This window comes from Salvia hispanica, chromosome 1 (genome assembly GCF_029641045.1).
Source record: "Salvia hispanica isolate PSC_SH4W2 chromosome 1, Shi_PSC_v1, whole genome shotgun sequence".
NCBI classification, from domain to species: domain Eukaryota; kingdom Viridiplantae; phylum Streptophyta; class Magnoliopsida; order Lamiales; family Lamiaceae; genus Salvia; species Salvia hispanica.
In genome coordinates this window covers 58,552,942-58,625,030 of record NC_142692.1, presented here as the reverse complement: position 1 = coordinate 58,625,030, position 72,089 = coordinate 58,552,942, and the positions used below count along the sequence as shown (strand labels likewise).

General features: G+C 37.2%; 3 protein-coding genes and 2 long non-coding RNA genes across 8 annotated transcripts; 2 read left to right on the top strand and 3 right to left on the bottom strand.

Annotated features, from left to right (window-relative positions):
- The first annotated feature begins 23,688 nt into the window (after positions 1–23,688).
- On the top strand, positions 23,689–27,377 carry LOC125219141 (homeobox protein HD1-like). 2 transcript variants are annotated; one of them, XM_048121024.2, is made up of 5 exons: positions 23,689–23,998; positions 24,150–24,270; positions 26,602–26,792; positions 26,863–26,994; positions 27,043–27,377. In XM_048121024.2, exons 1-5 carry the CDS (start codon positions 23,756–23,758, stop codon positions 27,079–27,081), a joined length of 726 nt encoding a protein of 241 aa, XP_047976981.1. In that variant the 5' UTR covers positions 23,689–23,755; the 3' UTR covers positions 27,082–27,377. The 2 variants fall into 2 exon arrangements, with proteins under 2 accessions (XP_047976981.1, XP_047976980.1); XM_048121023.2 differs by having other exon boundaries at positions 23,706–23,998; positions 27,060–27,377.
- A 17,142-nt stretch (positions 27,378–44,519) lies between these two features.
- LOC125218598 (uncharacterized) lies at positions 44,520–44,753 on the bottom strand. Its single transcript, XM_048120295.2, has one exon. It carries the CDS (start codon positions 44,751–44,753, stop codon positions 44,520–44,522), a length of 234 nt encoding a protein of 77 aa, XP_047976252.1.
- Positions 44,754–50,542: 5,789 nt separating this feature from the next.
- On the bottom strand, positions 50,543–52,943 carry LOC125223514 ((+)-borneol dehydrogenase 2-like). The gene is made up of 3 exons (XM_048126691.2): positions 52,825–52,943; positions 52,353–52,412; positions 50,543–51,478 (listed from the first exon to the last, which is right to left on the bottom strand). The coding sequence occupies exons 2-3, from the start codon at positions 52,400–52,402 to the stop codon at positions 50,680–50,682; spliced, it is 849 nt and encodes a 282-aa protein (XP_047982648.1). The 5' UTR covers positions 52,403–52,412; positions 52,825–52,943; the 3' UTR covers positions 50,543–50,679.
- Positions 52,944–58,076: 5,133 nt separating this feature from the next.
- LOC125219868 (uncharacterized) lies at positions 58,077–60,019 on the bottom strand. 3 transcript variants are annotated; one of them, XR_016130309.1, is made up of 4 exons: positions 59,535–60,019; positions 58,728–58,999; positions 58,550–58,654; positions 58,077–58,479 (listed from the first exon to the last, which is right to left on the bottom strand). It is a non-coding gene; the product is annotated as an uncharacterized LOC125219868 (long non-coding RNA). The 3 variants fall into 3 exon arrangements; XR_007176220.2 differs by having other exon boundaries at positions 58,728–58,772; positions 58,914–60,015; XR_016130308.1 differs by having other exon boundaries at positions 58,728–60,011.
- Positions 60,020–60,457: 438 nt separating this feature from the next.
- Positions 60,458–61,548, top strand: LOC148934212 (uncharacterized). Its single transcript, XR_016134846.1, has 2 exons — positions 60,458–60,637; positions 61,315–61,548. It is a non-coding gene; the product is annotated as an uncharacterized LOC148934212 (long non-coding RNA).
- The last annotated feature ends 10,541 nt before the right edge of the window (positions 61,549–72,089 follow it).

Sequence of the window (72,089 nt, the reverse complement as noted above, 5' to 3'; positions counted from 1 at the left end):
TTGCCAAGTGTTTAAATGACACTTAGACAACCGGGTTTGCCAAGTAAACACTTTAAATGACACGTAGGATTAAATTTGACACGTAGACAACCAGGTTTGGCCATTGTCCCGCCGGGGGAAATATCAACCGAAATGAAAGTTTGTGGTTTTAAAAACAAATCTCAAAGTTCATGGGAAAAACCGGAATTCGGGGAAAGTTTTTGGTTTTAAAAGTAAAAAACCCAAATATCTATCCCTTAGACAGTATATTTGCATTATGCAATTGTAACAATCTATTATACCCCTTAGAATTAAGCTACTATACATGAAGAAATATAAATAACTATTTGGGTGTATGAGTGTATCTGGTTAGTGTAGTTGCATAAAACTTCTGCCAGAATCTTCGACATTATCTTTTTTCCCTATGATTGGTCCTCAGTTAACATAATTGTCGGGTTAATTATGTTTAGTTTCATGTTTGTGTTTGTTATAGCATGTGTGCTTAGGTAACACTATTAAATGGAAGCTTTTTTTCGCCTATATCAGATATATTGAAAAACATAACAGTTATGGACTTAGGAATGTGATCAAATGAAAACTCTAAATACTGTATAACTCAAAACTATGATCTGGACCATTGAAAAATGTCAACAGATCACAAAAAAGCACCAATAGGAAAATGTTAACACAATTTCAACAGTAGTCAATGATTGATGCTATGTTGATATTGTATTGATACTGTGTTGACATTAAAATCTTGAAATTTTACACTGTGTTGATATTGTATTGAAACTGTGTTGAAGCTGTGTTGACGAGTTTTGAGTTTGTACAATAGATAAGTTTGCATTTTATCACTACCCTATGGACTTATGTGAGGTTCTTTGAAGAAGATGTACCTCTGGGCAATATGTTTGGTACATAATGTCAAATTTGCTAGTTTTTTTTACTGTTATTGAATTTGCTCCAGCATGCACGGATTTTCTCACATTCATAAAACTTCCTTGAGCTGTTGTTTTTGGTATCAAATGGACTAGTTTGATAATTTTGAAACCATTTACAAATATCTCATGTCATAAAACTGTTCTTTTTTCTTGCATTACTATTCTTTCACCTTGAACTTAGTCGATCCTGCTTTTCTTTAAACCATTAGTGACACTTTTTAGTCGATGGCTCCGTGCTTCTTTATCTGAGGAATGTTTACCCCTTCTTTGTCAACAATTTGAAAGAGCAAATATGTAAATTCAAGATTAGTAATAGAAACCGTTACAGATGTGTTTGGTACATAGAATTCGAGGTATGATGTTGGAATTGGTGCTTTTGATTCCAAATATGCTACTCCTTTCGAATATAAAATATATGACGTAGATTTGAATGCGTAATTGGTATTTGGACGGGTGGAGTATTTGGTACCACAAAAATATTTGGATTTAAAATTAGTTTTCAAATCAATTCCAATTTCAATTTCACATTCTCATAATTATATAATTTAAAATTTTATAGGCAAGGTAAGTCTTTTCAATTAATTATAAAATTAAACAGCTCTCAATCACATTGCAAACACACCATCCATCCACAAATACTGAACGTAACACCCATGTTATGCACAAAACATTCATTGCACACACACCAAGTATTGCATACGAATACAACACATACATTGCACACACATTGCATACAATACATGTTATTTTAAAACCTCTATTTTCCACAAATGGGGACTATTTTTGGTGGACGGATAGAGTAATTGTTGACTTATCGAACAAAAAATTTGTATATATCATACGATATAATTAAAGCTTTTTGGTTGGAAAAATCATGAAACTTTGCCGAAATTTGGTATTTTTGACAACATTTAAAGTTGGTTGGATAAATCACGGAATTTAACAGTTGTGCGAATTTCACACGGTGATTATTTTTAACCATGGCTAAAACTGAAGTGAGTTTTCTAATATCATGTGGTGGCATATGTGTCATTTATGAAATAGATGTGTGTTAATAAATCATATGGATGGGCTTATTCATTTCCAAGTAACAATCATATTATTTGGCTTCTAATTTCTAAGTAATGATGGTCATGATAAATTCGAACAATTGTTAAAGTTCGTGATTTATTTGACCAACTTTGAAGGTTGTGGAGAATACTGAATTTCGGCATTAGTTTAAAGTTTAACCAACCAATTATCCTATAATTAGTACTTAATCTACCAAACAAATTCTTTTGAATTAATTTAAAATGCTATAATTTCAAATTTAATCCAATATATTTTTACCCATTGTACCAACTACCAAACACATCCTAAAAGTTTTTATTTTCGAATGAACTATGACTGAATTTGCATTCTAACTTTTGATCTTAGAATTATTATTTAAAACAATCAACATCAAACTACGAATTATGTGGTACTAAAATTTACTATGTTGAATGCAAATCGCCATGCAACAGGACAAAGCAAAGATTTCCGGTTAGAGCGGTTGGGATCTATCAATTTAACAGCTGGAAGAGAAGAGAAGTAGAATCAAGCAAAAGAGAAGGGCTGCATTGTTATTCTTGACAATTGTTTGAGCAAAGAGTCCAGTGATTCTTTGCGGTACCTTTCTTAATACTTAGCTTCTTGTATAGTCCCAATCAAGAAATCAACCTATTTTCTCGCTCTATCTTTTGAGTTACATCACCATGGTTAATTTACATTCATTCTATTTTTTATTTTTTGAGTTGAGATTCGAAATAATTAAAGTTGAGCTAAAGATCTCTCTGTTATAGATACAAAAAAGACAAGAAGATGACATGGTACTACAATGAAGCAAAAAATGAAGGGTCATATATGTTAGTAGGTGAAGATACAACAAATATATATGTAGTAGTATTTGTGAGTTAGTGAGTGAGTGAGAGACACCTTGTTCCTAAGATAGCTGATCAATGATTCAGCTAAAAATACATGTAACGTACTATATGAGACAGTATTTGTATGATCTACTTGTCGACTACTACTTTCTCTTGGACTTGAGAGACTGCGAATTGTTGTGCCAGTTTCGCTTCCTTTGGGATAAGGCCACTTCGAGTGAGAGACACCTTGTTCCTAAGAGAGCTGATCAATTGTTTATCTGCTTCAGCTGCAAACCCGTCTTCTCCACTAGCTTCGCCTTGTCCTCCTCCTGAATACCAAACCCCACTCATTCATTACATAATTTTGACCACAAATTAGATTTAAGAGACTTACAGTGGAATAAGGCCATTTCGAGTGTTGCTGCCAACAATTCTTTAGCACCCCCGTTGTGTCACCCGGCAGCTTCCCTGCCCTTCTCTTCCTTAGTATTTCCTCTCTCACGTCTTTGATTCTTGATTTGAATCCCTGCAAAATAAGTAGTTTCTTTAGATCATCATATGCTCTCACACCTATATATTGTTTAACAATGTTTCACCTGTTTTAGTTCTATTTTGAGTTCTTGCCTCACTCGCTCCATTAAACTTATCTCCGACTCTGTGGGTAGCAATGGTCCGAATCCTATCGGGTCATGCCCGTCGCCTACTGATTAATCCAAAGAAAAATCCATTTGCAGCTCATCCTCATCACCTGACATTGTTGCACCACTTCTTTCCCCAAGTGCTGCCCCTGTTCACATTCAAACATACTAATTAATCATCTCTATAGACACAAAATGGTTCCTCATTTATCAATGGTGACTCGAACCCTTGACCTATTGGATACAAAAGCAATGTCTTCATTGTGAATAAAGACTTTTATCTTATCCTAACATTAATATGCATACGCTCCTTTAATATTTGAAGACTACATAAATAGTCGCGACAAGTCTTCCGTGGGCTCCCTCCCGGTCACGAGGGATGTTGCGGCGATTTGATTCGTTGGTCGAGGAGGAGGGGCAGGGGCAGCAGCGACATAGGCGGCACAATATTGTTGATAGTATTCTTGTTCTTATCCGCTTCCGCAATGATCTCGTTCGGATCCATTTTTGAATTTGAGAGTGTTTGAGTGAGAGAGGAAGATGTAGGTTAGAGCAACTCAAAAATATGAGAGAAGTATGAGTGAGAGATTACTTGATGTAAAAATGGATGATGAATGTGTGTATGTATATATGATTTTGGGATTAAAAAAAATTAAAAATTTGAAAAAAAGGGTAATAAAATGACTATATTTTTGGGAATCCAATTTATTTTTTTAATTTCTGGAATTATTTTCGATTTAAAAAAATAGAAATTCCAATTGAATTTCCGTTGGCCAATGGGGATGTGCCACGCCAGTGTGCTCTTCGGCACGACGGTGCTCTTGCCAACGAGCACATCCGTGCCGTCGGCAAGAGCACAACGGCGAGCACAGTACTCTCCGCGCCGGCGGCACGACAGATGCTCTTGTATAAGAGCACCGCTATGGATGTTCTTAGTGGACTATGGTGTCCACTTTTTATTATATTGATTTTAAATTACATTGTTAGTGAAGTGAGTTAGTGAAATGTGGGACATATTTACCATCTTTGGTAAAAGTGAAATGTGACTCTTATTGTGGGACAGACCGAAATGATAAAATGTGACTCTTATTGTGGGACAAAGAGTAGTATTTTGAAGTGAGGTTTTTCAATGCATGCTCTTTAGTTCTACTCCCTCTTTAAGTTTCTGGATCCACCACGCTTTTAAGAGCATCCACATCCGTACTCTTTGGCAAAACCACGGACGTGGGCCCAGACCCACTTTTACTCCCTACTCTTAGGCAAGAGTACAACACCCACATTCATGCTCTTCCGCAAGGACAAGCTCAAGGGTCTGACCATTCTATTATTCAATTTAAATACTTCAATTACTAAAAACATTTCTACAATATAAAAATACATTCAAATATAAAAGTTACATAATTAAAATCCTAAAAAATAAAAATACATAATTAAAATCCTAGAATATAAAAAAATATATAATTAAAATCCTAGAAAATAAAATAAATACATAATTAAAATCCTACAAATTAAAAATTACACAATTAAACACTAAAAATACCCTCGTGGAAGACTAGTCTTCTATCCCCAATGTTCTTCAGAGACCCCGTATCATTGCCACATGTGTTGCAAGTTAGACCTATCGGTCGCATTAAGTTGACCCCAAAGGATCTACAACGAGTTGGTCGGGGGTTGAGGTGGCACAAAGGGAGCGGGAGCAGGAGCGGGATCGGGGGCGGATGGCTTCTTCCTTCCTTCCGGCCGGCGGGAACTGCTCGGGCCAGACTCGGGGCTAGCCAAGTTAGTTCCGGCAAGCTGGGTAGCCACCTTATCGGAGGCGCCGTCGGAGGCTACCGACCTCGACTGTTTGCTGGAGGAGGATACTACGCCTCCCTTATACTCCCTCCACCCCGGCTAAGATGACACATTCCTTGGCCGGCATAAGATTTTAGGAGTTATAGGTTAATATGTTTAACTGGAGAGAGAAAAGGTGGGTGTAGGTATTAAAATAGAGAGAGAAAGAAAGATGAATATTTTAATAGTAGTGGGGAAAAGTGGTTGGGTATATTAATTGGAGAGAGAAAGTTTTCAAAAAAGAAAATGTGTGATCTTAGTTGGGACAAACTAAAAAGGAAAACGTGTAATCTTAAGTGGGACAGAGGGAGTACTTCGGATGATGGCGCGACTCCAGCCAACAACTGAGGTACTTGAACGGTTTCAAATTCATGGATTGGCAGGTCGTCAAGGCGGCACTGATGATGTCGAGCTCTCTCTTGTCGCTCCCCGCCATCCTCTCTTCCTAGGGGTAATATCCCTGGAACTTTTGGATTTTGTCGTTGGCTCTATTTATGGCATTGCGCACCATACTCTCATTGCGCATGATGGTTCCAGCCGGCCAGTATTCATTGTACCGACGAGAGACGCGCCACCAAAACCTATCACCGGTCTGGCTCGTGCCAACCTCGCGATCTTCGGAGATGATCATATAGGCTTTGAATAACACATCCATCTCCGCCGGAGTGTACGGGGTTCGGGTGCCACGAGGAGGAGGAGGAGGACGACAGTAGGAGTAGGTGTAGGAGTAGGAGCAGTTTGAGAGCCTCCCGATCCGGGTTCGGACATCCACCCGTATTGCCCATCGAGGTAATCTTGGTCGTCCACGGGGTAAAGCCGGTAGCTACCTGGAACTTGAGAACCTTGGGTTTGAGGAGGGACCGAGAATTGCGTTTTCGGACTAGGGAATGGCTCTGATTCGAACCAATCGTGGTTCCAACCGCGGGGCCGGAGGGGTGATCGCCGGAGCCGGACATTTTTTTTGTAAGAGTGAAAGATTGAGAATTGATGAGAGAATTTAGATGAGAATTGTGTAGTGTGGTGTGAAATATTTGGTGTGGAAGTGGCGGTATTTATAGATGAAAAATGTGAATTTTGGGGAAGAAAAAATTAAAAACAAATTTTTTAAAAAAATCTGAAAATGCCAATGGCTATGCCGTTGGCCAATCCCATCGCGCCACGTTAGTGTGCTTGCTGGCACGAACGTGCTCGATGCATCGAGCAACACCGAGCCAGCGGCGACGCTCTAAGGAATGCTTGATTTGTATTTTGTTCTTTTACTTTTTATTTTGTTTAAGATCATTCCAAGAATTATGCAAAAATACCGAACTATCGTTACAAAAGTAGTTCTAGTATTTCTTTTTTTTTTTTTCAAATGTTGGTACTATAGATTGGTCAAACGGTGCATCCGTATGTGCATCAATTTTTGTCTGTAGTCATATTATTTGGTAAATATCAATTTTATCTAACCTTTTGAGACATTTATCTAAAAATGGTTTAATTTTTTGGATTCAAATATTTTGCAAAAAAAAACTTTGGTGACCAAATATCGGCGTAACTGCCAAAATTATACGTGTACCCAAATTTCATGTTGATACATTGATTACTCAATTGACTCACATCTAAATTTGATTGCCGAAATTTTTACATGATATTTTATTCTGAAAAATGAAACAATTATTATTAAATAATAATAATATAAACGGTGGGATATTTTCGAGTAAGCATGCTAAACAATAACATAAAATCAACTATTTACCCTATAATATTTAAAAGTTACTACTACCATAAGGTACATAAATCTCAAGTCCCTGCACACCATGATAAAAATAATTCCGAAATTATTGTTCCCAAAATATATAGAGACCTACCTTACGGCAAAGAGTCAAATCAAAGGGACGTGCACAATAATTCAATATGATTCTGTATTTTAAGTTGGTTTGGGATGACTGAAATAATTTATTGTATTAATTAGTACACATAACACTGAATATATACATATAAAATTTGGTAGGAAGTCTGATGTATTGAACCAGAAGTGAAAAATAAAGGTCGCACCAACATTGACAGCTCAACCCTCATAATGAGTGAGCGAATGTGTCTTGACGTTTCAACGAGGGCCTCATTGAAATGTAAATAAAGGTCTGATGTATTGAACCAGAAGGCAAAATGTGTCTTGACATTCCAATGAGAACCTCGTTGAAATGTCTTGACATTCCAATGAGAGTCTCGTTGAAATGTCAAGACACATTTTGCCTCTAATTTGCTCACTCATAAGTTTAAAAGCAATTTTGGTACTAATTAGACGATAAATAATCAAAGGACTATTGCCTATTTAGCCACATATATCTCCAAATGTCTCTCTTTAATTATTTTAAAAATTTATCACATGATAGAAAATTTGTAGAGTTAAAATATTTCATAGTATTTCCTAACTTTTAAGCGTGTTTCGATAAATGTCAAATTATGTTCTCTTCAAAATCCCCAATTTTCATAATTTGATGTCAAAATGATGAGTCAATTTGTCGGATATTCAAGTGGGCTTATTGAAAAAAATCACCCAATTAAACCATAATTCTCCTAATTAGTATGAGACGTGCTAACTCATCATTTCGTGGTTGAATTATATCAACCAAGATATATATGTATCAGCTTTTCGCAAGGTTTGAGGATTTTGAAGAGAAACATAAGTTATGCACATTTTTTAAAAACGTAGTGGGGACATAAACTAATACAATTAGGAGTAAATAAATTAATAAAATATTTACAAAAAATAATTCTGTTTTTTATTTTAAGTTTGTTTACTGAAATTAATTTCAATCAATTTATAGTACTCACCGTCCCACAAAAGATGTCATATTTGTGGAACGACACAGGATTTTAGAAGGTTTTGTTTTTCTTTTGTGGGACAAACTAAAAAGGAAAGTGTGACATTTTTGCGGGACGGAGGGAGTAATTTTTTTCAATAGGTGCATATTATTTTCCACTAACAACATATTGCAACTATTCTTTCATTTTAGCTCTTTTTTATTTTATCAAATCTGCATTAACTCTTAACTTGCACAACCAAGACTCTTTTTTATAGATTGAAATAGTATGAGATTCTTCAATTTATGCTTCATTTCCTACTAGACTGATTAAACAAAATCATACATGTACTCGTGTATCGTAATTAATTCTGTGACCAAAACGTTAAATAAACGAAATTATTGTTAAATTTCACATCCTAGAAATAAATTGGAATTAATGTATAACAGATATTTGGCATTATTGATTTTGGTAGTTACAAAATTGAAGAGTTTATTCATTTTTTTTTCTGAAGAAAATATGTCCCACCTGATCTTATTTCAATTTGAATTAACATCTACCTGTTGTGTTGACAAGAGGTATAACCATCGCATGTAATCTGTACCAATATTGACTTGGACTTGGAATTAACATCTACTGTATATTGCACAACAGGCATTGATGTGCTTAGAGCATTCACAATAGGGGCGTCGATCGGTCGGTGGCCCCATCGGCGGTAATTGTGTGGGGAGGGCCACGGACGACGCTCGGTTGGCGGTCGCCGGAGGTGCGGGCATAGCCCCCGCCAGAGATGGGCGCTCGATCGGTGCGAGATCGGCACTCTATTGCGGGCACCAATCTCATTGTCAGTTTTTGGTTTTTTAAATTTTTTTATATTTTAATATTTTTCTATGTTTTTTTTCTCCAATTTTTTTTTATTGTTTTATCTTATAATTAAAATAAATTATATAGAGATAATGAGATAGACCGTGAGATGGGCTGAGATAAGCTGGGTGGGGAAGTCTATTCCTATGGTGAATACTCTTAAAACGCGGCAGCTAAAGCACGAAACGCAGGCTTGTAGTATGCGATAAATTTCTTTATTACTCCCTTCGTCCAATAAGAATATGCATTCTTTTCTTTTAGTCCGTCCCACAAGAATATGCACTTTTTAATATTGGAAACTCTTTTCTCTCTAATGAAGTGAGATCCATTCTCCACTAATAATACTTTAATTACTTATTTTCTCTATCTCTTATTTTACCAATTTTGCATTAAAACTCGTACCAAACTCAAAGTGCATATTCTTTGGAGACGGAGGGAGTAGTATTTTATTTCTATCTTTTGTATTGATGTTTTTATTTGAAATTTTAAAGTAATACTATAAAATTTAATATAAAAAAGTTAATTAGGTTCTTTATAATTAAATTTGAGCAGAATGGATTGATAAAATACTAATCCCTCAGTCCCATACAAATAGGCCATTTAGGGTTACCAATTTTGTATTGTATAGTGGATGGTGGGGTCCATAAATCATAAAGTAAAAGAGAGGAAGAAAAATATTACCATAAATAGATATGGACAATTTCTATGGGACGAATAAAAAAGGAAATATGATATATTTCTATGGGAAGGGGGGAGTATATAAAACACGCTTATTATGTATAGTAAAAAAAAAAGATATGTAATGGCAAATGAAAGAAAATGAAAAATATAAAACACATATTGTCGGACGTAGAAAATATTATATTCCCTTCGTCTGGAGTCTCATTTTTTAGCGGCACAGATTTAAGAAAGATAAAAATTGGTGAAAAAAATAGTGAAATATGAGTCTCACATGTATATAGATACTCCCTGCATTTTCTAAAAATAGAAACATTTGAAACGACATGAGTTTTAAAGCACAATTTGGTAAAGTAAGAGAGAAGGAGAGAAAAATAGGTAAAGTAAAAAAGGAGAGAAAAATTGGCAAAGTAAGAAAAAAGAAGAGAAAAAAGTAATGGAATTAATGTTAATGGATTATTGTTAGGTTTGGTATACTGAAAAGCATGTTTCGAGCAAGTTTCGCGCGAATAGAATCTTGCTTGTATACGTAAGACTCTACAATCCACTTTAAATCTGATTCAGTATTATTCGAGCAGTTTCACACGAATAGAATCAGTATGTATTACATTGTGTTTTCTTGTGCATTTATAAGATGTTTTATAAACATTTAAATGTATAAGAAACAAACAAAGTCTAAGTCTTTTGCTTAGTAGACCGGTTGTGGGCGTCGTCCACTTTAAGGTAACACGGTCAGATCTATGCAACGCTTTGCAAAAGAAAAAGAAGAATTTCACAACCTAGATAGGCTTTGGCTACCTATCGTCAAAGGTTGCAATGTCAGTCCGCATTTTCTAAGCCTTACTGAAATAAGATGACATTGGTGTGGTATAGCACTGAACGGATCTAACAGCAAGACGTGTCTTTATGCTATCTACTGAAGACTAGGTCTTGATAAAATACTATTTCTTAATCTGCATATGTTAGCATTGAGCATACGGTATTGATTATGCACTACTTTGACTTATCAAATGGTGCGGGTTTTTTGCAACCCAATAATCATGATATATTGGGTAGTGGTGATTAATATCTAGCGGTGCTAGGATTGCTATTATGTTGAATCGTGCGCGATGTGAGTCTCGTTTGATAATGTCCTCAAGAGAAGCTTGAACAAGGTTTTTATTATTCGGAAAACTGGCCAGTTGGAGTTTTATTACTCTATGAATAATAAATAAGTGTTTCATGCTAAGTCCACTCTTGAAATTAATAAGATATTAATTAATTGAGTCCATAGCAGACATTAATTAATTAATGGACATTTTTATCTTAAGCGCGGGAAATGAAAGTTAAAACGGAAATCTGGATTACTTATATTTCGGATTTGGATGGGGAGAGTTCAATATTACTTCTGTAGTGACTGCTCGTAATATTCCAATATAAGTTTGTATTAAATTGTGGGTTCAATTTAATTAGTGAAAAGCTAATTGGGGTGAGCCCATATCCAAAACCTTTCATAGATCCCTGTTTGGGCCCAAAAGGAACTTAATATAAATAGGAGAACAAAGGAGACAGAAAATACATATTATTCTTTTCTTATAATTTTCGTCCACTCCATCACAGAGAAGGGGACGAGTTTTTTTCTCCAACTCTCCTCCATGAAATCGATTTTTCTGTCTCCTTTATTTAAGTCATAGTATCCCGGTGAGATCAGCCCACACTGATATCGGAATACAATTCGGGAAACAGAGAGAAGATCTGTGGTCTAGTATTGAAGATCATCATGTGGAGAAGGCGCGAGCAATCGACGATTCTTTGGAGAATCAAAATCGGTAACCCTAAACCGTAGAAATCATGTTTAGGATTTATATTTTTCTAAGCATGAATTATTTGCGTTCTAGCATGCAATTATCTGTATAACATGTGAATTGATCAATCGCATAATCAGTCAAATAGATCTTTATCTTATTTATTTGTTTTGTACAAGTCTTCCGCTGTGCAAGGGACTTCAAACCCTAGCAATTATTGGGTCCACTTTATTAGTTGTATAAGTGGTAAATAAATTGATGTATATGTGTGTAAAGATTTTCTAAAATAGAAAGTTTGAAAGTTGTTATTTTTAAGGAACGAACTAAAATGGAAAGAGTTGTTATTTTTTTTTTAAAACCGAGGGAGTATATATTAGTTTTAAATAAAATGTGAGTGAAATTTGTTAGTAGAATATGAGACCTTATTATCATTTATAATAATAATGAACCGGGACTCTTATTCGCGGACGAACTAAAATGGAAAAACGAGAATTCTATTCCCGGACAGAGGATGTATTATCTAAAAAAGGCCAAAGTGCAGTAGCATCAGTTCAAGCCGATTTTTCCAGCAAATTTGAATTCCAATTAGTACTTAATGCATATACCATTCTCTTTGTCTTCGAATGAGCTTCGTGTGAATATCTAGCACGTCTCAATCGGAGTTCTGTGGAGAAAGTTATGACTATTCTACGAACGTTGCGCAGTGCAGTCAAAGCTGGCGGGAATTTATGCAGAAATTCACAGAAAAAAAAAAAAAGAAATCATTATATTGTGAAGCCAAATCTCTCCCATTTCATGTAGGCCACGAAAATTATCAAAAACAAAACCTTTTTCCAACCTATAAATACCTCTAACCTAATTTATAATCACCATCTCAGAGCCTTCAATCCTTCTCGCTCTCTACACTTCTTCCATTCCATATTCCACACTTAAATTCATCTATCTTCCATTGGAGCGGAGCTCTGCAGATCCAGACATAAGACTGAAGATTGAGGATTCAACCTTGGGTTTTATCAATTTCTTTCATGTCTCGTACTTTAATTGTAGTTCTTACTTGTCTATGAGCAGAACATCATTTGTGGAATTTTTTTGGTGAAGATATTCAATTCATTTTCTTTGTTAGATCTTGCAGTTATTTGATTTATCCATGTGTCTTCTATATTCAATTGATTAGCTACCTCTTGAATACATGTTAGTGTTGATTAGAGTACTCGGAAGACGAAATAATTGACTTGGAAAAGGTATAATTGACACCTTAATGCAATAGAACTCGGGAGAGTTGAGGTTTTGTGTGAGGTCATTGGTCTTAACGATCTTTTGGGAGTTAGATGTTAGAGATTTAAAGGGGACTTTGATTTCAACACCTAATCAACAGATTTCTCACCTCGGGAGGGGGTTTAATCTAATAGAGCGACCGACTTAATTACTCTAGAGACCGTAATTCAAGGAAGTCGATTAGATAATAGCTCGTGATTGTGGTTTTTTATCCTAAAATTCTACATTCTATCGCCTGTTTTGTATTATTTGTTTATATGCTTTCTGTTATTTGTTTATTTATTTCTTTCTAGTTTAATAAATCAAACCAAAACCTTCGTGTCTCTAAATAGTAAATGACGCTTAGTATATCCCGGTTCTGACCTTTAGCTATACTAGATCTACCATGTAAACTTGCATGTATTTTTAGTGCTAATAAATAGTGCATCAAGTTTTTGGCGCCGTTGCCGGGGAATAGTATTGCTTTAAGCTGATATTGTAGAACGGTTGATAATACTAATTTAGAGTGTGATATTTTATATAGTTTTATTTTGATTTTTTTTTTTGGTCCTTTTTGCAAGGGTTGCTATTTGAGGAGAGCATGAATCACAACAATGGATTACTACTCTATGCTCCGGTGCAAGATACAATCATCTGCTACAACACTTGATATGCTCCGTAGAGTGTCGGCCAGATATAAAGTTTAATGATGATAGCTCTCTGTTTTTTTTTTTTTTAAGTTTTTAGTTTAGTTTTCCTCCTATGTAGAGCTGAAGTTTTTCTCCGTAGAGCTTAATTAAAAAAATATATCTTTTCTTTAAAACTTTTTTTCTCGTTTAATTATTTTTTTTCTTTTTTTCCTTTTCTTTCTTTTTCCCTTCTCATTTTTGTTTTCTAAAAAAAAGGAAAAACTAGAACCTCCTTCCCTCTATTTTTATTTTATTTTCTCCACATAATTCACCCACACACTCTTCAAATTCACATCACTTAATCCAATTCTTTGTACTCTACCTATTATTCATGTGCTTAGCTATCAATCAACACAAGGTACGTTCTCTTTTAATTTCTAAGCTTTGATCTTGAATTCTTTCATTGAATGGCATTGTTGTTGATACATATATTGGGAGTTTGGATAGGAGTTTGATGAGTGACGATTTAATTGGGATTTATTCATGGTGAATTTGTGACTTTTGGATTTTTGTAAGAAATAATTGTTGGGTGTGTTTGAGTATGTTTGATCTATGGTGGATGAAAATTGAATATCACTTTGGCTTGATTGTTGATATACATAGTTCATGTTCATAGCTTTGCGTGACTATTTTATCTTGCATGAATTGTGTTTTTAGGAGCTTAAACTGTTTTGCGTAATCTTGGTCCATTGTTGAAAAATTTTGCAATTAATTGGGGGATAGAGAATATTACGGAGGATGAAAAATGATCATGTTAAGGTAGATAATTTGATTTGCATATTTTATGCCTTGTATGATTAAAGTTTGGGGGATTGCCACATGTTATGCATTGTACTCTACTACTATTTTCTTCATTTTATGCTCACATTGCGAAATTGTAGGTACAAAAGGCACCCAAAGAAAATCCCGAGAACGGTGGATATTTTATGAGCCTCAAAGAACGTCAAACTAAAGACGTTAACCAAGTGCTTGTTGGGAGGCAACCCAACATTGGTATCATTTTATTTCCTCACTTTTTTTTATTTTTATTTTTAGTTTACGCACGTCTCTACCGACTTTTCAAACTTATTCTTAACGTAGTTTTTAATAAGTAAGAATAAGTTTGGGAGGATGAAGTGGTGGATCGTGAGTTTATTTGTTTTTATTTGTTTTTTTTTTTAATTTTTAATAAACCCGAGGTGAATCTTGTCATGAGCATAACATAAAAAACTTAGAAATACTCATGTTTAGGGAGATCAGTCTGAGTTGCCTATGATGAAAAGTTCGTTTATATTTTATTTGAGTTGGCATGATACATTAATTTGAGAGTTATGTGAAAAGGTACATAATTAATGAATTGCTTGTTTGCCTTGAATCGTGCTTATACCCTGTGAGATTTGAGCCATAAGTTTCTTTCTTGTGTGATTTATCTGCGTTCATGTACTTGTTTCTAGAACTTGCTCTCAGTCTGCCTAAGTCTACATAGTGTTTAAATGATAAAAGAGGACGTTAGGCCTTCCTTTTTGGCTACTTTATTTATCCAAATTAATAACCTTACTCAAAATATTTTCCTAGCTAGCCACTTTGAGCCTTTAAAATCTTTTTCTATGGAAGCTAAACAAAGGGGGAATATTCATACACTCTTGGAGAATTTTAAATTATATTTTGTGAAAGGAGTTGGAGAGATAAGGTAGAAAGAAAATAGTGTGTTTAAATGTGAAAGTTGCATAGACATATGTGGTTTGAAATAGAAATTTGGTTGTGCATAAAAGAAAAGAAAAGGGAAAAAAGAAAGGATGTACAAAAGAAAAAAAATGAAAAGAAAAGAAAAATTTAAGGAATTTGGGAAGTGAGGAGAAATCTAGACAAAGTCTAGAATTTACTAAGAGTCGAATTATTGGTGGGGTGCTAGGTTTGATGTAGTAGAAATTGATCACTTTTGCTATGTTTGGGTTTAGTCACTTTTTAGACATATTCTCTCACGTTACCAAAGAGCCTACATTATAACCTAAAACAAAGACCTTTCAGATTTTTTAATTTAATCACATAAAGTAGAGGAGGGATTAGACTTCGAGTAAGCCTATGGTAACCTTTGCATGTTGAATGATCTGAAAGCATACACTTTTTTCAATATACACTTTGAGAGTGAGTGATAAACACACTTTTAAACACTTGTGAGTGCATGTACTTCAATGTGATCAACGAGCTAGTAATGAAAATGCACTAATAAACTTTGCTTGATTTGATTTGTATTCTTGTCAAACTCTTTAGTTCTTAGCATCTGTGTTTCTTTATTAGTTTTTCTCTTGTTTTGTTTGAGGACAAACAAATAATTAAGTTCGGGGGCATTGACAAACACGAATTTTGCATGTTTTTAATGGCTAGATTGGACTCGTTTTAAATGTCTATCATGCAAATTATGTTCTTAAATTGCATATTTTATACATTTGGTATTTATGACGTGTTTGTTGATAAATGATAGAAAAATGTGAAAAAAAGGGCCAAAGTGCAGCAGCATCAGTTCAAGCCGATTTTTCCAGCAAATGTGAAGTTCAATCAGTGCTTAATGCATAGCATTCTCTTTGTCTTTGAAAGAGATTCACGTGGATATCTTGCATGCTCAATCGGAGTTCTGTGGAGAAAGTTATGACTATTCTACGAACTTTGCGCAGTGTAGTCAAAGCTGGCGGAAATTTAGGCGGAAATTCACAGAAGAAAAAAAATTATTATATTGTGAAGCCAAATCTCTCCCATTTCTTGTAGGCCACGAAAATTATCAAAAACGAACATTTTTCCAACCTATAAATACCTCTAACCTAATTTATAACCACATCTCAGAGCCTCCAATCCTTTTCTCTCTACACTTCTTTCATTCCATATTCCACACTTAAATTCATCTATCTTCCATTGGAGCGGAGCTATGCAGATCCAGACAAGAGAAGACTGAGGATTGAAGATTCAACCTTGGGTTTTATCAATTTCTTTTCATGTCTCGTACTTTAATTGTAGTTCCTACTTGTGTATGAGCAGAACATTATTTGTGGAATTTTTTTGGTGAAGATATTCAATTGATTTTCTTTGTTAGCTCTTGCAGTTATTTGATTTATCCTTGTGCCTTCTATATTCAATTGATTGCTACCTCTTGAATACATGTTCGAGTTGATTAGAGTACTCGGGAGATGAAATAATTGACTTGGAAAAGGGATAATTCACACCTTAATTCAATAGAACTCGAGAGAGTTGAGGTTTTGTGTGAGGTCATTGGTCTTAACGATCTTTTGGGAGTTAGAGATTTAAAGGGGACTTTGATTTCAACACCTAATCTATGGATTTCTCACCTCGGGGGGGGGGGGGGGGGGGGTTAATCTAATATAGTGACCGACTTAATAACTCTAGAGACCATAATTCAAGGAAGTCGATTGGATAATAGCTTATGATTGTGTTTTTAGATCCTAAAATTCTATATTCTATCTCCTGTTTTGTATTATATGTTTGTATGCTTTCTGTTATTTGTTTATATATTTCTGTCTAGTTTAATAAATCAAACCAAAACCTCTGTGTCTTTAAATATGACACTTAGTATATGATAGCTAGTTGCTCTTATTCCCTGTGTTCGATATTCCAGTACTGACCTTTAGCTATACTAGATCTACTCTATAAACATGCAGGTATTTTTAGTGCTAATAAATATTGCATCACTATGCATGGGAGGGAGCATGGTTTTCCAGGGATGATAGCAGCATAGATTGCATGCATTGGAAATGGAGGAACTGCCCGATGGCTAGGAAAGTACAGTTCACTACTGGGTTCAAATGCAAACACCAGACGATGATCCCGAAAGCTGGTTGCTGACTACCGACTGTGGATCTGGCATGTGTATTTCAGGGTTGCAGAGTCTAACAACGATATCAAGGTTTTGCAGTCATCACATCTCTTCAATGAGCAGTGTCGGGGCGAGGGTCCTAAAATCAGCTTTGTAGCCAAACGGCAGGCGGTACAATATGGGCTACTATTTGGCAGATGGGATATATCCTCGGTGGCCCGTATTTTTGAAGACGATCAGACATCCAGTTGGTCAGAAGAAATCTTAGTTCGTACAACGTCAAGAGGGTGCAAGGAAGGATGTTGAGCGAGCATTTGGTGTAACACCCCGAATTTCCGAACCCTAATTTTAGAGCCCTAAAATTTATTTTGATGACGTGGTGACGTAAACGCATCTATTGCATTAGATGCTAGGGCCGAGTCGAGACTAGGGTTCTCGTTGGAAGTTTGAAAAGTCAAACTTATTGACTATGTGATGTGGCATGTGAATTTATGTGACTCTAATTATGAGATTATGTGGTAAATTATTTGTCTAAGGGTGAGTGAGAATATTAGAGAAAATTTCCATAAATACTAGCCACCCAATTCTTGAGATTTTCGACCCCCTCGACTTTTGAGAGGGAATTCTAATTTTTCCGGGTTTAATTTAATTCTTGGGATATTTATCCAAATTAAATCCAAGACCCAATTATTCCTTATTTTAATGGGAAAATCGACACCCCCCCCTTATTTAATAGTGATTTTCGAAAATCACCATGTTGGGAAGGAAATAATATTTTGCTTATTTTATTGGTTCCTTATTTGATCTCCTTCCATACCTAGAATTTAAAATATTCTATCAAATCTTTCCATACCTCAAAAGATCTTGCCATACTTTATTTTAGTTATTATTATAAAATCCATTCCTTATTTAATAGGCTAATACACGCCTAGTTCCATTCTCCAAATTGGAGGATTTTTATTTATTTATTTAATTTGCTCCATGATATTTTATTCTACTCCGTAAAATATACCAAAACAAAATCTTAGCTAATGGAGAGCCATATATTTCGAAATTTCCATGCTTGAGACCCTAGTCTATTTTTGTTAATTCTTCCTCCCTACTTCACAATATTTATTTACTTAATTGTGGAGAATTAAATCTTACCAAATATTCTAAAGATCTTTTTGGACTCTATAAATAAGGAGCCAAGACCCCAACCTAGCTCATAATTTTCGTCCCCTCTCCCCCTCTCTTCTTACTCTTCAATTTTCTTCTACTCTACTCCATTAATCTTGCATCCTTTGAGAAGAAATTGAAGTTTGATCCAAGAATTCTTGAAGAACCAAGTCTTTACTTATTTTTCTACCGATCATTTTTCTCAAAAAGGTATCCTTATAATTTTCTTCTTCTTCTACTTGATTCCTCTTCTTTCTAACCGATTAATCGGTACTCTTGAACCCTCATGCATATTAATTAAGCGAGAGTGGGATAAAAAGGACATAGAAAATATGTATGCATGCGGTGTGTGTGTTATGCGAGTGTGTTATGTGTGTGTGTGTGTCGAATATGTGTGTGTGTTGTGTGTTGGTGAAATACTCATGCGCGATATATATTAATGCTAGATCTAGATTTATTATGCGAACGAACTATATATAGTGAACATGTTTATGTTTGGTCATATTAAGTTAAGTCGTTGGGAAAAGGGAAAAACGTCGAGACATGCATGAATTAGGTTTTGAATTGTGAATTTGATTTGTATGTACCTATGTGATTTAAAAGGTGAAACCTCGGTTGCAAAGTCCGATAAAGGAAAAGAGAAACTTACTTGAAATCTAAGCAGTCGAGGTGGGCTTTATTCTTAAACTCTTTTACTTCTTGCAAAAATATTGATTGGTGTTATAAGGGTGGTTTAACTGTTATGCCATGTCTATATTCGTTTTATTGTGATATTGTGCCTGAAGCCTAGTTTGTGAGTTCGCTCCATTGGGCCAAGGTTTTGGATATGTTATACGAATTCGGGTCTGAGTACGGGCCGCAAACCCTACCAGACTGTGTACACGAGGGGATCGTGAGCCGTCCTTGCTAGTCGGCCGGTCTCGTGGGCGAAAAGTGTGGCCACACTTTCGTCGCACCATGGATATGATTGTGGATTTTGATGAGAAAATGGGAGATATTTGATTGGCCAATCTATGAAAATATTTTGTGATACTCGATGATATTTTATTTGATAAATTGTAAAACTCGAGTTCACTTGGTAAGGGTGGCATAACTTATAAAATGTTTTGGCAACGAGCTCACTGAGTATTTCAAAATACTTAGCCCTGTGTGTGTTTTCCTTATGTGCAGGTTGAACGATGACGAGCGGTGGCGGGTGTTGAGCATGATAATTAATTAAGATGGTTGTTCTGAACACTGAGTGTAGTCGTGTCTCCATACATGGCTCCACTACTCTCGGTCTTTTCCGCTGAATTCTTGACACATTCTAGTACTCTTTGATTACTTTGAGTTTGCCCCTTTTGAGTTAGAAGTTTGAGACTTGTTGTGGTTCTGTTGACTCATGTTGAACCCCTTCTGATTTCGATCACGTTTTATGATATTTATCCTTCATTTATTCCTCTTGACTAAATCATTGACTTAGGGCTTGTTAGTTTGTTTAATGCCTTAGTCGAACCTCTTTTATTGAAACCCTAGGCTTATTTCTCAGTGCTTTGAAGTCCGTTTTGGTAGCAGCCCCCGTATTTATTGTACCCTAGAATTCTGGGCTGTTACATTTGGTGTGCTCCAAGCGTGATAGGGCATTATAAGGGTGCCCGACGCGAGTTTGGCACGTAGGCGACGTTGTTGATATCAAGTATGCATGTATCATATTGTATAACATGATAGTAGATGATGAAGGTATATCTGTGGAGCGTTGGACAGCGGACGATGGTGCTGGACCAAGTCACGGTGTTGTCACCGCCCCCTTTCAGATGGGTGTATCACATACTGATGAAGACTTGCTCTTCATTTTCCTTGATATACGCAAGGAAAGAGACCATCTCCAGCTCCAAGCCGATAAGGTTGAACAGATATGAGCACGTAGGGGAGCGAGCACATCATGATTACTTTCGTTTGTAATTCTCGTTGACTATTTATTTATGAATTAATTATTTTTTTTATTTTATAATAATTTTTGTCCAATTAATTTGGTTCTGGTCCAATTAAAGTACCAATAATTGATAAAATAATGTGATTTATGGCTGAGGCATGGCTGAACAAGTTTTTTGTGGATGAGGCATGATTGTGATGAAAGGGCGGATGAGATTTTTTTGTGGCCGAGGCGTGATTGTTCCATATTGTGGAAATAAAAAATGTGTAATCTTAGACGGGACGAAGAGAGTAATAAAATGTGAATTAAATGAGTTAGTGGAATGCAACATGATTTATTACCAAAGTAGTAAAAACTAAAGGCGATACCAAAGTAGTAAAAACTAAAGGCGACAAGTAATAACACACGGATTGAAAAGAAAATAAGTGAAAAATAATGGTAGAGATAGGAGTAATAAATTCATAATACTTTAATTTATGTAATCAACTTAAAAGTTTTAAAATTTATAAAATATATCAAACTAAAAAATACTCCCATGTTTCGTATAAGAAAATAAAGTACTCTCTTCGTCCCACTTTAGCAGTCTCGGTTTATCATATTTGAATGTCCCATTTTAGGAGTCCTGATTGGAATATTCCAAAAATGATAATAGATCTCATATTCCAATAACTTTTTTCCACTCACATTTTAATATAAAATTACGGATTCATATTTCACTATCATTTTTCATCAAACTTTCTTTTACCTTTCTTAAAATTCGTGGCAAACTAAAATATGGGACTCATAAAGTAAAATTGAGGGAGTATGAGAAAAAAAATAAAAAATTAATAAAACTAAAACGATAAGAAAGATTTACAATATAACTATACCAAAGAAATAAGGACTCCTTTAAAATCATCAATGATCTGTCCTTATCAGAATCAATATATTTAAGCATGATTTAATATAACTAGACACTACCACCTGATCCAGTCTTATACACTACAGGTGTCATGCTAAGCATCTGCTGTGACATAGGACCAATTGCCTCTAACTATATACCACTATTTAATATTTTTAATAACGTTTATTTTGTCAGGAGATAAATAATACATAAATCAATTTATTATTTACTAAGCTGATTGGTTGAAATTTTAAAAAAAAATGTCAGTTTACCGACGGAATTAGCGACGGCAAATTTTCGCTAAGAATTACCGACAGAAATTCCGACGGAAATATTTCTCTAGGAATTACCACGGAATATTCCGTCGGTAAATTTTTCCTTTTTTAATTAATTAATGTACTTTCCTTCGGTAATTTCGTCGGTAAATATTTTTTTTACCTACGGAATTACCGACGGAAAATACATTGGTTGAAAAGGCAAAATATATAGCAACGGAATATTCCGTCGGTAATTCGTAGCGAAATTTTTCGTCGGTAATTCCGTCGGTAGACTGACTTTTTTTGTAGTGACAGTAGTATACTAAATTTTTATTCATATAAAGTTACAAGAAACACTACAAAAAAATGTCAGTTACAAGAAACACTACGAAATTTTTTAATTAATGTTCTTTCCGTCGGTAATTCCATCGGTAAAAAAAAGTTTACCGACGAGCCCTTTACCGACGGATTAGGGTTTAGGGTAAATTTTCCGTCGGTAAAGAGCTCGTCGGTAATTTTTTTTTAACCGACGGAATTACCGACGGAAAGAACATTAATTAAAAAGGAAACGATTTAACGACGGAATGACTCCGTCGGTAATTCCGTCGGTAATTCGTAGCGAAAACTTTCCGTCGGTAATTTCGTCGGTAATTCGTAGCAAAAATTTTCCGTCGGTAATTCCGTTGGTAAACTGACATTTTTTTGTATCAAAAAGTTTTAATTAGGATAAGTATATTTTTGAGGATGCATAGAATATTATTGCTTAAAGGTCACACTAATTAATCTCACATTGGATGTCAATTACACTTTAAAAAGTGCATATAATTGAAGGTCATAACTATTCATACTGAACAGGTTTCGCATTAATTATCATACAGAAATAACGAATCTACGTATGTATCATGAACCACCAATGTAGGAGTATAAAATATGAAAAATGTTATTGGAGGAAGCGATTGATGCATCTTTGTCAATGATATCTTTATCTGACTTCTCTCATCTCTAGTGGCAATGATTCTACACCTCTTTCTTCCTCTATGCATTTCTCGATTTGAAAAAGGCAACAAAAAGTGATCAAATTTAATCGTTTTCCTTCCTATCATTTCCCCTCTCCGTAAATGGTCTTTTGCTCTGCATGTGTAACATCTGCATCTAAGTGCAGAAAGTTTTATGCATCTCATCCCAATTACCCAATATATGGACTCTCTCTCTAGTCTCTCCCCAAACAAATCCATGCGGACTTGATTAATAGCAGAGAATATCAAATTAATGTATGTGTAACATCTGCATCTAAGTGCAGAAAGTTTTATGCATCTCATCCCAATTACCCAATATATGGACTCTCTCTCTAGTCTCTCCCCAAACAAATCCATGCGGACTTGATTAATAGCAGAGAATATCAAATTAACGTGCAGTTGAAATGTCCTAATATATACTCCCTCTGTCTGTGAATTATTATCCAATTTTGTCATTTTGGTCCATATGTGAAAAGTTACCCACTTTGTTTTTTTTTCTATTTTTGATAAATAGACTTCACTTTCTACTAACTCTTTACACTCACATTCTATTATAAAATTAATATATATAAATGTGGGACCCTCCTTCCACTAACTTTTTCAACTCACTTTTCCACACATTTCTAAGAATGTCCACAATAGGGAGCCGCGGCTCTCGGGCATGGGCTTGGCCAGACCGCGGCTCCCTATAGTGGAGGACAAGCAGAGCCGCGGCGTGGGGTAGCCCATGAGCGCGCCGAGCAGTCAGCCTGGCCGAGGCTCTAGGACGCGAGCCGCGACGCCCTATTGTGGCTGTCGAGAGCCGCGGCTCAGCCCAAGTTTCAATTTTTTTTTCTTATTTATTTCTTATATATATACCCATTCTTCTCAATTTTTTCGCTGTATGCGATAATTTTCATTGTATAATTGTCCCCTTTCTCTAATACAACAAAGGTTTGGTTTTAATTTTTTTTATTAAACTATGCATTTTTTTTAATTATTATATTCCGATAATTTATATTCTAGTTAAATAAAAATATACCAAGAATGAAAAAAATAATTAATTTATGGCTTGGGCTTGTCCATTATTAGGGTGGACAAGTTTTTTTTTGGCCCTGGACCAGTTTTCTTGGCCTTGGCCAAGTTTTTGTGGCTTGGGCTTGGACAAGTCCATCCTATTGTGGACATCCTTAAAATCTACGCCCAGTTACACTTCAATAATATTTCATACACAAGGAATATATCACATCAGCAACAGCAAGGGAAGGCTATGCTTGTGTTTGTGTGAACAAGAAAACCTTTTCCAAGTGGTCCTCACCTCATCACTTCAAACTTCAACATCACCTTTTTTCTCTCCTCTTTTTCTCGGTAAAAGGGGCCATATATAAACACATAAAGGTTGGATCTTTATTGAAAAAATGCAAGAACAAGGCATGAGCATGATGGTGCACCAGCAGCTCAAGGCGGAGATCGCCGCCCACCCTCTCTATGAGCAGCTGCTGTCGGCACACGTGGCCTGCCTTCGTGTCGCCACACCGATCGATCAGCTCCCCCTTATCGATGCGCACCTCTCTCACTCTCACCACATCTTGCGCTCTTATGCTCAGAATCAAGCCCACTCTTCCTCACCACTTCAAAGCCAGGAGCTTGACAATTTCTTGGTACCTTTTTTATTTTTTTTTCCTTTGTGGTTTCTTGTTGTTTTCCATGGTGGGATTTACTAAATATCTATGTTCTTTCGTGGGTTTTTGTTCTTTTCAGAGATTGATTTGTATTTTGTGTAAAGATTCGATTTTTATTTTGTGTGGACAGGCGCAGTATGTGTTAGTTTTGTGCTCATTTCGGGAGCAGCTGCAGCAACATGTCAGAGTTCATGCTGTTGAAGCAGTTATGGCTTGCCGTGAAATTGAACAGAATTTGCAATCTCTCACTGGTAACATTCATCTCTCTCTATATTTATCTCTACAAAATTTTATGCACACTGTATCTTAATTATTGGGTATAGAAACAATAAGAGTATAAGAAACGTACACATTTTATAGTTATTTTCATTGTTCTCTATATAATCCAATTTTTTTTAACCCTAGATAAGACATAAACTAGTTTTGATAATTATGCATATTGAGGTGGGTATGATGAGTTTTGTGATAAAGATGGAAACTTGTTATAGGAGTTTTTATCTTTTGGAGTAATATTTTGTAATTTTATACTCCCTCTGTCCCATAAAAATATGTGCACTTTCCATTTTCCATTTTCGTTCATCTCAAAAAAATATGTGCAAGTTATATCAATTTAATAATGTAGGTCTCACTATCCGCTAACACTACTTTAACCACCATTCTCTTCCTCTTTCTTACTTTACCATACCATTCTCCTCTTCTCTCTTACTTTATCAATTTGTCTTAATTCCCGTTTCATATCCATTACTCATATTTTATGGGACGGAGGTAGGCTTGTCAAATTGGGTACCCGCAGATACCTGATCCGAAAATTTTGGATACCCGATCCCGAATTTGCCAAAACTGATACCCAATACCCGATCCGAATTTGATTTCGGGGATCCAATCCCGATTTTGGATTTTTCTTTTTTTTGGGGGGAAATTAACCACAAACTTTTAGAAATACAAACTTGAAGTAGTTTGAATTTCTGAGAAAAAATGACACTAAACACAAAATGAGCATTTCATCCTCAAACAAAAGTAATTAAACAATATTAATCCATAAAGATAATTACCTTTCATATGAATTTGAAACTAAACCATTGCCAAAACATATCTTGTATCAACTCACATTAAATAAAATGAATAAGTTTTATAGATAAATATTAACACTAATAATTAAAAGAAGTTCATCGAAAATTCGAAATATATCCCCGATTTGAGATTTTTATTATGCTGCCAATTATTAACACATATATACACAATAAAGTCTCAAAGTATTAATCGCAGTGGACTTGGTTTTAAAATAGGCAAAGTATTAACATATACATAATTTATTAAATTTTAAAAAAATCGGTTAATTCGGGTATACCCGACAATCCAAAAAATCTCACTATCCCATCCCGATCCGAAACCCGAAAAATTGGGTATCGGATATCCAAATACCCGACTTTTTTGGGTTTGGATATCGGGTACCCAATACCCGATATTCATTTTGACAGGCCTAGACGGAGGGGAGTATTTGATTTCAGTTATTTTGTTGGAGTCTAATTCTATCCCCATAAGGATTAAATTTATTAGTACTTCCGCAGTCGTTTCTAATTAGGATCAAAAGTGTCGTTTCTAATTAGGATCAAAAGTGTCGTTTGAATAAAATTCTATCTCGGATTGAGTTTCTCTTTTCATTTCCAATTAGTAATAGAATTTTTTTTTACTTATATGGACTTTATTGTTAGTTTTAATGTTAGCTTTTGGACAATTTAATAGTAAATGAGATTCAAAGAATTGAGTTCTTGTATCGGTTAGTTTCGTTTCTTTTTATGTTCAGTCATTCTCTAGAGTGATTCGGCGTGGAAATCTATATTTATTCCACTTCGGCTTGAATCAATGTAATTTTTTAATTGGTATGGGAATAAATAGCATGGATGGCTTGATTGTTTTTGGTAGGCTGGAGGATAAGAAAGTGATTTGGGCTATTTTGCGAGATAGTGTTACCTTACAACAAGAGGTGGTTGGACCGTTGGGGTGCTCTCTATGAAAAGATTTACTGTATTTATTTAGTTAGGAAGAGATTTTAGGTTGGGTTTGAGTGATAAAGGGATTTGCACAACAAACTGACAATCAAAGTAACAACAATTAAATAACTATATTTCCCACTAACAACCGGTTAGGATTCATGCATTTCAAAATCTTACTTTATATTGCTTGTTATTGTTGCATTGCTAAATGTATTATTGTAGCTTGAAGCAACTAGAGCTTTGATTTAAAATCCCAACTACCTAGGGTAGTTGAAGACAATTTCATTTCTAAAATATTCATTTTGTTTAATGGCGTTTAGGTGAATGAGCTATTTATTTTATTGAAATATATATTGGTCTTTTTACTATGTATAGATATCATCTAAAATGAATCATGAAGTTATGTAGTCTTCAAATGTTAAAAGAGCACATGTATATTAATGTTACTATAACATAAAAGTCTTTCTTGACGATGAAGACATTGCTTTTGTATTCAATAGGTTAAGGATTCGAGTAAGGATTCGAGTCATTATGGATAAATAACGAATCGTTATTGTAGAGATGATTAATATGTTTGAATGTGAACAGGGGAAGCACTTGGAGAAGGAAGTGGTGTAACAATGTCAGATGATGAGGATGAGCTGCAAATGGATTTCTCTTTGGATCAATCAGTAGGCGACGGGCATGACCTGATAGGATTCGGACCATTGCTACCCACAGAGTCGGAGAGAAGTTTAATGGAGCGAGTGAGGCAAGAACTCAAAATAGAATTAAAACAGGTGAAACATTGTTAAACAATATATAGGTGTGAGAGCATATGATGATCTAAAGAAACTACTTATTTTGCAGGGATTCAAATCAAGAATCGAAGACGTGAGAGAGGAAATACTAAGGAAGAGAAGGGCAGGGAAGCTGCCGGGTGACACAACGAGTGTGCTAAAGAATTGGTGGCAGCAACACTCGAAGTGGCCTTATCCCACTGTAAGTCTCTTAAATCTGATTTGTGGTCAAAATTATGTAATGAATGAGTGGGGTTTGGTATTCAGGAGGAGGACAAGGCGAAGCTAGTGGAGAAGACGGGTTTGCAGCTGAAGCAGATAAACAATTGGTTCATAAACCAAAGGAAGCGAAACTGGCATAGCAATTCGCAGTCTCTCAAGTCCAAGCGAAAGCGATAGTCGACAAGTAGATCATACAAACACTGTCTCATATATTATGTTACATGTATTTTTAGCTGAATCATTGATCAGCTATCTTAGGAAACAAGGTGTCTCTCACTCACTCACTAACTCACAAATACTACTACATATATATTTGTTGTATCTTCACCTACTAACAGATGTGACCCTTCATTTTTTGCTTCATTGTAGTACCATGTCATCTTCTTCTTTTTTTGTATCTATAACAGAGAGATCTTGAGCTCAACTTTAATTATTTCGAATCTCAACTCAAAAAATAAAAAAATAGAATGAATGTAAATTAATCATGGTGATGTAACTCAAAAGATAGAGCGAGAAAATAGGTTGATTTCTTGATTGGGACTATACAAGAAGCTAAGTATTAAGAAAGGTACCGCAGAGAATCTCTGGACTCTTTGCTCAAACAATTGTCAAGAATAACAATGCAGCCCTTCTCTCTTGCTTGATTCCACTTCTCTTCTCTTCCAGCTGTTAAATTGATAGATCCCAACCGCTCTAACCGGAAATCTTTGCTTTGTCCTGTTGCATGGCGATTTGCATTCAACATAGTAAATTTTAGTACCACATAATTCGTAGTTTGATGTTGATTGTTTTAAATAAAATTCCAAAATCAAAAGTTAGAATGCAAATTCAGTCATAGTTCATTCGAAAATAAAAACTTTTAGGATGTGTTTGGTAGTTGGTACAATGGGTAAAAATATATTGGAATTAATTTGAAATTATAGCATTTTAATTTAATTCAAAAGAACTTGTTTAGTAGATTAAGTACTAATTATAGGATAATTGGTTGGAAAAACTTTAAACTATTGCCGAAATTCAGTATTCTCCACAATCTTCAACGTTGGTCAAATAAATCACGAACTTTAACAATTGTTCGAATTTATCATGACCATCATTACTTAGAAATTAGAAGCCAAATAATACGATTGTTACTTGGAAATGAATAAGCCCATACATATGATTTATTAACACACGTCTATTATAAATGACACATATGCCACACATGATATTAGAAAACTCACTTCAGTTTTAGCCATGGTTAAAAATAATCACTGTGTGAAATTCGCACAACTGTTAAATTCCATTTTTTATCCAACCAACTTTAAATGTTGTCAAAAATACCAAATTTCGGCAAAGTTTCATGATTTTTCCAACCAAATAGCTTTAATTATATTGTATGATATATACAAATTTTTTGTTCGATAAGTGAACAATTACTCTATCCGTCCACCAAAAATAGTCCCCATTTGTGGAAAATAGAGGTTTTAAAATAACATGTATTGTATGTAATGTGTGTGCAATGTATGTGTTGTATTCGTATGCAATACTTGGTGTGTGCGCAATGAATGTTTTGTGCATAACATGTGTGTTACGTTCAGTATTTGTGGGTGGATGGTGTGTTTACAATGTGATTGAGAGCTGTTTAATTTTATAATTATTTGAAAAGACTTACCTTGCCTATAAAATTTTAAATTATATAATTATAAGAATGTGAAATTGGAATTTAGAATAAAAAATTGAAATTGGAATTGATTTGAAAACTAATTTTAAATCCAAACATTTTTGTGGTACCAAATACTCCACCCGTCCAAATACCAATTACGCATTCAAATCAACGTCATATATTTTATATTCGAAAGGAGTAGCATATTTGGAATCAAAAGCACCAATTCCAACATCATACCTCGAATTCTATGTACCAAACACATCTTTAATGGTTTCTATTACTAATCTTGAATTTACATTTTTGCTCTTTCAAATTGTTGACAAAGAAGGGTTAAACATTCCTCAGATAAAGAAGCACGGATCCATCGACTAAAAAGTGTCACTAATGGTTTAAAGAAAAGCAGGATCGACTAAGTTCAAGGTGAAAGAATAGTAATGCAACAAAAAAGAACAGTTTTATGACATGAGATATTTGTAAATGGTTTCAAAATTATCAAACTAGTCCATTTGATACCAAATACAGCAACTCAAGGAAGTTCTATGAATGTGAGAAAATCCGTGCATGCTGGAGCAAATTCAATAACAGTAAAAAAAAACTAGCAAATTTGACATTAGGTACCAAACATATTAACCCGACAATTATGTTAACTGAGGACCAATTGATAAGGCTAATTTCATGCATCAGTTATATGGTGAAAAGCGTTACAATTTGTTGGGTCTAACATGTTTCCTAAGCCAGGTATGTGATAAAATCGCTAGATCGAGGGAATGATGAAGGAAACGGTCTAGCAAAGGAATGAAGTGAAGTGAGCATAATTCAAAGGAAAAGAAGGCGTGACGGAGGGTGTCAGTGGCTGAGGGCAACAAAGTCTATCTATACCTCGCTGGACCCCACTCTAACGCCTATAAATAGAAGAGCATGCAACGCACAATATCATCTATCTATCACTTTTTTTCACTTTTTTTTAGCTCACACACATAACACACACTTGGGAATGGGAGATCTGGGGTAGTTGGGGTTACGAAAGGGTTCATTTCTTTAGAAAGTCTCAGTTGCAACACCGTCCGCGTGTGGACGAAGATACAATCTCTTTTAATTTCAGTTGTTTTGCACTTTTGCGGTCGAACTTCACTTTCGGGAGTCGACTTGGCTGTTGATGTTACTTGTTACTTTTCGCTTCTGTTGGTTTGCGTTTAGTTGTGATATTTCAAGTTGATTTACGTAGATCTTACTGCTGAGAGTTTATTTTAACAAGTTTTATGTCGATCTCTGTTTTATTTTGCTGTTGTGGTACTCCATCTGGGAATTTGGTGATAGATCTGTGGTTTGTTGACTGAGTGAAGGTTGTTGTTTAAATCTGAAGTGATGAAGTGTTTCTGTTGGGTGGAGTTTGTGTCGGACGCTTGGATCCGGAGTGGATTTAGCGTCTGAGGTTGGATCCGAAGTGAGAAAAGGAAGTTGTTGGATGGATTTGAGTTTTCTGCTTGTTTCCTGTTTTACTTCGTCTAGCATCTGTAGATCCGTTTAGTTCTTCGTTGTTATGCATCAAATTGGTTTAGATTTAGTTTGCTCTGCTCTGATTTCGTTCATGTTGTTTTTGTTATGAGTTTTTACGCAATTTGGTTGAAGAAGATGATGTCGCTGTTGGATAGTACCCGAGTTAGTTATTCTGCCAGCTTTTCGTCCGTATTCTGCTTTTTCAGTCATGGTCCCCACAGTCAGTTTGTTTCCTAGGTCTAGGTAATTAGAGTAGTTTTCTTAGATCGGGTAATTGAGCAGTTTAAATTTCTTTGCAACGTTCTCTTGTTATTTCGCCTAAGTCTAGCTATTAGCGTAGTAGTTTAAAATTCCCAAGTCAAGTTTAATTTGTTTTCCTCAACCCAAGAAAAAATGCGTGGCAGCAGCCAACACCAAAAACAAGTCCAAATCCTTGAACATGATTATTACGCATCCTTCTCTGTGGGATCGATCCCTACTTCCCTATACTAGGTTTAGTAAAGTGGTTGAGGGTTTTTGAAAGAGTGCTCTGTGTGTCCGACGACCAGGATTTCCTACGACCAACGAGTTCCTAGACCGCGTGATCTAGAGGATTTGCTGGACCAAGGGAACCTGTTTATTTCCTTCTGTGTGACACTGTAACACACGAGACTGAAAATCTTACTTTCAAATGGCGCCGTTGCCGGGGAAGAATGGCGTTTATTGTTATTTCGTTTAAGGATCTGGTGTAAATATTTTAATTTCTGTTATTTTCTTTCTCCTTGACAGTTTATAAACGAAGGCTTCCATTCTGGAAGTTGGGCAAGCTCATCTGGGTCAAGGAGTGGCCAATACAAGTGGTGAGTCAAGGAATCTACATCTACCATCACTACCAGATCAGGATTGAGGACGGAGGATCCATTCCCGTTCGAGTCAGAAAGTGAAAACGAGTGGAATTCGTCGACAGAGGAGAACCCAGAGTCGTCAACAGAACCAGAGCATTCCGAGACCGAGGAGGAGGAAGACCCGAATATGGCTCATCTAGTTAATCCCGATCCGGAAATAGGGTCACTCACCGCACATCTCGACGGTGAACCCGCTCATGCTATAGTCTCGAACCCACGACGGAGGTCGATCGATATCAAGACGAATGTATTCGGAGTTCTACCCACTTTCTCTAGGCGTAGGAACGAATGCCCCTATGAATTTTTGAACGAGTTCAGTAAACTATGCAGCATTCAAAAGCGACCCAACGAGGCAACAGAGGAGGACTACCGTCTTCGAGCAATCCCGTTTGCTCTCAAAGGGGAGGCGAACACTTGGCTGCTAAGGCTCTCACCGGACTCGATCAACACGTGGAAGGACTTTAAACTAGAGTTTTTGGATTACTTTTTTCCGTCCAACAAGACGAATGCCTTGAAGAAGGAGATTCAGGAGTGCAAGCAGGAATACGATGAGTCTCTGAGTTCTTATTGGTCCCGTTTCAAGGGGCTGCTGGATGCTTGTCCGAACCACAGGATGATAGAAGCGGAGACTTATTATCTGTTCTACGAAGGTGCAAACCCTGAATCAAAGGACTTGATGAACTCCTCGAGCGGGGGAAATTTTACCAAGAATAAAGCAAGTGAAGCTCGGGAAACTTTGGGAAGGCTGATCGAGGCGAAGAAGGCCTATGATAACCCGCGAAGCATATTGAGGAGAGGATCAGCCAATGCAGTGATGGAACAAGAAGACAAGAAGGTGGAAGATAGGATCGATAAACTGGAAAAAGCCTTGCTAAATGCAATTGAGAAATACAATCCGCATGCTCCAGTGGAAATTGAGAAACCCCCTGGTCAGGAGGAAAGGCAACTTCAACCGTACTACAGTCAGCCTTGCGAAGGGGAGTGTCAAGCTTAGGCAAATTCGGTGGGAAGTTGGAACCAAGGAAGACAGAGGGACGTTCCATGGAGGACTCACCCAAACTTCAGATGGACTGACCATGATCAAGGCCAGCCACCCCCACTTCAGCTCACGAATTATGCACACCCTCCGGAGAGGCAGTCCAACTGGTCAGGGAAAGGTCAAGAGGGGCAATTGCAGCTGGGGTACAGGAATCAGGATCACACTAATTGGGGAAATAGGAATCAGAACAATCCAGGGAGCTCCTATGTGCCACCTCATCATAGGAATAACCAAGGGAACTACCAGAATTGTCAACCAAATCATCAAGGGAATCAAGGGTCTGGTAGCCAGTACAACAACCATCAGGGAAATCAAGGGTCTAACAACCAATACAACAATCATCTAGGTAACTATCGTCAGAACCAAGGTCAAGGACCAAATTCTGGTCAATTCAACTCCAGACCATAGAGGAGTTTGGATGACATGGTCCACGATCTAGTGAATTCACAGCAGTTCATGCAGAGTAACCTACACTCCAACAATGACGTGGTGCAAAAGTTACAAGACGCTCAGTCTGAACATAAAGCCGCCATGGATATGATGGCAAAGCAACTGTCCCAGATTGCAGTCTCCTTGAATGAGATGCGAGGAAATGAAGGGAAACTTCCTGCCACCGTCAAACCGCCAGACCGAGCAAACATTAGTCAAATCACCTTGAGATCTGGGCGGGGTTATGAAGGGCCAACGTTGGAAATTGATGAGGAAGTTCCCATGCAGGCTAGTGAAGGGAAACAGAGTCAGCTGCATCAAGAGGAAAGCGCTAGACCCAGGGAAATCCTTATTCAGGAAGACCTCCAGAAGGGAGATTTAGGGGGATCTCTACCTCGACCAAGGGACCCGTTCTTCCTAGACCCCGAACCTGAAGAAGTGAGTAAGGAAGGAAACAGTGGAGTTGATGGAACCCAGGTTGGGACTTCCACCAATGCAGTAAAGCGACCAAAGCCATTTCCATACCGCGGGGAAGCGAAGAAGAAAAAGGATGATACAGAGGATCTCATGGAGATTTTTAGCAAGTTGGAGATCAACCTGCCATTCTTGCAAGCCTTAAAAATGTCTGCCTTCAGCAAGTTCATCAAAGAGTTCATTGCAGGAAAGACTAAGCCAGATGGGAAGATTGTGATCGGAGAGAATGTGTCTGCTGTGATACAAAAGAGAAGGATGCCCTCAAAATGCACCGACCCAGGTATATTCACATTACCCATCTCTCTAGGGGATATCAAGGTCGAGCATGCTATGTGTGATCTAGGGGCGTCAATAAATGTTTTACCGCTTTCGATCTATAAGAAGTTGACTGGAGTGAGGATGGTTGCTACCAAGGTAGTGATCCAGTTAGCAGATAGAACTTGCATCTGCCCTGAAGGAGTGTTGGAAAATGTTATAGTCAAAGTGCATGATTTTCTATATCCTGTTGATTTTTATGTGATCAAGATGAATGATAATGAGTCTGCTGAGTCCAGTGGGGTACTTTTAGGGAGACCATTTTTGCGTACCGCTAAGACCATTATCGATGTCTTTGATGGAACAATTTGCTTGGACTATAACGGGGAAAAGTATACCTTTAGCATAGATGAGGGAATGAAAAGACCTTTAGATGTTGAGAATCTCTATGCTATTGATGTTATTAACCCTTTGGTCCAAGAGTATCTTGAGACGGAATTGATACAGGAACAAATCGACAACTCGGAGTTGAGTCATTCGATTGACAGAGAAGTTGTAGGATGGTGTGCAACAATGAACACAGCGGAATTGACAGATGAAGAACTCACGGAGGCCATTATGTAATTCTGCAGAAGTCCTGAGTCAGCCAAATATAAGGGATTAGCTCACGTGGCTAGTCTGGAAAAATCTCCTGGGTCTGGGAAGGAGGAATCATCAGAAATTGCGGACAAAAATCCCTTGCCCAGGAGACGAATGGATCAAGAAATGAGCTGAAGACACTTCCACCAGGCCTCAAGTACGCTTACTTGGAGGAGGATGAGACATTTCCGGTAATAGTCAACAGCAACCTGACCAAGGAGCAAGAGAAGGAGTTATTGGAAGTCATCAAAAGAAACAAGAAAGCAATAGGATGGAATCTCTCAGATTTGGTGGGAATAAGTCCGGATCTTTGTATGCACCACATTCATTTAGAAGAAGGTGCGAAGGCTCATCGAGATGCACAACGGAAACTGAACCCGAACATGCGAGAGGAGGTCCTAAAGGAGGTGTTAAAATTGCTTGCTCTAAGATTATCTACTCCATTCCTGACAGTGAGTGGATCAGTCCTGTCCATATGGTACCAAAAAAATCTGGAATACAGGTTGTCAAGAATGAAAAGAATGAATTGGTAACCACCAGACTAGTGACAGGGTGGAGGATGTGCATCGACTATAGGAAGTTGAACGAAGCCACAAAGAAGGATCATTTTCCCCTACCTTTCATTGATCAGATGCTGGAAAGACTGGCTGGCAAACAGTATTTTTGTTTCCTTGACGGATACAGCGGTTATTTCCAAATCTACGTTAACCCAGAGGACCAAGGGAAGACCACATTCACGTGCCCCTTTGGTACCTATGCATACCGAAGAATGCCGTTTGGATTGTGTAATGCACCGGGAACTTTCCAACGGTGTATGATGAGCATTTTCTCGGATCTGTTGGAAGTATGCATTGAGATATTCATGGACGATTTCACCGTATATGGGAACTCATTTGATACTTGTTTAGCCAGCCTTGATCTAGTGTTACAGAGATGCCAAGAGAAGCATTTAGTGTTGAATTTCGAGAAATGCCATTTCATGGTGACTAAAGGCATTGTCCTGGGCCACGTGGTTTCTGAGAGAGGTATTCAAGTAGACAAAGCAAAGGTGGATGTGATATCAAAATTACCATACCCCACGAACCAAAAAGAGGTGAGAGGCTTCCTAGGCCATGCAGGGTTCTATAGGAGGTTTATCAAGGATTTCGCAAAAATCGCGCAACCACTCACTCGGTTGTTACATAATGATGTGGAATTCGTCTTTAACGAAGGATGCGAAAGGGCGTTCCAGTTGCTTAAGGACAGGTTAGTATCAGCACCAATTATCAGGGCACCAGACTGGAACCATCCTTTCGAGATAATGTGTGATGCGAGTGATTTTGCTGTGGGAGCCGTCCTAGGACAGAAAATTGATGGAAAAAGCTATGAGATCTTCTATGCTTCCAAGACGCTGAATTAGGCTCAGAAGAATTATGACACCACGGTGAAGGAAATGTTGGCTGTCGTATAGTCGTTTGAAAAATTTCGACCCTATCTCCTTGGGTCGAGGGTTATAGTCTTCACGGACCACGCGGCGATTAAGTACTTGCTGGCTAAGAAAGAGTCTAAGCCGAGATTAATCCGTTGGGTGTTACTCTTGCAGGAGTTTGATTGGGAAGTAAGAGACAAAAGAGGAACGGAGAATAGAGTAGCTGATCACTTGAGCAGAATACGTCAGGGGGAAACAGAAGAGGCCATACCCGATGCCTTCCCCGAGGAGCATTTGTACCTTCTGGAGAAATTTCCTAGACCACTTAACTGGGAAGCAGTTTTGGCTCTGACCGGTCTAGGGGAATCGGATAAGGGGAAGCGCACACTGAACGCAGAACCGTGGTTTGCTGATTTAGCCAACTACTTGGTCACGGGAGAGATGCCAAGTTCGGATGAAGTTTCCCGGGCCCAGAGGATGAAAATTAGAAGTGAAGCTAAATATTACTTTTGGGACGACCCTTACCTGTGGAAAATGTGCTTAGATCAAGTGATTAGACGCTGCATTCCCGAATGGGAACAAAGAGATGTGTTAATTCATTGCCACACTTTAACATGTGGAGGCCACTTTGGACCAAGGAAGACAGCGAGGAAAGTCTTGGACAGCGGTTTTTATTGGCCGACGCTAAATAGGGATGCCTTTGATTTCTGCCAATTTTGCGAGAGGTGCCAGCAGACGGGGGGAATTTCAAGAAGGGACGAGATGCCTCAGGTCCCGGTGATCGTGTGCGAAATTTTTGATGTGTGGGGAATGGACTTTATGGGACCGTTCCCATCATCTTGTGGGAACACGTATATATTGGTTGCAGTGGACTATGTATCTAAGTGGATAGAAGCTAAGGCCACCACAACATGCGAATCGAAGGAGGTGGCTAAATTTTTGAAGGCTAATATTTTCAACAGATATGGGGTTCCTCGGGCCATCATCTCGGATCAAGGAACTCATTTCTGTAATCGCACCATTGAGGCTTTGATGAAAAAATATGGTGTTCACCATAGAGTGTCGACTCCGTACCATCCCCAGTCTAATGGCCAGGAAGAGATTTCTAATCGCGAGATCAAGGCGATATTGGAGAAAACAGTTAATCGTCAAGGAAGGACTGGAGCAAGAGGCTCGGAGACGCATTGCAGGCTTACAGAACTGTTTTTAAAACGCCTATTGGAATGTCGCCTTACAAGCTTGTGTTTGGCAAGTTGTGTCACTTACCTGTTGGTATCGAGCACAAGGCGTACTGGGCAGTGAAAGAACTGAACATGAAACCGATAGCTTGAGAAGAAGAGAGGAAGTTACAATTGCAAGAATTGGAGGAACTTTGGCTGGAGTCATTTGAGTCTGCCATGTGGTACAAAGAAAGGACGAAATTATGGCACGATAAGAATCTCCGGGTCAAGGAACTTCATGTGGGACAGAAGGTGCTCCTTTTCCAGTCCCGGCTCAAGCTAATGCCAGGAAAATTGAAGTCTAAATGGATCGGCCCATATACCATCGTCGGCATTGGCGCAAACGGAGCAGTGGAGATCCAGGGAAGTGCTCCTAACTCTGTTCCTTTCCTTGTCAATGGTCATAGAGTAAAAGTCTATAGGGATAATTCCGATTGTGTGTAGTGGACGAAGTCCCACTACATGCATTCCCTACTATCGCCTAGACGGACGAGGGGATATTCTCGATGAATTCCTGGGTCAAGTAGTAGGTTAACAATCTTGAAAATACAAACTGAACCAGGGAATCTCGAGAATACTCTAAAAAAGTGTGTAAATAGTTCAATTACGTTTCAAACTTAGAAAATCCAAAAATATTTTCGAAGCACCAGACTCCGAAGGAAACCGATATTTTATACTCTAACCTTGACCGAGGAGTCTGGAACCTTCACATTTTTTTTATATATAGGTCATGGTCTAGGGAGTCGTCTGGAGGAGAATCTTAAGGAAGCAATCAAGGGAAACTTGAAGGAAGAGGTCAAGGAGGGACGGGGAAAATTTGAAATTCAAATATGCCTATAATTATGGAAGTTTTACGGTCGCTTACATCATGCCTGCAACTGCACCATCCTTTCATCAGAAAAGCGACCGTCGTCTCTTTCTCTCTCCAATAATCCCAAATCGACTGAAATCTGAAATTTACTCTCCCTTCTCTCTACTTTTGTACTCTCTCTCTAGAAACTAAACCCTAACCAAATTCGACCAGTTTTTCTCTCGTTTTTAGATCGGCACCGATGGATTCAACCCAACGCACCGGAAGTTCACAAAGCACGGTGTACGACCCAGCCCTGTTGGCGGAATTGACGCAGAAATTGGGGAGCGTCGAAAAAGCAAAAGAAGTGTATGCCCTGTTCACCGCTAGCCTGATGACGTCCGCACCGGTCGTACCACCACTGACGATTCCGGCAGACTCGGCTGCACAACCGGCGAATCTTCGTGAAGAAGGACCGCAAGATTCTACATCTCAACGTGCAGAAACCGCTTCACAAGAGGCGGAGGAAGAGGAGGCGGTACACGAACGGCCGGAGGGTGACGGACCGACGAACGACGAAACCATGGTGGAGACAGAAAGGCAAGAAAATGAGAACCCTAATCTTGAAGGTAGGGAGGTTTGTGAGGGGGAAACCCTTGTTTCTGATGAAGTTTGTGAGGGGGAAACCCCTGTTCTAGATGAAGTTGTGGAGGGGGTAACCCCTATTGTGGATAGTGTGATTGAGGGGGAAACCCCTATTGTGAAGAATGTTGCTGAGGGGGAAACCCCTTTGGAAACTGGGGATGAGACCCCAATTGATTTCAGGGGTGCGACCCCTGAATTCGTGGAAGAGGGGGCGACCCCAAGCGGTGTCTGGGGGGAGAACCCCATCTATATTGAGGGGGCAACCCCGATAGTGGAATGTGAAAGGGAAACCCCGGAAAAGCTGTTGGAAGAAGCAGATCTACTTACGACTGGAGTATCGGAGCCCGAGGGAGGGCTGAAATTGATTGTGGACCTGGTGGGTGACCAGGATGAAGATGAACCTAAGATAGATGAGAGGGCAGAAAGGAGGCGCACCAGGAGGAGTCTCCTCAATGAAGTCGATGACTTAGTTCCTGAAGCTGCAGAGGCAGAGGAGCGCCGCCTGGCCAAGGAAAGGGCGAGGAAAGGAAAGGCGGCGGCGTCCTCATCTACCCGGTCTAGGAAAGCTCCCTCCGTCAAGGAGGTCGAGGAGACCCTTTCCCCTATAACCGAGGAACCCTCTGTCGAGGAACAAGATGATCCCATCCCTGAGCCCATCTATGACTCTGAAGAAGCTGAAGAGGAGCCTATTCCAGGACGTCCGGAAGTCTGGCTGACTAAAGAGTTGTTAGAGGAGATGAGGCAGTTCGACGACCAAAAGAGGATCGCAGTGTACAAGGAAAGATGTAGCGCTGGGAAGATGGCCAAATCTGGGAAGCAGTACAGCTCAATGGAGCTTAAAATGATTGCATGTGACAAGGAATTTCGCGCCTGTATCTATTCGATTGGATTTGAGTGGTTATTACAGCACAGCCAGGAGAGGGTGCCCGTGGATCTAGCAAGGGAGTTTTTCTCCACCTTTCGTTTGAAGAACACCACTGATCTCGACGCGGATTCTATAACGTTCAGGCTTTTTAATGAAGAGTATGAGATGATCATTCGGGAATGGTCTCTGCGGATGGGGTTGTTTACCCAAGCCGAGGATGAAGAGGGGGCATGGAATGATAGGATGGTTGGAGTGCCGAAGAACACGCCCGGTTTCAAGGTGCAAACGGCATGGGAACTGATCACGCACCCCAAGGCGGGGACGTTTAAGTCCAGCTACTCCAAGGCCTCCCGCATTGAAGACCGAATTCTCCGCTTTGCTCAGACGTTTGTCAGTTACAACTTGATGGGTACCGCTAATTCAGCTCTCACAACTACCGACCTCTACTTCACATGGTGCATGGCGAAAGGCATGAAGGTGCACCTAGGATATTGGCTGGCTCAGGCATGCCACCAAATGACGAGCAACCCTGCGCGTCATATGTATACCTGCCACCTCCTCGGCGCCTACCTCCAACGAAACATAGAGATGAAGATTGCCAAGGCCGCTCCGTTGGTAGTCATGTGTGAACCCCCGAAAGTGTTCAGTGTTGATTATTTTTTCAACAAGGGGTTGCTGCAGACTTACGGCACCAAGACTCTCTTCTACTCGTTGGGAGATAAGGTGAAGGCAGAGCCTGAGGAAGCCGAGGAAGCCATGCCAAGTGAAGAGATTGAAGAGCTACGCAAGGAAGTCTAGGATGTGAAGAAGGAAATGCAGTCAATGAGGAGGGAAATGATAAAGGAACTTGGTGGGATCAGAAAGGAATTGAATGGGAATCGAGAGGAAGTGGAGACCCTGAGGGGCAACATTGCAGATTTGGCGGTGAAATGCGCCAAACAAAATGAGCGAATGACGGAAGCGGTGGAGCTTTCAATGAAAATATTGAAGTGGATGCAGCAGACGCTCCCCTTGACCCAGTCGAAGGTAACTCCTGGGTCCAGCAGTGAATTCAAGCAGCCCATTCAGAGCAGTCCCTCCATCAGGCAACCGCAGCCATCGCTCAAGCAGTTGATCTCCCCGTCCGTTCCCAAACAAGTTCCAGCCCCATCTAAATCAAAGTCTATAGTGAGGAAGCCAGTACTCGAACAAGCAGCACAGGAGGAGGAAGAGCTGGAGCAGCCAGCAAAGAAGAAAGTAAGAATGACCCGACCCGGAATCCATCCCATTCTGGCTCTCGAGGGGGCCAGCCCCAGAAGTGAATCACCATCCCATGACCAAGTAACTTTTAATTTTCATTCTTTTAGTTTTTTTTATTATTTCTGTTCCCTATGTGTGTTTTATAATTGTTTGTGTCTTCTCCCACTTAGCCCACTGCGTGGTCTAAGTGTGAGAAGTTTGTATTTGCTGTTTTATTGTGCTTTTCTCACACTTAGCCCAATGCTTGGTCTAAGTGTGAGAAGTTTGTGTTTTATTGTGTTTTTCTCCCACTTAGCCCAATGCTTGGTCTAAGTGTGAGAAGTTTCTGTTTTGTAACCTGTTTTGTTGTTTTGCATTGATTTCTCTGTTTCCCCCCTTCACGACGATGGCTTGGGGACAAGCTTGAGTGAAGTGGGAGGGGGAGAGGAGTCAATGCATTACTTTGTCTGCATGTTAAGAGTCTGTAAGTCTAAGTTTTGTCGCATGAGCCAGTGAATATAATACGGCATGATTCCCTTAGTGAGAGTAATTGAAAGTAGGAGGCATTCCAACTTAGAAGCTTTTTCCTTTGATAAGCCAAGTCAATCTGAGTGAAGTGAGAACGATGGAGGATGCCCTTACTTACTTAGTTGTGAAGCCCTACTATAATAGTGAGTTATAAGCCTTAAATAACTTCGAGCTAACACATGTTTAAGGGCCACCACTGAATGCTTAGGGAGAAAAGCTGTGAAGGAGAAAAATGGGAAATTGGGTTATGAAGGTATAAGCTGGACGAAGTCCAGGGTAAGAGGTGTTATAAGCTGGACGAAGTCCAGAAGAGAGGAGGAATGGAGGAATAAGCTGGACGAAGTCCAGAGAGGAAAAGAAAAATAAAAAATAGATATAAAAGGAGAAGAAAAAGAAAAAAATATTAAAGAAAATGAGGAATAAGCTGGACGAAGTCCAGAGGGAAGTTGTTTAGAAGGCAGGAATGATAATAGCCTGACCTAGGAAAAGGAGGAACTCTCATAACCCGACGCTTCAGTGGTGTAGCATTAATTAAGAGAGAATCGATCCTAACATCCCTAGTGAGGAATGAGTGATCGAGTGAATCCAACAATCGGGTAAGTAAAAGGCTATCTTACTGAGGACCAATTGATAAGGCTAATTTCATGCATTGGTTATATGGTGAAAAGCGTTACAATTTGTTGGGTCTAACATGTTTCCTAAGCCAGGTGTGTGATAAAATCGCTAGATCGAGGGAATGCTGAAGGAAACGGTCTAGCAAAGGAATGAAGTGAAGTGAGCAGAATTCAAAGGAAAAGAAGGCGTGACGGAGGGAGTCAGTGGCTGAGGGCAACAAAGTCTATCTATACCTCGCTGGACCCCACTCCAACGCCTATAAATAGAAGAGCATGCAACGCACAATATCATCTATCTATCACTTTTTTCACTTTTTTTAGCTCACACACATAACACACACTTGGGAATGGGAGATCTGGGGTAGTTGGGGTTACGAAAGGGTTCATTTCTTTAGAAAGTCTCAGTTGCAACACCGTCCGTGTGTGGACGAAGATACAATCTCTTTTAATTTCAGTTGTTTTGCACTTTTGCGGTCGAACTTCACTTTCGGGAGTCGACTTGGCTGTTGATGTTACTTGTTACTTTTCGCTTCTGTTGGTTTGCGTTTAGTTGTGATATTTCAAGTTGATTTACGTAGATCTTACAGCTGAGAGTTTATTTTAACAAGTTTTATGTCGATCTCTGTTTTATTTTGCTGTTGTGGTACTCGATCTGGGAATTTGGTGATAGATCTGTGGTTTGTTGACTGAGTGAAGGTTGTTGTTTAAATCTGAAGTGATGAAGTGTTTCTGTTGGGTGGAGTTTGTGTCGGACGCTTGGATTCGGAGTGGATTTAGCGTCTGAGGTTGGATCCGAAGTGAGAAAAGGAAGTTGTTGGATGGATTTGAGTTTTCTGCTTGTTTCCTGTTTTACTTCGTCTAGCATCTGTAGATCCGTTTAGTTCTTCGTTGTTATGCATCAAATTGGTTTAGATTTAGTTTGCTCTGCTCTGATTTCGTTCATATTGTTTTTGTTATGAGTTTTTACGCAATTTGGTTGAAGAAGATGATGTCGCTGTTGGATAGTACCCGAGTTAGTTATTCTGCCAGCTTTTCGTCCGTATTCTGCTTTTTCAGTCATGGTCCCCACAGTCAGTTTGTTTCCTAGGTCTAGGTAATTAGAGTAGTTTTCTTAGATCGGGTAATTGAGCAGTTTAAATTTCTTTGCAACGTTCTCTTGTTATTTCGCCTAAGTCTAGCTATTAGCGTAGTAGTTTAAAATTCCCAAATCAAGTTTAATTTGTTTTCCTCAACCCAAGAAAAAATGCGTGGCAGCAGCCAACACCAAAAACAAGTCCAAATCCTTGAACATGATTATTACGCATCCTTCTCTGTGGGATCGATCCCTACTTCCCTATACTAGGTTTAGTAAAGTGGTTGAGGGTTTTTGAAAGAGTGCTCTGTGTGTCCGACGACCAGGATTTCCTACGACCAACGAGTTCCAAGACCGCGTGATCTAGAGGATTTGCTGGACCAAGGGAACCTGTTTATTTCCTTTTGTGCGACACTGTAACACACGAGACTGAAAATCTTACTTTCACCAATCATAGGGAAAAAAGATAATGTCGAAGATTCTGGCAGAAGTTTTATGCAACTACACTAACCAGATACACTCATACACCCAAATAGTTATTTATATTTCTTCATGTATAGTAGCTTAATTCTAAGGGGTATAATAGATTGTTACAATTGCATAATGCAAATATACTGTCTAAGGGATAGATATTTCTTTGTCACAATTGCATAAAAAAAATTATCTTTTCACTTAGTTCCGCCCTCTCATTGATGGAAATATTTTTGTTCTCTATTTTTCTTGTCGGAAGAGTGCCAAGTCTAGTAAAGTTGTTAAGCTACTAAATACGAATACCAAAGGAAACATCAATACTTATAAAAAGATTTAACATAATTCAAACACACATCAAGGATTCATTAACTTTAGAAGGTATTTCACAAGTTAAATTCCAAGTTGCATCATATTAAAGAAAGGAGGATGCAAAAACATTGAGATCTTAAACACTGAAGTGCATAAACCTAGTGAGAGTAGTGTAAAACCACAGAAAAAACTGAAGTCTGAAACAACATTTTCAAGCCCCTCTGACTGAAGTCAGTTATAAATAAGACTCACAGTTAGTTGTGTTCTCACTCTCCCTCTCTCTCTTTTTGTGTGTGTGTATGTTGGGTGAGGGTAAGAGATTATATGTTGAAGCTCTATTAAATGTGTTCTGCAACTATTCAATCCCTAGCACTATTAATGGTGAAAAGAATCCCCAAATATCTAATTAGTGCTAGCCAAGTGCACAAGAGCAAAGGCAAGAAGTAAATGCAATTATGCAACTAAAGGTTGCATCCAAGATTCTAAGGATTCTTTCTTCCCCTTACCAATAAACTAATTTAAAGGATCAATAGTTAACTCTTAAAAGTTAAATGACTAAATTTGCTTCTTCCAAATTAACATAATCTTGTTTACTTAAATGATTATCTTTGTTGGAACTCATTATTAGTATGACATATAACAATTCAATAATATGAAATACACAAATACCCAATTCGAACAACTAGGACTTAATATCTTTCTCCCACTAACTATTTCTTTCCTAAGGATTCACCCATGTTCTGATGATTTGGAAGCCACCACTTAAGTTGAAAAACTAAAATAAGATCATTCTATTAATGGGACATCCCAGCCTTCCAATAACATAATCATCACATATAGTATCTATCTTCTTCAAATATAAACAGAAAAACTGTCAATATCATATTATCCCACATAAACATCATATATCATTGTTACTTGCAAGTTCACATATACAGCATGCCCACTACCATCCTTGTTGTCGAGCTGAAGATCATAACCATATTTTAGTAGACAAATTCACAGATTCAGAAGAATCTTTCAAACTGAACAAAGACATGTAAATATTAAAGAAATTGCTCTAATTATTCTCTAATATGAAATAATAAGATCAACCAGAATAAGTGGTAAGTATATAGTGCAGGTGAGAGGCACAACTGAAAAATCGAATAGATCACCTAAAGAGTCTAGAATCAAACTAGTACATTCTTAGCCTATATAAAAATGTCAATCCTAATCATGAGATTCAGTTCTCTAAAGTATTTGGAGTATGAAAGTGCATACCCTCCACTACTAATCTATGTATGCATACGCGCGCGTGTGTTAACAGTGGGTTGGAATCACCAAGTTTGCAAGGAATATACTCTGACTATTAAAATACATTGTTGTTCAATATCTATTCTTATCAAACATATATGTGGCCAAGGAACCCCCTTACACAAAGCAGTTCGATGAATACATGAAAAGTGAAACAAAACTTACTTACCAATTAAAACAATCCCTTTAAATTAAGGGAGGCAAGCATCACCCTGACACCATTTTCACAATAATGCAGAGCAAATTGAAAAGTATAAGAGGCACTCGTAAGTACTGAGTTGCGTAAATAAGACCAAGTATTTGCCCCTTGAATGAGTTTCTCTTAATTTCATAATACTCCTGGAAGCTCCATCCCCTAGGGGCAAGGAAACGATCTTCATTTAGTATGGCCAGAGCATTTGCAAGAAGAAGAAAGCCTTCTAGAAGTGACCACAATCCCATTCTTGCACAGTTCAAAATCCTTTCCTGCATTAGTTTGTGGCATAAAACAGGCTTTTTTTCAACTTATTAATGGATAATAGAAACATCTACATAGTACAATTTGAGCCGTTAGATCTAAGAAGGAAGTGAAATTCCCAATTTGAAAGGAAAGATGACTATGGAGGTGCTCGGCTTTCAGACCCTCGCCACTAAACAATAACACTACACTAATCAATTGGCAACTCAAAGGAAGAGGAATTGGCTGAGTTTTTTTTATACAAAGCCCAAATCTCATCACAGATTAACAATGTCAAGGAATCCTAAATTGATCCAATGTGTCCCTACATTATCTGTGCTATGAGCGAAGACCAATGTTCAAATTGAGAAGAATGAATGTACCTGAAATCTGGAGCTGAGAGAAGCTGCGAAGGGTTACAGATTACGATCAGCAGAGGCGGCGAGCGGCGGCGGGTGTGGGGAATGGGGGATCGCCGGATTTCAAATTGGGAATTTCTCTTCCTCTTTCACTTTTTACATTACTCTTTTTTCTTCCTTTTCCATTTACTCGTTCTCTTAACGCTAATTGGAACCATTTGAATTTGTTTATGTTCAAAAAATGTAGTACTACTACCGAAAATTAGTGGAATGTTAATGGTACTTTTATATACTCTCTTCATTCATAAGAAACGCACTTTACCTATTTTTCCTCTCTCTATTTCCTACTACCTCGTCTTTCAAATATTGACACACTTTGATCCGACATAGATTTTAAGAAATGTAATAGAAAGTGGATTGAAAAAGTTGATGGGATGTGGGTCATACTTTTAAAGTATTAGTTTTTTTATAATAAAATGTGAGTAGCAATGAGTTAGTGGAATATGGGGTCCACTACCAAAAATGGTAAAAAGTGAAGTGTATCAAACTTTCACAGACGGGCCGAAATGGTAAACTGTGTCAAAATTTCAGGGACGGAGGTAGTACATTTTTTTATCTTTGCTCTCTTACTTTTTCCCCTTCTCTAATACTACCCCGTCACACAAATAAGCACTACTTCATTTTTAATCTGTCTTTGTCCTACAAGAATATGCATTTTCTAATTTTGAAAACTCTTTCCTTCAGATGGGACTCATTCTCCACCAATAATACTTATTTACTTTTTCACTCTACCTCTCTGTTACTTTACCAATTTTGCATTAAAATCCATACCAAAACCAAAATGCATATTCTTTTTGGACGGAGGGAGTACTACTTTACTCACTTTTTTCTCACTCTCTCTTATTCTCTCCCTCGTCCGCGAATATGAGTCCCGTTTTTTTCATTTTCGTCCGTCCGCGAATAGGAGTCCCAGTTCACTTTTACCATAAATAGTAAAAGGGTCCCACCTTACACTAACTCATTCCACTAACTTTTCTTAACATTTCTTAAAACTCGTGCCGCCAACAAATGGGACTCCTAATAGCGGACAGAGGGAGTAAAATTTATTATTAAAACTCGGGACGTCCATAAATGGATCTATTTTTTTGTGGACAAGGGAGTACTAATTTTATATTAAAATGTGAATGGAATATGTCCACTAATAAAAAAATAATGCGATTAGTAAAAAATAAAGATGTCAAGCTGCTCTAGTGGATGTGATTATGAAGTGTGTTTCATCTAGCTCGATGCAGGTGGTATGGAATGGCAATTTAACAGAATCATTTCACCCACACCGAGGGTTGCGACAAGGTTGCCCACTTTCCCCCAATCTATTTAATTTATTATGTGCATGGAGCAGTTAGCTCATGGTATTAAGAATGCGGTTAGAGTAGGGGAGTGGAAACCATTTCATATTTTCAAGAAAGGTCCACCGCGCACCCACCATTTCATATCTACTCCTGTTCCGGCAGGCAGACATTATCACCTGTGAAGCTATTACAAATGTATTGGATGAGTTTTGCGCGAGATCGGGGATGACAGTCAGCATGGCAAAAACCACGCTATTAAATGTAAAGTGGAGACAGATTAAGGACATGATGGGAGTACAAGTGGAGGATGATTTTGGAAAATACCTGGGTGTTCCCCTTTTGAATAAAAGAGTTTGCAAAACGACTTATTCCTACATACTTGATTAGATGAAAAGCAAGATATCGAATTGGAATGCCTCTCCTCTTTCTTTGGCTGGGAGAATCACGCTGGCTCTTGGTGTTAGGCGTCATGTCGTTGTATGCTATGCAGACATCTAATTTTCCCTTAGGTACATGTAACGATATGGAAAATGTGATAAGAAGCTTATATGGGGCAATAAAGAGCCAGAGCAGAGACAGAGTAAAGTGGCTTGGAGCAAGGTCACACGTCCTAAAGAAGAAGGTGGCCTAGGGATCCGTGACTTGCATTCACTTAACCGTGCATTTGGGATGAAGGCATGTTGGGAGATTTTCAAGAAACCAGTCTTTGTGGAGCAGACTTTCATGCTCAAAGTATCGTTTTGATCCTCCATTGGATTTTGATCCATGTGCACCCGCTTCATGCACACCAATCTGGAGGCTTATTTGCAGCTCTTGGGCAGTAATGCGGAGGAATCTAGTTTGGGCACTAGGAGCAGGTACAACCGTGCAGTTCTAGAACCATCGATGGGTCACTTAATGAAGTCGTTCTACAACGTATTCTAGACCATATGCTTTATAGATCCGTCGATTATTTTGCGGATGGTTCAGCGTGGTATTGGTCGAAATTTCAACATCTGCTGCCAGCTGAAATTATTGATCTCATAGCTTCCATTATGCCTTCGTCAGTGTCGTAAGGGGAAGATGAAGTTTTTTGGGGCCTATCATCATCTGGAGATTTCTCGATTAAAATGGGCTTATGAAGATTTGGTGGAAGGCCTCACTACACATGATTTCCTGCCATGGAAAAGGGTTTGGAGTTGGTATGGTTTGCAGCGGATAAAGACATTCTTCTGGTTGCTGATGAATAATGGTATTTTGGTTAATGAAGAAAGAGCGTGGAGGTGCATCTCTTCGACAACAATTTGTAGTATGTGTGGTGAAAGATCTGAAAGTGGTATGCATATACTTCGAGACTGCCCCGATGCAAAGAAAACTTGGGAGGGACTACTGAGATATGGTGGGGTGGATGGTTTTTTTGACATGTCTTTGCACTTGACAGAATGGATAATTCGTAATGTTAGCTCCAAACTCTTGTTAGGCAGCGGGATGAGATGGTGCACAATTTTTAGAGTTGGTTGCTGGCTTATTTGGAAGAAAAGATACGGTTTTAATTTTAAGGGTGAGCGGAAATGTCCAGGAGAAATTATTGCACGCATTCTCACTATGACCAAGAATGTGGAAGAAGCTAGATTGACAAACGTAGGAGACACGAGATTGTCTAGACCGCCTATGCTAGTGGCTTGGCGACCTCCAACGCTTGATCATTTAAAATTGAATACTGATACCTCCTTACAGAATGAGTCAGGTCATGCCTTTGGGGGAGGTGTGATTAGAGATGCAGCGGGATTATGGAGGTATGACTTTGTTGCTAACATTGGAGTTTGTTCTATTCTAACTGAAGAGATTTGGTGCTTGTATCACGGCCTACATTTGGCCAAGTCTCTAGGTATCCGCAAGTTGGAGGTGGAAATTGATAATTTTGTTGGAGTGGCCATGATCTTGGGACACTTTGAAACTGCAATCAATTGTCGCTCTATAGTGAAGAGGGTCTGTGGGTTACTCCAGGATTTCGATTTTGTGGCTCTACAACATGTGCATCAAGAAGTGAACTTTGCTGCTGATTTTTTGTCTCATTATGCTCATTCTTCTCATAAAGGTGTTCATGAGTTCGAGGCTCCTCCGCCGGGGCTTCATAGCTGAATGTTACATGACAGACTAGGTGCTGCTTATATTCGTTGATTTTGACTTTGTTTTCGGGCTTTGTCCGCTTTTTTATACCAGAAAAAGAGGCTAATTAGTTATGAACGGACAAAAAGAAAAAAGGAAATTGCGTCAATTAATAGGAGTTGAAGCAGCATTTCTTTGGTCGGCGTGATTTTGTCTGTGGGCTAATATTAGTCCCTATTGATTGCCAATGTCATAAATTTACACCTAGTAGTGATTTTTTTAAAATTCAAGTTTTCCTTCAAATTAAAGTTGATCAGTATTGAATTATATAGTTGGACAAAGCGGTTAATGTAAGAAAAGACATTATTTTTAAAGGAGTTTTCAAATCTCTCCCAAATTTCATAAAATTCAAAATCATCGATAATTCACTACATGTATAAAATTGTGATATTTGTACTCAACTTTTTAGTTCATGATCTTAGATATCTCTGGAGATAAATTTTTTATATATAGTCTCAAAAATATTCCTTTTTATACAGATTTGATAGTTCAAAATTTATACCATACTAATTAGATGATTGGTATATATATTTCAAATTTTATAAAATAGAATTAATGTTTCGTATGGAATACAACATTTATTCATATTTAAAATTAAAACATGTAAAATTATAAAAATAAATTAAAAAATCACTTAAACGGTTAGAAATAGGTTTATATATTTAAGTAACAATTTAAGCATTAAATTAAACCAAAAATATTGTTCTAATGTATTAATATAAGTTATTTTTTGGCTTAAAAAAGTTACTATTAATTAAGAGAGAGAAATGAGACGACAAGGAGAAAATAAGAGAAGAAATAAATAATAGAAATGGTCAAATTTGTCCATCTGTTGGAAAAGGCAAAATGAAAAAGAAAGTCTTAAAATGTGAAAAATGAATTAAAATCTAAGTTCAGAGGCCTCTGATGCAATATCATTTCGTGAAGTATTTATACATTCACCAAATACTAAATTTGTAGTTCACTCTATCTAATGACTTAGATGCTTGAGTTGTGATTTAGTACCTACAACTAAAATTATACTCTGTTTACCAATTTTTGTACCCAGTATAATTGTTTTATTAATAGTAGTAGACAAATTTGCCCTTGAAATTATGAGAAAGTAGTATCCAAAAATTGAATTCTATGAAATTTGGAATTATAGACATTGGAAAGCCATGAATAACTGTTTACGTTGAGATGATCACCTTGTTTCAATGTTGTTAGACGCAAAAAATATGAGTTCTCATATTAACAAAAGGACAGTTTTTTATGTGCCCTTGTGGTATATTGCAACACTAGAGGGAGAAATTTTCTGATTTATATTTTTGGGTATCATGAAATTATGCACGCGGAATTAGAGCTTTCAATTCCAACTTCAATATCTAGTGCCCTAAAATATTTGGATTCCTCCCAATTTTATAATTTGAATTTAATAACAAAAGTAGATAATTAGAATTTGAAATAGTTATAAAATTGCACCTTCACACATTACACATAGTGCACAATAGAAACATTCATTAGATAGTACACACACTACACACACACATTGCCCACACTCTATAACACACTCAAAATTGGTACTCCTTCAACAAAGAATTCGGAATTAAATTATTATTCAATTCCTTCAAATTCAATCCCATTGTAATTCAATTTTAATTGCGTGTACCGAACAGACCAAAATCACATTAGCATTCTACGTCTCACCTGAATTTTTTCATAAAGCTACAGAAAAAAAGAGAATGGTTTGTGAAAATGTTAAAATATTAGGTATAAGAATTACGTTCAAAATGTTATTGATTATATTTGAAAGACTAAATTTACAAGATCCCTCTCCCTCTCCCTCTCTTAGTCCAATAATCTCCACAATTTTTAGCATTGGTATTGAGGAAAATAAGCATAGCAATCTTCTCAAAAAAAAAAAGAGAAGAAAAGAATTTATAAGTATAACAATCAATAGATATAAAATGAAAACACACTTCTTTTATTTGAAGTACCAAATTTCAAATGCTAAGCATCATGACATCAAAATCATGGAAGAAGTATCATCTATCAATTGTTTGTAGATGTGAAGAAAAGGTAGATATAAATGAGATTCACCGGAATACTTGAAGGGCATGGTTTGTAGATGTGAAGCCTCCATCAACCATGAGATTGATGCCGCTCACATACCTTGCCTCATCACTAGCCAAGAAAACCACAGCATTAGCCACATCCTCCGCAGTCAATTCCACGCCTTGCAAGTTTGCGTTGTTCGCCACAAAGCTACGAAAATTAGCCCATGTGTCCTCAGTCCTCAACTCCTCAGGCAAGTGAGCTAGTGCCAACCCCGTCGCAACAGCATATGGCGACACACAGTTTACGCGTATGCCATGTTTTCCCAACTCCGCCGCCACATTCTTGGTGAGCCCCAAAACAGCATGCTTGGACCCTGTGTATGCGTGGGGCCCGATGCCACCCAAGGCGCTCGACACACTGGCAACCGATATTATCGACCCTTTCTTCGCTGGAATCATTATGCGAGCTGCATGCTTCATTCCAATGAAAGCACCTCTCACATTCACATCAAACACCTTATCAAAATCAGAGAGCTCAAAGTCCCGGATATCTGGACAGGGCGCGCCTGACACCCCGGCATTGTTCACCATTATGTCAAGGGTACCGAACTTGTCAACAGTGAAGTCCACAGCACGCTTGACATCATCTTCATTTGTCACATCACAGTGGATAAAGGCGACGTCTGAGCTGCCACCTAGGCTTTCAATCAGACGCTGGCCTTGGTCGTCTTGAAGATCGGCTATACAAACTCTTGCACCATGTTTATGAAACAGCAGCACAATGCTCTCCCCGATTCCTGCAGAACCTCCGGTAACAAGAGCGACTCGTCCTAGTAATCTGAAATCATATGTATACTTACTGTCAAATTCCAAGGATTACAAAATCAGTAAACATATTAGGCTTGGCTATAATAATATTTACTCTAGCACACTGCCTTGGATGAATTAAACAATGAACAAGAACAACATATAGGCAAAAAAGAGATTGACCTAAAATTTTATGTTAAACATTTTCCCAATTTTCTTCTTCCTAATTCTGGAAAATAGCATCAGAAAAGTGTTCGCGGAGTAGAAGAAAAGGCAAATAATATACGGGGTACATTACTCATACAAAATGTTTTACCTTTGTTTCATATTAGTACATTCCGTTATATGTGTTTAAACGACGTTAACTTTTTACTCATTGGCGCACAAACCATAAACAATGGTGAAACTTTTTATACAATTATGAAACAATCATAAAACTTTTTGTACCGACATGAAACAATGATGAAACATTTTGTACTTCACGTAGACAAAGGGTTAACACCGTTTAAACACTTATAATGGAATGTACTAAATTGAAACACAAATGAAAGTTTTTGTATGATTTAGGTAACTTTCAAACTTTATGTAATAATATGAATCAAATGTAAAATATTATGTATGAGTTATGTATTTAACCCATAATATACACTTAAATCCTTCTGAAAAATCAGTTAAATTACACTAGAGACCAGTAAGCAAGTTAAGTGTGTAACAAAAATAAATTATTTTTTTTAAATAAAATAATACGATGACAACTAATAATAACATGTATGCATAACACTTTGGCATCAGTATATAGTAACTTATATGTCACGGCATTATCAGAAATAAAGAAGAAATAGAATTTGCAATGAATCACTTAAAATGTGGTAAGTAATATATGATACAAACATGTTATCACCAACCTTGAAGGGAGAGACTGTGGTGAATCAACATTCGCAGTGCCTGTAGCCATGCTCCGTAATCTGAAAAAAATAATGGGTACACATATAAAACATAGCAGGCGGAAAAACATTATATGCAAGTATAAACGAAAGTATCAATGCATAATTCAAGATAAACGCATTCAAGAATAGTCTAAATCTCCACTCTTAGCCCCTGTGGGCAGTAATCCCTACAGATCTAGTAGCATCTATAGGTTTTCTCATTCAATCTCACTCCGATCGACAAAATTCCCCAGTCAATTCAGAGACGATTTGACTTGAAAATTCAAATCTAGAACCGATGGAATCCTAGCTCCACCGAGCCACTGCCAGCTCCGATCCCATGACAAAAAAACGCTACAACCACCCACTAAGAGAGACCAAATGCACACACTTTCATCGTAACAACTCCAACCAAGCTATAGATTGAACCGAAAGGGGAGAAGGCACATACCTTGAGAGGTGAGACTGTCGTTGAATTGCTTATACTAAAATGATTCGTTTATGTGTATATAAGCATCATTTTTTCGAGCCTTTAAGATGCCAGAGCTGATTTGAGCTGTGCTATGCTATGTAATGTTGGTAGCGTTTTTGTTCTTTCCTTCCATTTAATTTCAAACATATCCAGTAGGATTCCATCGCTATTTCAATTTCATGTAGTACATATTCGCTTTTAGGAGTAATAATTGTGGCCAATTTTATTTAAATGTTTTTCTATTTTATGATAGTCATGAATCGCAATTTAATTCTGTAGACTTTTATTTTACTTTACCTTTTAAAATAAATGTTATAATTAAATTATATAATCCCTCTGTCCCACAAAATATGTCACACTTTCCTTTTTAGTTTGTCCCACACAAGATGTCACATTTCCCTTTTTGAAAAAAGTTTTCTCTCACATGAATATAAAAATTATATTTTCTCTCTCCATTTAACACACAAAACAAAGCCTCCTAAAATCTCGTGCCGTCCCACAAGTGTGACATCTTTTGTGGGACGGAGGGAGTATTAAACTAACATATTCTATTATAATGGAGTATAAAAACTAGGTTTACATTTTACTAACTACTCCCTCCGTCCGCGAATAGGAGTCTCATTCCTTTCCGGTACGGGTTTTAATAAATGTTAAGAAAAGTGTGTGGAAGAAAGTTAGTGGAATATGGGTTACACATGGATATATTAGTTTTAAATGATATGTGAGTGAAATAAGTTGGTGGAATATGGGGTCTCTTTACCATTTATGGTAATTATGAACCGAGACTCCTATTCGCGGACGGACTAAAATGGCAAAACGGGACTCCTATTTGCGGACGAAGAGAGTAGTTAGTATTCCATTGTTACAGACGTGCTCCGTAACAAGTCCGGGAAGCTAACTTCTCGTTGGATAAAAGTCAAAACCGGCACCCGGATAAGGGTCGGCGGTGCTAAACAATGAAACGATAAAGTCCGGCGCCCTCACAAGGGTCGGCGGTGAGACAAATAGAGTGGCGTATAGCACACTAAACAAAATGATATTGTATTTCAATAATTGATTGATTGAATGAATAAAATGATAACAACCTATCCCTATTTATAATAATAGAACTACTACCCTAACTTAATGAACAAGAAATAAATATATGAAAAGATATTCAAATCCCTAATATATCTAAACTAAAGGAAGGTTCGTAACAACTCCCCCACGGTTAAAATCCACCTTGTCCTCAAGGTGGAAACTTCGAAACAAAGAGAGATGAAAGCTCTCCTCCTGGATCAAATATGCACGGTCGATGTTGGTCATAGATAAGACTTTGTATCCGAAAACTGAACCATGATTCAATTTTGGCTGTGAACAAAATATGGGATCTTGAGCACTTGGAGTGAACATTTGTTGCTCTAATATGACCATTCGATTGACTGTAAACTAAAATCATAATGAAATCCCCATGGCAAGAAACATACTTGTCAAGTAAAGTCTCCAAATCAACTTTTATCTCCACTTTCGGATGTGTTGGAATGAAAAGATCACCAATCTTGTCATCATATGCCTTGACGAGACCTTGCAGTAACTCATTTTCATTCGTGGCAATCTCTTCACTCTTGACGTTCTCTTCAACGGACTCGTTGTTTGGAATATCAACAGTAGCGCCATCATTGGGAACACCGGTAATGTCATTGGGATGATCATCACCCAATACTATTACGGGAGTGATATTGGTTTTCTCTTCGGCTAGATTTTCGTCACTAGTGTTCTCCTCAAACCATGCGTTCAAACGGGTAAGCAATGCAGCTTGCTCCAACCTATAGACACGTAATTTCTCATTGTAATCGTTGATGGCGGCTTGTTGGACAGGCGAGAGCGATCGAACCTTGAGGGCGGGATTATTGGGGAGACCACGCTGCTGGGACGATTGAATAAACTTCTTGGGCTGTTGAGGCGGGTGCAGCGAACAGTCAGAGACCGGCAGCGGAAGTGGATGATAACCATCATCGAAATTCCGTGGCTGCCCATATGAATCTGGGTCTACATATGGTGGACATGGGGGCTGGTAGTCAAGCAGCATTATGATTTCGGCATTGGGATTTTGCAGCTGCTGCTGCTGCTCGTAGGCGTGCAGACGCCGCTGTGTGGGCCGGCCGGTTGGGGGCGAGCGTTGGCGTGGCGGTGGCGGCCAGCCGGGAGGCTGTTCGTGCAAGGAGGAGTGATCGTGCTGCCATGTGCGACGCGGTGTGTACTGTTCCTGCTGCCATTGCTGAAACAACGTTTCGACGCTGGCGATTGATTTCTTCCCAACGTGATTCCAACTTGTCGAATCGGGCCATGATGCAATCGAAACCCTGGGTTAGGGAATCGAGCGGCTGCTGTTCGGTCACATGTAACGGCTCCAGCGAGGCATCATCACGAGGCGGAAGTCGCCGCTGACTGATGTGTTCCTTCCGTCCGATGCCGGGGTTGCGTCGCGAGGGACCAATACACACTTCCGGGGTTGGTGGAATTCCCCACGCTGATTTTCTTTGATTCCTTGACATTAGTGGTGGATGAAATAAGAAGGATTGATCGGTGGGTTTTTTGATGAAAAAGGTGTCTCTTTTTTTTTTTTTTTTTGTATTTTGTAGGTTTTCGGTGGAAGAAGATGGAGGGTGAGCTCTCAATGAAAGCACCAGTTGTCATAGACGTGCTCCGTAACAAGTCCGGGAAGCTAACTTCTCGTTGGATAAAAGTCAAAACCGGCACCCGGATAAGGGTCGGCGGTGCTAAACAATGAAACGATAAAGTCCGGCGCCCTCACAAGGGTCGGCGGTGAGACAAATAGAGTGGCGTATAGCACACTAAACAAAATGATATTGTATTTCAATAATTGATTGATTGAATGAATAAAATGATAACAACCTATCCCTATTTATAATAATAGAACTACTACCCTAACTTTATGAACAAGAAATAAATATATGAAAAGATATTCAAATTCCTAATATATCTAAACTAAAGGAAGGTTCGTAACATCCATCTATGCAATTCACGACCCATTGCATTTTCTTCAATATGGAGTATATAATATTTCAAATTATTATGCATGATACATAGAAATAAAAGAAAATATTTACTAAAATTAGCCCATGATTTAAATCTTTTGGATATTTACAAAAATTGCAAACACGCATTAACAATAAAATCATATACTATAATTCGGTAATATGCTTACGGAAAAGACAATTGTAACTTATAACGACCGCTGAAACCAACTTAGTGAATGTATAATCAATGACGGATCCAGAATTATAAATAAGTCAGGTGCTAAAATTTTTAAAATATTACTATCTTTTCTATTTAACATATAAAATATTTACAAAAGCACAAAACTTTAAAATCTTTACAAAATTAAAATATTTTCTCGTGTGGCACCATTTCCCAAAACATTAGGACGCTTTTTTGTATAAACAAAACTTTTAAATTATCATTCAACATATAATTATAAAATTTATGTGCTCCGTCCGTCCCAAGTGTAAGATTTAATTATGGCATGAATTTTAAGAAATTGTTGGAGTGTGTAATAATTGAAGTGGGGTAGTGGTTGTTGGAGTGAGTAATAACTAAAGTGAGATAGTGGAAAGTATGACCCTTTTGACTTTTTGTATGTTGGATTTTATTTTATTTTATTTTTATGAAAGTAATGATATTTGAGTGTAAATTTGATGAATAATATGGTTAAATTTTATGTCCAAATATGGTTGATTCTAAATGTGATTCTTAAATTAAGAGTGAAGTAAATGGCAGAATGTGAATCTTAAACTGGGATGAAGGGAGTATTATTTAATTAGTGAAAACTTTTCCTTCAAAGATCGTAGTTAACATTCAACATAATATAATACTATGTACTAATAGGAAATTATTATAACAAACAGAAAATCAAAGAAAATGCAACCTAATAATGCACGTTTATAAATACAAAAATTGATGTTATGAATTATTAAGTTGTAGTACCCAAAATTTCGTGTCGGGTTTTATATGTGCGTTTATGTGGTTTAATTAATTTGTGCACTTATGTGATCAATTTAATTTTAGAGAAAATTCAAAATGAGAGTGTTAAATTAAGTGAGTCCATGCACAATTCTTTTACCTATTATTTGTTGGATTTAATAATTTGTTTTGGGATAATTTCAAAAAAATTTCCTTTATTTTTCTCCTCTGATTTTCCACACTAATTCCCTGTACTTAATTTTCTAAAATGACATGTATTGAGGGAAAAGAAATCGTTTTGTAGATATTTTAATTAAGATTCTTATGTATCCTCTTATGACCAAATCCAATTAAATCCTATTATATTCCTTATCCAAAGTTAATTACGATTTGACTAAATCCATATTCCCTAATTTTCGATCCCTATCCATTTTGGAACGGAATTGTTTTCTTTTATTTATTATTTGTAGATATATTATTCTTTCATGAATAAATTCAAATAAATCTTATCTCCATTATATACATAGAGAAAAATGAAATCCCCTATTTCTCTCTCTAAATACACACTTATTTCCTTTTTTAATTTAGACTCCTATATACTCCACATATATGAAGACCCCAAACAATAAATTTCAAAATTCCACACACTCTCCCCCCAAATTTTGTTTATCATTATTCATCAAGATTTCTTCATCTTTTGCATTCCTTTGGAGTTAAAGAATCAAAAACCTTTGAAGAGCCTTTCTATTCCTTTTGATTCACTTTTCATTTTTGAGAAAAATATATTTCCTCCGTCCCACAATAAGAGTCACACTTTTCCATTTTGGTCAGTCTCACAATAAGAGTCACATTTCACTTTTACTATAAATTGTAAGTAGGTTTCACATTCCACTAACTCATTTCACCCACGTTCTATTATAAACCAATATAAAAAAGTGGACCACATATTGTGACATCCCTAAATCCAGAATTCTATCATTTGCATAATTATTTATTTCACTTATCATCCGTATTATATATAGACATAAACTACAAAAAAATAGTGTTTTCCGAGCACCAAAGTGCTCGGGAAAAGGACGAAGTGCTAGCAAAATACCTATTTATTTGCTTCCTCGGAATTCCAAGTATTTGACCAAATTATATTGCGAGCACTTATTGGTGCTCGGAAATGAGATTTTCTAACATTATTTTCAATATTTTTTATTTTTAAAATTATTATTTGAATTTATTATATTTATAAAATTATTATTAAATGAATAATAAATAAATTAAATAAAATTTAAATGACATTAAATTAAACAACATTGTTTTACAATTCATTTGAATTCAAAATATTCAAGAATATCACTAGCCTATCCTTAAACAACCCTAGCTCTCTTCTCTGTACTTACAGGCTACAGCCATTCCCTTTGATTCATTTTCCTCTTCCATATCATAAAAGATGCCTCATTTCTGTTCTTCACATAAACCACTTTGATCTCAGATGATAAGTTATGGCTGAGTGAACATTGATGGTCATGGTTGCTTTGAGAACTTGATCCTTCTACTTCTGTATGAAGAGGACTCTTTTCAGAGAAAGTTTGGCAGAACATAGATTGTAGACAGCCACCACTTGTCTACCCCCCTTAAACCCTTTCTTGATCGTTCTTGAAGTTATCTGGTGTGTCCTAACTAATCATGCAAATATTATTAACATCTCCTCACAAATGAATCAATAATGTGAGTTTTAGCAGGTCCTTACAAGGAGCATGGAGTCAAGCTTGGGCAGAACTTGAATCTCTTGTTCATCACCCAATTGATTATGCTCGAGCTGGTCAGATTGGAGTGATGGGACCGTGTCAGTTCCCTACATGCCCATTTACTGAACATTAGGAAAGAAAACTCTCTGGGCTGAGAATGTTCATAATTGAAAAGCTTACCTCTGTTTCAGGCTTTCAGCAATAGATTTTCAGAATGAAATGCACCTATTAAGTTGACAGTTAAGATAACCTTTGAATATAATGCAGCAAACGACAATTCAAGAGAACACAAAATTCCTTAGTAAAGTAAAACGTGTGTAAAATCTAATAGTATCTGATTATTAATAAATAGATCAACGAAGGTACCGCAACAACTGAAGCATCAGCTGGCCCTTTGAAATATATCAATCAGCCTCCTCCTGTATCCTTCTGAAATTACTATCCTAACATTACTTTGAAAGAAATGTCAATCAAAAGGAAGTTTCTTAGGAGTAGCTGGTAGATGATGATAAGAAAATGTTGTTGTTGCTCGAACATCATCTCTATCCTATTCTATTCCTGGAACGTGATGCTTCAGCTGGTATATCTTATCTCAAAAACGTGATGATCAAAAAATAATACCTCATCACTACTAAAACGAAATAACTTGCAGAAATAACTCAAACGAAAGCCACTACAGAAACTTGCAGATCAGGAACATCGAGTTGCGGAATCTTAAACATCATCACTCATCGGATATCAGATTTTCTCTTAAGACTCATTCAATTTAACTACAATCTTATAATCCAACCATCCGAGCACAAGACTCGTCCAATTCATCAGCTAACAAACACATTGTAACTAAAAAATGCATCAATCCAAAAATATCAAATTATATCTCAAATTACAGCAATTGCATACAAATTGCACCAGAATTATATGATATTGAAACCAAATCATCAAATAAAAATAAATAAATGATTTTTCAATATCTGAAAAGTGGCATACCTATTCACTGGTGAGGAGAATTTGAATTAGATGGATGGAAATCGCAAACTGAAACCAAACTCGTCGGCGGCTGCGAAAGGTGAGGGATACCGGTGGTGCTACGTCGGCGGATGCGGCTGGGGAGGGAGATCGGCGGTGTTGCATCGGGAAATGGGATAGGAGATGGAGTCCGGTGGTTGGGGAAAAATCAGAGAGAGTTGGGAAGCGAAGAATTTGTTATTTTTCACCTTATAATATGAGATTTAGAAGACATAAGCAGCATCTGAATCGCCTTTCTCTTCCTATCAGTGCTCGGATACTTTGCCGGCAAAATAATTTATTATACTATATATTTATTCAATACTGAATTGCCTGTATTTCGAGCACATTTATATGGTGCTCGGTAGTTTCGGGTATTTTCCGAGCATTTGTATGGTGCTCGGTGTTTTCAGGTATTTTTTCTGAGCACAACTTATACGTGCTCGGAATTTTTGCAGGTTTGTTGGGAATTTTCATAGCACTTATTGGTGCTGCAATTTTGTGCTAGGTAAAGAGTGTTTTGTTTTGTAGTGATAGTAATTGAATAAATTTAAATTTAATATTACTTCATTATCAGGAGATGTTAACATAATTTAGATATGTGAAATTAATTATCCAAGTTATTAGTTATAATATTATGTATATATATAAATGGTTAGTGCATGAAAATATGTGTACACGTGTATGCTGAATACACTTATTTTGTAAATTTGATGACAGTTGGTAGATGTTTACGTATGCATGTTTATTAATTAGTGTGCAATACAAACTAATAATTTAATAGATAATCTTAAAGAAAAGAAATAAAACGAAATATATTAAACCTATTCTACTAAGTCGGTCTTATATTTTATAAAGGTCAATCCCACTTAATAAGATATATATATTAGTTTTCAATAGGAAGAAGGGGCGGAGGAAGAGTTAGAGGGAGAAAGAAAAGAAAAGAAAGAGAAGGAAGAGCGTAGAGAAAATAGTCGACAAATATGAAGAGAGCTCTTGTACAATTATTTAGTGAGTTTTAGAGGATCAAGGCTATGAGTGAGACACCCGAACGAGTACTCAATCAGATTATCTATCTTAATCAGGTGTGTATAAATCACACTTTTAATTTTACATGCTTTATGTGATTGATTGTTATGTGTTAAATTGGTGTGAATATTTGAATTATATGATGTGAGACTAAATGGTTATGTGTTATTTGATATTGATGGTGGAATATGTGAGTGGTGCGATTGATATGTTTTCATATGGCATTAGAAATGAATATGCGAGTGGTGCAATTGATAAGTTTTCATATGGCATTAGAATTACTTGAATCATTGGATTAAAGAGGATATGTGACAGTCTTGCACTGGGTCTAATATCAATGGTAATGGAAATAGATCTACGGGTCATATACAATGATAATGGACCTACGGGTCAAAGAAAATATGCAAAGAGGGACCTTCGTGGAAATGTTAAATCAAAGAGGCCTTCGTGGAAAGGTCAAAAATGCAAAGAGGGACCTTCGTGGAAAGGTCAAATAATTAAAAGGGACCTGCAGGTCGTATACAATGGAAATCCCGGGCACCAGACTTGCTCTGTCACAGAATAATAAAAAGAACAAAGAGGCATATGCATATGAATATTAAATTGTTTATGATATTTATTACTTCCGGTGATATATATTGGTGAATGATTGTGTTGATATTTGTATGTGGAATTAAAGGTAAGGTTTATATACATTGAGTTATGGCTCATATAAACCACTAATATTTTTCAGGAATAAGATATCAGTGAAGTTTTTGATTGACATGGGTCGTAAGAACTGCACATGTTATCGGATTATGCAGTTGGCGCATTTTTGGCAACCTTCTCCTCCTCATCATTTTTTGCATGTAGATAAATGTGTAGTATATAGAGTGGTGAGAGGGTCTCACTATGGTTTAGAATGTTTTGAAATATGTACTTGATAAATATTGGTTTTTGAAATTTTATAATATGTGTGTTTTATTTATTTGAATTGTGGTTATTTATTTTAAAATTCTGAATTTATTTATAGTAAGTGTATAAGTCATAAGGGTTGAGGTGTGACACATATTCCACTAACTCTTCCAACACAATATTTTTTACATTTCTTAATACACGTGTCCACCCCAAATGTAACTCCTATTGTGGGACGGAGGGGGTATGCAATTCATCTTTTTCATATTTAACTATTTAATCGTTAATTTTGACCCTGGTGCATATAGTTTGAGCTAGAAAGATTTTGATTTGATGGTTGAAACGTGCATGTGTATATGTATGGTTTAAGGTGCTGGCAGCGGAAGCGCATGCAAAATAAATCACATAATAATCAGATCTATTTAGCAGATTATTTAGACAAAAGCTATTCGCGTAATTATCACATGTATCATGCTCATAACTTGAATCAATCATGCTTTAAGAATATTGAAACCTAAAACATGCTTTTCTACGGAGCAGAAAAAATACCTAATTAATTCTCCAAAGAATTGAAGATGGCTAGCTTCTTCTCCACGTGATGCTTTGAGTACTAAACCACAAATCTTCTCTCTGGTTCCCGAACTGTATCCCAATATTAGTGTGGGCTGATCTTACTAGAATACTAGGACTTAAATAAAGAAGACAGAAGAAATCCTTTTTGGAATAGGAGAAGATTTCGAAAATCTCCTCAGCTTAGGAGCGGAATTTCGAAAATTACACTAATCTGAATTGTGTTATTTCTGTCTCCTTTATTATCCTATTTATATTAAGTTCCTTTTGGGCCCAGACAGGGATCTATGGAAGGCTTTGGATATGGGCTCATCCAATTTACTTTTTACTAATTAAATTGAACCCACAATTTAATATAAGTTATAATTGGAATATTACGAGCAGCCACTACAGAAGTAATATTGAACTCTCCCCATCCAAATCCGAAATTATAAGTAATCCGGGTTTCCGTTTAACTTTCATTTCCCGTGCTTAAGATTAAAATGTCCATTAATTAATTAATGTCTGCTATTGACTTAATTAATTAACTTCTTATTAATTCCAAGAGTGGACTTAGCATGAAACGCTTATTTATTATTCATAGAGTAATCACACTCCAACTAGCTAGGTTCCGAATAATAAAACCTCATTTCGCGCTCCTCTTGAGGACATTATCAAACGAGACTCAGCTCGTGCACGATTCAATATAATAGCAATCCTAGCACCGCTAGGTATCGATCACCACTACCCAATATATCAGGATAATTGGGTTACGAAAAACCCGCACCGTTTGATAAGTCAAAGCAGTGCATAATCAATACCGTATGCTCAATGCTAACCTACATTGATTAAGAAATAAATATTTATCAAGACCTCACCTTTCAGTAGATAGCCTAAGGCAAGTCTTGCTGTTAGATCCGTTCAGTGCTATACCACACCAATGTCATCTTATTTCAGTAAGGCTTAGAAATATGCGGACTGACATTGCAACCTTTCTCGATGGATAGTCCAATTCCATCTAGGTTGTGAAATTCATATTTTTCTTTGTTTAGAACTGACCGTATTACCTTAAAGTGGACGACGCCCACAACCGGTCTACTGAAACAAAGACTTAGACTTCGTTAAGTTAACTTATACATTTAAACATGCATTAACATCCATTAAATGTAAAACATAACAACATTATGACAAAAATAATCTGATTTATTCATTGGAAAATAAAATAAGAGTTTTACAGTATTCAATCACTCGAAACGTGATTTCTAGTATACAAACTCTAACAGTGTGTGCACGCACGCGCGTGTGTGCATGCGTGTGTGTGAGAGAGTACACATTTGCATGTGCACACGTGTGTTGTGAGTGAACACAAACGCGTGACAGTGAATCAACGAGTAGAAGTATGTTTTGATTACGTAATTGCATGATACTCCCTACGCACGCGAGTAGGACTCCTTTTTTTTTATTTCGGTACATTCGCAAATAGGAGTCCCGGTACATTTTTACCATAAATGGTAATAGGCCCCTCATTCCTTTAACTCATCCCACCCACATTTCATTAAAACGATTATATACAAGTGAGGCCCATATACCACTAACTTTTTTTCTACCCACTTTTCTTAACATTTCAGAAACTCGTGCTGGAAAGAAATGAGACACCTATTCGCGGACGAATTGAGGTTTTCAAGTAGATTTGATGATTTTGATGGATGATTCGAGTAAGTTTTGGAAAATGAGCGATTAGGTCATGCATGGTTGTTTGATTGGTTTCTTGGAAACTAAATTAGCTTTTAACGCGATTATGGGTGGTTTGTAGTGTGTGCTTGATTGTAAAAGACTAAAGAATTTGTGAACCAAGCTAATAAGGTGCTTTTTCTGAACTAAAACTTTTTTACGCTTCAAATATTGATTTTGGTATTATAAGGGTGGTTTAAATGTTATGTCATGTCATGTCAATATTTGTTTTGATGACGAAATATGATTATGTAAAATGAATTTGGGTCTGAGTATGGGGCCGCAAACCTACCAGGCTTGTGCACAGAGGGGATCAGGAGCCATCCTCTGAAGTTAGTCGGTCTCGTGGGCGAAAAGTGTGGCCGCGCTTCGTCGCACTATGAAAAGAGTATGTGATTTATTAATGATTTGTGAAAAGGAGGAGTATGTTTTGACTGACTAGTCTACAAAAATATTTTTTGATTCTTTATGATTATTTTTCAAAGTTAAAACTCGAGTTCATTATGGTATGGTTGGCATATCTGTTTATAAAATGTTTTGGCACTGTGCTCAGTGAGCATACTATATACTCAACCCTGCAAGTGTTTTCTCTATGTGCAAATTGAGTGGTAATGGCGTGGTGGATGTTAAGATTGAGCTTGTTGACTCCAGAATGTGTCATGTCTTCAACGCTGGCATGTTTGGTTGTGTTTCTCAAGACTTCCGCTATCATTTTAGCACCCCTTTGATATTGTTTTGAGACATCAGTTATGGTTTTCATTTCCCATATTAGAATATTCCATTTGAGTTTTGATATGCTATTCAGTTTTTGAGTTATTGATGTCATTTATTCATCTCTCCCACTTCTTATCAATGTCTCCTAGTCACGGTTCCCTGCATATTGCTATCCTTAGTGAGGGCGGGCGTGACGGAGGCCTGAGAGTCTTCTTTTAATCAAGTCTTCATTCAATCCTTGTCGAAAGCTCAACATGCCGACGTATCACACTCAATCTAAAGAAAAGGTATGTGAAAAGTTTTAAAAGAAATAACATGTTTTGAGGTTGATTTTGCAAGAGTATGAGAATGAGAAGTATGTGGAATGTGAATGTGATATCTGATGCACTTTTTATTAGCAGTACATAAACCTGCAAGTATACATAGTATATATAATATAGCTAAAGGTCAGTATCGGATATCGAACACGGGGAATAGAATCACAGACTGTCTACCTTCTACTAAGCTTTTTTCACTATTTGGAAAAACGAAAGTTTTGAAAACTTTTGAAAACAAAAACAACAAATTAAAGAGATAAAAAATATGAGAGATAAGAGAATTCCAGGGATGTGCGTTCACAGTTATGGTTATACAAGTTCCAACTACAATACCCTAGCATAGTTTATACTTCGATAGAACGAGTCACACTAGTTATGCTCATGCGGTACAAGCGTAGATTACTAACACTAGGGTTGCCAATCCTAGATTCGTAACTCCTAAAAGCTTCTAAGACCCTTGAAAAGTCCTCACTCTCAATTAATAGTGCCGTTTTAAGGGAAGCTAATTGTAGTGTCTACTAAGTGGATCTAACTCGCCAACCTCCTCTCACGATTATGTAGCAAGTTATATTAAATCTTCATCGAATGTGTCACCCAAGCATGAAGTATTGCGGAACAACTTAGGGAAGAAATGAAGTTAAAAAAATGGATATTAAATAGAAAACGGAATTGTATAACCAAAGTCGTTACTAACACATCTCTAGAGTCCTATGAGCTTAGTTACACATAATTGAATAAGCTAAAAACATAGAATGAAGGGAAAATAAAGTGAACATAAGAACTAAAGCAATAAAACCCAAAGGTTGAATCCTTGTAGCCTTGATCTTCTCTTGATTCCTTGCACAATGAAGAACTCTCTAAATTTTATGCTCTAGAATTATGAGGCAAAAAGAAGATCTAAATAAAGAGGTTTGAGAGGGTATTTATAGAGGAAATTTCGAGCTCTATCAAATAAGGTAAAAGATGGCTAAGTTTGGTAAATCTTGGGGAGAAAATTCAAATCTATGCGCCGCGTTTTCGCAGCGGGCCGCTGCACCTCGGCCAGCGGTCGATGCATAATGGTCCGTAGCCTCTGACTCTTGGACATCGGTCGCTGTAAATAATCCTGTAGCTTCGGAACCTCTGACATCTTAATTTCAGCACAACTTTCTCCGGAGCGAGCCGCTACTGGTTCAGCAGTCGCTAGGCTCCAGGGGTCGTTGTGCATGTTGCAGCAGACCGCTGGACTTTGTGAACGCTCCAGATTTCCAACTTCGACTCTTTCCTGTTTTTTTAGGCTCAAATATGCACAAATCTCACAAAACACGTCAAAATACCAAAATAGAGAAAATATACAAAATATGGACATGAATTGTGATTCTGACATTGAAAACAGACCAAATAAAGGCCTTAAAACAGTGCAAAATCCGAGCGTATCAATATCGTGATAGCATTATTTGTTGAAACGTGTGCATGTGAAATGTAATGTTGTTTGATTATTTGTTGATTGGTAGCGAATGTGTTGGAATGTATACATGCGAACATAGAAACCCTGGGCGTAGCCCATGTTAGATTGTTTGAACTGTGATATGCTGACGAGAGTCCTTTATCTGAATATAAACTTAAGATGAGAACTCTTTCTCTGAACCTAGATGGTGCGTTTCCGTAAGACTGGGTACTGGTGTTAGAGCACAACAAAATGGGGTAGTAGATGCATTTCAAGCGTTCGAAATAGAGGACGACGAACCTATGATAAAATATGTAGCGGTAGGGGAGGACCGACGTTTGGGCATGGGGGTTCCAAGGGACGTGCACCCATTTGAACTTTGCCTATATATATTATTCGTGCCAATAGTGTAGGTGGTGGGAACTGAGAGATGCAACACTCAGAACTTAGTTCAAATCCCAGTCATTGTGTTTTGTCATTTTTTCTTTATTTTTTATCATCTCATAGAGTATTCAATTCCCACTTATAGCGCATAACAAATTTTTCTTTGCCATAGTTATTTATTAGTAACTTGTATTAGAATATTATTATTTCTTGGATTTTCATTTATGTTTTTTCAACACACTAGCAGATTTTTTCATAGCTAGAAAAAGGCCTATATTAATTCATTTGTTCACTAATTAAATCATGTTTCTGATTTTCATAGTTAATTATTATTTAATAATACAAATTTATTTATGTTATTTCAAATAACTTGATTTTTGTAATAGTATTCGAGTTTTATTATTGTTAGAGTTTGTAAACTAGAAATCACGTTTCGAGTGATTGAATACTGTAAAACTCTTATTTTATTTTTCAAGGAATAAAACAGATTATTTTTGTCATAATGTTGTTATGTTTTATATTTAATGGATGTTAATTGCATGTTTAAATGTATAAGTTAACTTAACAAAGTCTAAGTCTTTGTTTCAATAGACCGGTTGTGGGCGGCGTCCACTTTAAGGTAACACGGTCAGTCCTAAACAAAGAAAAAGAAGAATTTCACGACCTAGATGGAATTAGACTATCCATCGTGAAAGGTTGCAATGTCAGTCCGCATATTTCTAAGCCTTACTGAAATAAGATGACATTGGTGTGGTAAATGTAACATCCCGAAATTTCGAACCCTAATTTTAGAGCCGCAAAATTCATATTGATGACGTGGGAGACGTGAATTAAATGATGAATGAATTTATTACATGAGTTCCTATGACCAAGTTGTATCTAGGGTTGAGGTTTGGGTTGAAGAGTCAAACTCGTTGAGTATATGACGTGGCATGCGAATATTTGAATTAAAGGTGAAATAATGTGGTGAATTATTTGTTTAAGGGTGAGTGAGATTATTAGGGAATTTCCATAAATACCATAACCCCATTATTTGAAATTTTCGATCCCTACTATTATTGGAGAAGGAATTCTATTTTTCCGAATTTAATTTATTTCTTGGGATATTTATCCAAATTAAATCCAAAACCCAATTATTCTCTATTTCTCAATGAGAAAATCGACACCCCCACTTACTCCATGTGATTTTCGAAAATCACATATTTTTGGGAAGGAAGAATTATTTTATTTGTTTAATTGATCCCTTATTGATTTCCTTCCATACCTAAAATAATATTCTAGCAAATCTTACCATACCTCAAGGAGATCTTGCCATATCTTATTTTAGTTAATATTTAAAACCCATTCATTATGAGAGAGCCAAATTACACGCCTATTTCCAATCTTAGGTGGGAGAATTTTTATTTTATTTTGCTCCGTGATATTTTATTCTACTCCGAAAAATATACCAAACAAAATCTTGGCTAAATAAAAGCCTAGGATTTTTGAAAAATCCCTAGCCTTGAAACCTTAATTCACGCCATTTTTACTTTTCCTCTCTATTTCACAATATTTGTTTTATTTAATTGTGTAGAATCAAATCTTCCCAAATATTCTATTTAATTACCTAAAGATTTTATTGAACCCTATAAATAAGAGCAAAACCTAACCCTAGCCTCGAAAAAAATCACCCCCCTTACCCCATTGCACACGTCTCTCCCTCTCTTCTCTCTCTCTCAATTTTCTTCTATAATTCTTCATCTTTTGAGAAGAGTTAGAGTTTGAGCCTCAAGATTTTTGAAGAATCAAGTCTCTACTTTGTTTCTACCGTTCGTTTTGACAAGAAAAGGTACCTACATATTAATCTCTCTTCATCTAACCGATTAATTGGTTATTCTTGAACCCCCCATGCATCTAGATTGAGTGAAAGTGGGTTAAATGGTATATGGAAAATATGTGTGCGTGTATGTATGTGTCTGCGTGCGTGTGTGTGCGTGTGTGTGTGACACGTGAACGACCCTCATGTGTGACATAAGTTGATGATAGATCTAGGATTGTTGAGTGAATAAACATATATGATGAATATGACTTGGTTTGAATGATAAACGTAAACTGGATCGGTGGGAAAAAGGGGAAGCGTTGAGACATGCATGATTTAGGAGTTAATGTTGAAACTGATTCGTGATACGTGCCTATGTGATTAAAAGGTGAAACCTCGGTTGCGAAGCCGAATAACGAACGAGAGAAACGTACTTGAAATCTAAGCAGTCGAGGTGGGCTTTATTCTTAAACTCTTTTATGTTGCAAATTTATAAATGTGGAAAGATAAAGGTGGTTTAAACTGTTATGCCATGTTTGTGATTATTTCTGATGATGTTGTGCGCCTGATGCCCAGTTTGAGAGTTCGCTCCATTGGGCTATAGGGCTATGGATATGTATAAATGAATTCGGGTCTGAGTAGGGCCGCGAACCCTACCAGGCTAGTGTACACGGTGGGATCGGGAGCCGTCCTTGCTAGTCGGCCGGTCTCGTGGGCGAAAAGTGTGGCCACACTTTCGTCGCACCATGGAAATGTTGTGATTGTGAAAATTGATGAGGAATTGGGGAGTTTGTTTGACTGGCCAGTCTATGAAAATATTTTTGTGATACTCGATGATCTTTATTTTGATAAATTGCAAAAACTCGAGTTCACTATGGTAAGGGTGGCATAACTATTAAAATGTTTTGGCAACGAGTTCACTGGGTATTTCAAAACACTCAGCCCTGCATGTGTTTTCCTTATGTGCAGGTTGAACGGCGACGAGCGGTGGCGGGTGTTGAGCACATTAATAAAATAAGATGGATATTTTGAACTTCGAGTGTAGTTGTGTCTTCATACATAGCTTCACTTTCTCTTGGTTGCTTCCGCTGAATTTTTTTTTAAACTTGTTAGTATCATTTGGTTGTTTTGAACTTATTCCTTTTGAATTAGAAGATCGAGACATATTGTGCTTTTGTTGAATTTATGTCAAACCCTTGACTTTTGATCATAGTTTATGGTATCTATTCTTCATTGATTTTCTTGGTTAAACCGTTGATTTATTGCTTTGATAGTTCGTTTAATACCTTGGTCAAATCTCTTTAAATGAAACCCTAGCCTATGTTCTTATTGCTTTTAAGTCCGCCTTGGTAGCAGTCGCCGTATTTATTACACCCTTGATATTCGGGCTTTTACAGTAAAGCACGGAACGGATCTAATAGCAAGACTTGTCTTTGTGCAATCTACTGAAAGGCGAGGTCTTGATAAATATTTGTTTCTTAATCAATGTAGGTTAGCATTGAGCATACGGTATTGATTATGCATTACTTTGACTTATCAAATGGTGCGGGTTTTTCGAACCGAATAATCCTGATATATTGGGTAGTGGTGATTAATATCTAGCGGTGCTAAGATTGCTATTATATTGAATTGTGCGCGAGGTGAGTCTCGTTTGATAATGTCCTCAAGAGGAGCGCGAAATAAGGTTTTATTATTCGGAACCTAGCTAGTTGGAGTTTGATCACTCTATGAATAATAAATAAGCGTTTCATGCTCAGTCCAAAAGAAACTTAATATAAATAGGAGAATAAAGGAGAGACAGAAAAATATAATAATTTTTACTTGAAATTTTCGATCTCCTATCTCTACAGAAGGAGTCGAAATTTTTAGCTCTCCTCCGTGAAAATTTTGTGTCTTCTTTATTCGAGTCCTAGTATTTTGATAAGATCAGCCCACCCTGATATCGAGATACAGTTCGGGAACCAGAGAAAAGATCTGTGGTCTAGTATCGAAGATCATCACGTGGAGAAGGCGCGAGCAACCGACGATTCTTTGGAGAATCAAATCGGTAACTCTAAACTGTAGAATTCATGTTTAGGATTTACTTTCTATGAGCATGAATTATTTGCCTTCTAGCATGCAATTATCTGTTTAACATGTGAATTGATTAATCGCATAATCAGTCAAATAGATCCGTATCTGATTTATTTGTTTTGTACAAGTCTTCCGCTGTGCAAGGGGCACCAAACCCCATCAATTGGTATTAGAGCTAATTTTTTGCTCTGATTATGTGGATTAATTTCATGTTATGTGAATTGCCATAAGTTTCTTCGTCTTTGTGTTATTACTTGCGTCGAATGTTTCGATGGTGATACGAGCAACAACGGAGAATTGTTTCACGCTGAAATTTGTTTTCTCATGGTCGATGGGAAATTATTTCAATAACGTGTAATCATTTGTAGTAATGATTGAATTTTTAATTGATTTAGTAATTGAAGTCGTGATCCACCCAATTTGATCGAATGGAGAAACTTTTTATCATGGTTCAACGCGACTTTATTTGCTGCACGAAATTTTGATACATGGAATATTTGATTGTACATTTATGGCTTCATGTAATGATTGCTTTCAATAATCTTGTGATGTAATCTTTGGATCTTGAAACCAAATCATTTCGCACCGCGATAATCGTTGTCGACGGTTCTTGAATCAACTGCGACGTGGGAGTGTCGTTGCGGCAAGACGTGCAGCAGAGGCCGCTCAATTTTATCAGCGAGCAGAAGCAAGCAGCACGGGAGAACGACGTCAGGCTCGTCGAGCTCGCGAGACGAGTGGGAGCCCAACAGCGACTGTGGTTCAGTGGGAGTACGACAACGCAAGATTAGGGTTTCCCTATGCGTAACGTCGTTATGTCTCGTTTCGTGACTTCGCTTTCCAAAATTGAATTAGGGTTTCCTGACCCTTTGAATTAATTTTGGAGATAATTCAAGATTAATTTAGAAATAAGATTTGAATATATCTTTTGTGATTATATATATATTATATAGATTTGATTTTGTATTAAAAAATGGATTAATTATATATTCTGGATATCTATTCTAAATAGAATTAAGATTTGTATAAATCTTGGTTGATTGGATTTTATTTATCTTAAGGGTTATGATGGAAATATTTCTATCTAGTAATATCCTGATATGATTTAAATAATGATAATCCTAGATCAACGTTATCTTGAATTGTAGGATTTGATTTTATCGGAATAAAATCTTGAATAATCCTAAATGGATTTAGATAGTTAACTCTATCTTGATAAATCCTAAATAAATTTGGATAATTATGATCCAATATAAAACTTAATTATTTAATTGATTCTCCCTTGACTATCAATTAAATAATTGTCGATAATTATCCTGTGTGTTTAAATGTCATGCATTAAATGGATTTATCTGTTTATTTGGTGTTTATCTATTTTAAGTGGATTATCTGCTTTATCTGCTGATGTGATAATTATGCAAAAACCATATAAAAATATCTAAGTGATGATTACAACAAGTGCGTTGTATACTGTCTCCATCGATTGGACTGCCAAATTTTGTGAAGCTGATTTTCTAATATTATTGCCACCTGCTTTGTAGGAACAATAATCCTACGAAAACAGTAAGTTCATGAGGGCGGACCTCTCACACAATAAATAGAATGAACGAGAAAGTGGTTCC

Coding starts and splice junctions, on each gene's coding strand:
- LOC125218598 (XM_048120295.2), bottom strand. CDS start 44,753: ATGGGATTGTGGTCACTTCTAGAAGGCTTTCTTCTTCTTGCAAATGCT.
- LOC125219141 (XM_048121023.2), top strand. CDS start 23,756: ATGCAAGAACAAGGCATGAGCATGATGGTGCACCAGCAGCTCAAGGCG. Junction 24,271..26,601: donor GAATTTGCAATCTCTCACTG/GTAACATTCATC, acceptor GAATGTGAACAG/GGGAAGCACTTGGAGAAGGA. Junction 26,995..27,059: donor CGAAGTGGCCTTATCCCACT/GTAAGTCTCTTA, acceptor TTTGGTATTCAG/GAGGAGGACAAGGCGAAGCT.
- LOC125223514 (XM_048126691.2), bottom strand. CDS start 52,402: ATGGCTACAGGCACTGCGAATGTTGATTCACCACAGTCTCTCCCTTCA. Junction 51,479..52,352: donor CCACAGTCTCTCCCTTCAAG/GTTGGTGATAAC, acceptor ATATGATTTCAG/ATTACTAGGACGAGTCGCTC.